The sequence below is a fragment of the Macrotis lagotis genome, chromosome X, assembly GCF_037893015.1.
Source record: "Macrotis lagotis isolate mMagLag1 chromosome X, bilby.v1.9.chrom.fasta, whole genome shotgun sequence".
Lineage (NCBI taxonomy): Eukaryota > Metazoa > Chordata > Mammalia > Peramelemorphia > Peramelidae > Macrotis > Macrotis lagotis.
The window spans coordinates 191,110,214-191,170,791 of NC_133666.1; the positions used below are offsets into that span (position 1 = coordinate 191,110,214).

At 37.8% G+C, this 60,578-nt stretch overlaps 2 protein-coding genes across 9 annotated transcripts; one reads left to right on the forward strand and one right to left on the reverse strand.

Annotated features, from left to right (window-relative positions):
- Nucleotides 1-2,423: 2,423 nt before the first annotated feature.
- APTX (aprataxin) lies at nucleotides 2,424-36,144 on the reverse strand. Of its 7 annotated transcripts, none has more exons than XM_074207391.1 (8): nucleotides 36,122-36,144; nucleotides 24,660-24,809; nucleotides 18,100-18,146; nucleotides 14,172-14,504; nucleotides 11,131-11,190; nucleotides 9,992-10,218; nucleotides 7,121-7,224; nucleotides 2,424-2,708 (listed from the first exon to the last, which is right to left on the reverse strand). In XM_074207391.1, the coding sequence occupies exons 2-8, from the start codon at nucleotides 24,790-24,792 to the stop codon at nucleotides 2,554-2,556; spliced, it is 1,059 nt and encodes a 352-aa protein (XP_074063492.1). In that variant the 5' UTR covers nucleotides 24,793-24,809; nucleotides 36,122-36,144; the 3' UTR covers nucleotides 2,424-2,553. The 7 variants fall into 7 exon arrangements, with proteins under 7 accessions (XP_074063492.1, XP_074063487.1, XP_074063488.1 ...); XM_074207386.1 differs by lacking the exon at nucleotides 36,122-36,144 and adding an exon at nucleotides 34,008-34,124; XM_074207387.1 differs by lacking the exon at nucleotides 36,122-36,144 and adding an exon at nucleotides 33,771-33,995.
- Nucleotides 36,145-36,290: 146 nt separating this feature from the next.
- On the forward strand, nucleotides 36,291-52,393 carry LOC141502580 (dnaJ homolog subfamily A member 1). 2 transcript variants are annotated; one of them, XM_074207384.1, is made up of 9 exons: nucleotides 36,291-36,350; nucleotides 41,804-41,945; nucleotides 42,256-42,433; nucleotides 45,664-45,768; nucleotides 46,806-47,033; nucleotides 48,411-48,525; nucleotides 49,883-49,998; nucleotides 50,110-50,210; nucleotides 50,879-52,393. In XM_074207384.1, the coding sequence occupies exons 2-9, from the start codon at nucleotides 41,814-41,816 to the stop codon at nucleotides 51,095-51,097; spliced, it is 1,194 nt and encodes a 397-aa protein (XP_074063485.1). In that variant the 5' UTR covers nucleotides 36,291-36,350; nucleotides 41,804-41,813; the 3' UTR covers nucleotides 51,098-52,393. The 2 variants fall into 2 exon arrangements, with proteins under 2 accessions (XP_074063485.1, XP_074063484.1); XM_074207383.1 differs by lacking the exon at nucleotides 36,291-36,350 and adding an exon at nucleotides 40,534-40,752.
- The last annotated feature ends 8,185 nt before the right edge of the window (nucleotides 52,394-60,578 follow it).

The window sequence follows — 60,578 nt, forward strand, 5'->3', positions numbered from 1 at the left end:
TTAAAGATAATTCTAAAAGACTTGCTATGGAAAATGTCATCTACATCCAGAGAAAGAACTATGGAATCTGAATGCAGAATATATTATTTTCACTTTTCTAAATTTGCTTTGTGTTTAGTTTCTCATGTTTTTTTCTATTTTGTTCTAATTCTTTTACAGCATGACTAATATGTGTAGTACAACTGTACATTTATGACACATCAGATTATTCGCTATCCTAGGATGGGTGGAGGGAAGGGTGGAAGGGAGAGAACTTTGCAAAAATGTTGAAAATTATCTTTACTATAATTGGAAATATAAATAGTAAAGAAAAGGAAGTAAAAAAAAGAAAGCAACATGGAAACAAGAACATGTTCCTATACACAAAGATCATAATTCAGGGTGTTGACACATCAAAAGTGGAGGATAAAGACACAAGAAATGAGACCTAAGATGATAAGTCTAAAGTCAGAGAAGAATTTGTAATACTGCTGTGATATTTGAGCAGGTGGAAGGTTAGAAAAGAGAAAACCAAGTCTTTAGTTCCTCCCAAACAGTGATGTCTTCTCTTCTACCCTGGCTCTCTTTCAAGAACAATTTATATTGTTAAAAATATTTTTCTCTTAGCAAATCAAAGCACATTTAAGGAGAAGCTAACACTGAACAGAGTAATCAGAGTAGCATCTTGTGCTGCAAAAGGCATTCCAATTCAATGGGGATCTTTGCCAACAAAATTATTTTTCTTTTTTTAAAAAAGATTTTTACTGAGATATTATAGGGCTGTATCATCCTTTTTCAATGATATTTCTTTTCCCTTCCCCATTCAACAGGCCATTGATTGTAGCAAAAAAAAAAAAAATTAAAGAAGTTCAGTAAAAACAAGACATCAAGGCTTAAAAGTATACATTGTGAGGGCAGCTAGGTGGCACGGTGGATGGAGTACTGGCCCTGGAGTCAGGAGGACCTGAGTTCAAATCTAGTCTCAGACATTTAATAATTCCCTAGTTGTGTGACTTTGGGCAAGTCACTTAACCCCATTGCCTTAAATAAATTTTTAAAGTATACATGTGAGTCAACATGAATTATGTTAGCTATTTTATTTTTATTTAAGTTGCCATATTAATGGAAACTAAATTCCTCCAATTGAGTTTTTCTGAATAATGTATAGGATCAGGCTTAGACACTGGCAAAAAGCTACTGGGATTTTTTTTTTAAATCACTATTCTTGAGCAGTCTCCAAAAAAAAAAAACAAACTGTAGTCCAAAGTAGTTTTACATGCCTCTACCAAGAACTTCATTTTTTCATTATCTTTAAAGGTAAGAAACTATAAAAATTAGTTTAGACTCTATTGGAGTTAATGCTACTCTCTACTTTTTGTCTAAGAAACAAAGAAGTTATTTGATTCTATGCACATTCTATTTTCAATGATTTTCAGTGATTCTGAATTTCCCGTGCTTAACATTTTGGAAGTCTCGATGACTTATGTCCTATGATTGTTATTTTATAAAATTCATATCCCTCCAGATTACACTTAAATTTCCCTTAGAATCTGAGCAGATATATTCCTGAAGTAGAGCATAAATTACTAATAGAGACCCTTAATAACTGATATTTTAATAAATATTCATATAATCAATAATTAGTGATCTAACATAACCCATTTGCAATGTATAGTTGTAGGGTCAGTTGAAGGTATGAAGCATTAAACTGCCTTGACAGTGGCTCAAAGATTCAGTGTGACATTTAGGCCCAGCATTTCCTGGTTCCAAGAGTAGCACTTGATCCCCTAAACCACACTATCTCATGAATCAGTAGTAGAGAAAAGCTAAATCAAATTAGGTTGACATTAATGGCCTGTGGGAACATGATAGTACTATTAAAAAATTCAAGGTTGTAAGTTCCACTTCTAGGTCACCTGGCTTTAGTTCTGAGCAAGTACAATGTAATAGAAAAGAACACTGAACTTGAAGTCTTCAGTTCTGACATTTACCTGTATGATCATGGGCAAGTATTTTACTATCCCTGCTACTAGCAAAGCAATCTTTAAAATATGTCTAAATGACATGGAATGTCATCTTCACATATAACACAACAGATAACTCAATATTTGTTGTTTTTCAGTTGTGTCTGACTCTTCATGACCCCCCACCCCCACCCCGGACAAAGTCCACGAAGCTTTCTTGGCAAAGGTACTGGAGTGACTTGCCATATCCTTTCCCAGTGTGTCCTTACTTTACAAATGAGGAACTGAGGCAAATGGGGGTTAAGTGACTTGCCCAGGATCACATAGTTATTAATTAATTGCAGGCATATTTGAACTCAGATCTTTTCAACTCCAGCTATACCACCTAGCTGATCTCAAACCATTAATGGCATATGTAAATTCTTAACTTGGAAATGTGAGTAAACACCTATTTTCATGGTCAGAAGAAATAAGGTATGACAATTTTTAAAATGATTTATTTTAATTAGGCAAGTACCAGTTCTTCTGCTACTGAAAAAAATCCAGAAAAGGTTCACTTCTAACACCCAAACTTCGGATTCTCTTCTTAAAAGTGAGAAGTTCAACAAAATCACTTTGATTTATGTTTTGTGAGATGATCTTTCAATTGGGGGATGGTGGATTGCTGCTGCTTGCATATATGACAACACAGTGGTAGCTTCAAAAGATCAGATGTTCCTTCGGGAACAGTGACTTTTCCATCCTTCTGGATCATTTTTATTACATCTGTGAGGAGAAAAGAGAAAGAGATTTAGATCACTCTTATTAGGATAAACAGAAGAGGTACAGATAACTGACCTAAGGAACTTCTAAGTATAGCATCATATTTTAGAATCCACTTACTGGATACTAGATTTCACATGAGAAAAAATAAATAAACCTCACTTGTTTCTACACTTTCATGTCTCCTACTGCGAGATGAAATTTCATTAAGATAAATTATATTACTGTTCTTTAAAATAACTTATACAGAACATACACCTTTCACAGCTGTAGATAGATGTAATCTTAACCAAACAAGGGAAATAAAAGAAGTCAGAATAATTTTGATTACATCAAACAAAAGCTTCTGAACAAACAAAATTAATGTGTCTAGGATAAGAAGGGAAATAACCATGTGAGAAAAATAATTATCTGCCCATCTATCTACGTACCTATCTAAAAGTCATTCCCCAATGGCCTTCTACAAATAAACAATTTTCAAAAGAAGAATCATAAACTATTAAGAAAATAAAAAATACTTAATTACTAATAACAGGCAACAAAACAAAAGTTTTACCTCATACCCTGTCAATTGGCAAATATGAAAAAGTCAGGAATAGTCAATCATCAGAGTGGATATGAAAAGAGACACCCTACCCTCTTTGTTGAGGGAGCTGGGAATCATTACAACCATTTTTTTTTTGTTTTTTGTTTTGTTTTTTGCAAGGTAAATGGGGTTAAGTGGCTTGCCCAAGGCCACACAGCTAGGTAATTATTAAGTGTCTGAGACCCGATTTGAACCCAGGTACTCCTGACTCCAAGGCCGGTGTTTTATCCACTACACCACCTAGCCGCCCCCATTACAACCATTTTGGAAAGCAATTTGGAATTACAAAAATTAATTTCCTTTGACCTAGGAAGTCTTTCTTATACTAGGTTTATCCCCCAAGGAGGTCACTGATAAGAACGAAGACCTCCTCTTAGATCCCAAAATATTTATAGTAGTACTTTTTGTGGCATTAAAGAATTAGTAAATACCTACTTATTGAAGCTAACAAATTAAGATACAAATATTTAATGGAACATTACAGAGCTGTAAAAAAAACAATTACGATGAATAAAGAGAAAATGTTACATGAACTAATGTAAAGTGAAGAAAACAGAGACTAGAAAACAATGTGTACTATGACTACAACAATATAAAATGAAAGAGCAATCACAAAAACAATGAAAAGTGAATGTTGCAAAATTCAAAGAGCAAGTATGCCCAGAAGAAGAAATATTAGAAAACAATTCCTGTTGCATCTGGGTATGGAATGTTGCATATGCTTTCAGCCTCTGATGTATAGATTGGTTTTTCTTAAAAATATTGTTTGTTATATGGGAAGGCCCTCTGGGAGGAAGGAAGTAAAAGGATACTGGATGATGTCATAGTGATGCAAAAAACAAAAAGATAATTTATAAAAAGTCTTAACGTCCTATGATCTTGGGCAAAAGATACTTCTATTATACCTAATGTTAACCTTTCTAATACAAAGTTTGTGGTAAGGGCAGCAAGGGACAAATTGAGTCAAATCAAGTCAGTAAGCATTTTTTAAGAATATGCTAGGTATTATATGAAGTGCAAAGGACAAAGAGTAAAGCAAAAATCACCCCTGACTTCAATAAGCTCCCAATCAAATGGAAAATATACCATGTACATGACTATGCACAAAAGTTATATGAGCAACTATAGGAAATTTCAGTGGGAAAAACTTCTTACAAAAGATAAGATTTTCATCTAGATGTGAAGGGACAGAGAAGAGAGGAAGAGCATCCCAGTTGGGGAGAGAGCCACCAAAAATACCTTGAGGAGGGAGATGGAGTGTTTGGTGCAAAAAGGCCCAGGTCCCTGGATCACAAAATAAGAAGAAGACTGGAAAGAAAGGAAGAGGTCAAGTCTGAGATTATCAAAGCCAGAAGATTTTATATAGTCACTGTAAATGATAAGGAGGCCAATGGAGTTTGCTGAAGAGAGGGGTGACCTGAGGAAGATCACTGTAATGGCAAAGGGAAGTAATGTGGCAGCAAGATGGTACCCCCTCCATCCCCGACTGCTGCTAGAGTTGAGGCATGAGGTGAGGAGAGCCTACACCCCAGACAGCAGAGTCGGAAGAGAAGAGGCAGCCAACTCCAGAGATACAACAAAGGTTGAAGGAACAGGATTTAAAAACAGAGTGACTGAGGTGGAGGGGGAGAGAGGAGTCACAGAAAATATCCAGACTGGGAGCCAGGCATCGAGCAGGCAGCAAGAAGATAAGGGCAAATCTATCTCAGACACCTACCAGCTGTGGGAGCTACAGTGGGTGAGCCACTTAAACTCTGTCAAATGGAAATAAAAATAGCAACTTCCCAGGGTTGTTGTGAGGATCAAAAGAAAATCTGGGTAAAGTGATTAGCACAGAACCTGGCCCCCAGCAGGGCAGTTCCTTCAGAGTAACAGGGAAGTGAGGAAGAGGGGAGGATTTAGCAGGAATGACAAGGAGGTCTGTTTCTGGATATGTTGAATTTAAATTGTCTAGAAAATAAGCAGTACAAAAATATTCTTAGCTCTTTTTTAGTGACAAAGAATTGGAAATTGAAGGAATGCCCATCAACTGGGGAATGTCTGAACAAATTGTGGTATATGAATGTGATGGAACACTATTGTTCTTATTAGAAATCATGTGAGACAGGACTTCAGAAAAGCCTGGAAAGACTTGTATGAACTGATGTTGAGGAAAGTAAATAGAACCAGGAGAACATTATACACATTAGCAATGCTGAGTGATGATCAGCTATGATGGATTTGTTCACTTTAGCAGTATAATAATCAAAGACAATTCTAAAAGACCATCCAAAAAACACCATCAAAAAAAAAGAGAAAACACCATATCAGAGAAGGATTGTGGAGTTTAAATCCTTACTATCTTTAATTTTTAAAAGTTATCTATTATATTTTTTTCTTCCATTTGATTTGATTCTTCTTTACATATATAGCCTATAGATTGTTTCCTATCTGGGGGAGGGGGAGAGAAAGGAAGGAGGGGAAAAAAATCTAACTCAAAACTTGAAAAACTATCATTGCTGATAGTTGGAAAAATAAGTAAAATATAAAGAAAAAAAGGAAAATATCTATTACAAAATGTCCAATAGGCAGGAGTGTGTGTGTATATGTGTCTGTATATCATCTAAATGGAGATGGATCCTTGAACCTGCAGAAACTAATGAGAGCACCATGTAAAAGTAGAAAGGGAGAAGAATCAAAACAGATGGACAGTGTGACCTGATAAAGATCAAGCAAAGGAGACTTAGGTCAGAGAGGAAGGAGGAAAACCAGGAGAAAACAGAAGTCATAAGAACCTAGAGAAAAGAGAATATCAGGGAGAAGGAATTGACTACCAATGTTCAAAGGCCGCAAAGGGGTCAGAAAATGGAAGATTGCTGAAAGGTCTCTCAATTTGGCAATTAAAAGTACATTAGTAACCTTGAAGAGAATATTTTCAGAATGATGAGGCTGGAAACTAGACCACACACAGTTAAGAGTGAAAGAAAAAAGTGAACTGAGTCAATTGTAGGCAGCCTTCTCATTCAATTTAACCATAAAAAAAAAAAAGAAATTTGGGACAAGAGATATTGGGGATACCAATATTAAGTGAGATTTTTGAGAGTAGGGGAAACATAGACTTAAATTCCAAACAGGAGAAGAAATAAAGCATCAAAGAATCAATCTTCCTTCAGATTGGCAGAATCAGACAAAGGAACAGCCTGAAAAAGGATTTAGCTACCCTGAACTGACTCTGCTGTAGACTTTATGAGACTATAATCTTTCTACTCTAACCATAAATGTTATCTCCCTTGTGGTACCCTATTCAAACTACTGTCAATTCCTGATTATCCATCCTAGTGATAGGAAAACTATCTAAGAAAAGCAAAACTACAGTAAATCCATAGACACATTTATATGCAACTACAGATCAAATTAACCTCAGAAACTTGTACTTATAAGTACCTCTTCCCTGTCTGCTGTAGTATCTCTAATAGGATCTAGCTAACAATGTGATGGCAGAGATAGATGATCACTGACGGACTTCCCAAAATCTCTTAATTGGGTATTGGTTACTTTTTTCCAAATAAAATATAACAACTATTCCATGCATGCCAAATCTAAGAAATGAAAAAAGTCTACTACCCAGCAGGTAGAGCTCATTTTTTCCAAATATTCAATACAAAAAAATTCAAGTCCAATTCAAATATCTGGATAATCCTTGAGAATTGTTAAATAGGAGTTTATTCAGAGAAAACAGAAGATGCACTTTACATGATGAGCTCTGCATTATGACTAAATTCAGGGATTTAATAAAATAGGAAAATTAAACAAAAGGTTTTTATTTTTTTTTTAAAGAAAAGTTGCTTACCTTGGGACTCAAGGAAGTAGTCAGTATTGAAAGAATTCCAGTGTTTTTTATTCTTAAGGCAAGGAGAATCAAAATCTTGGCTGATAACATGAAGATGAATTTGGCTAGATTGAGGGAAGTGAAAAAAGGATAAAGAAAAAAATTATTTTAAATGCAGTTTTTAAAAAGTTTAAAATGATGATAGTAAGGATTTAGATAATGCTTTAAGGTTTGGAAAACACTTTAGATATGTTATCTCATTTAATTCTCAAACAGACCTGTGAAGTGGGTGCTGTTATACACATTTTAAAGATGAAGAAACTAAGGCTGAGAAAAAGAAAGTGATTTGTCCAGCATCACAAAGCTTGGGTTAGAGGAAGGATTCAGACTTTAAAATTTTCCTGACTACAGATCTAATCCTCTATCCACTACTCCACCTAGCTTCCTTGAAATTTTCCAGTATTTATGTATTTATGTATTTATTTTTAGGTTTTTGCAAGACAATGGGGTTAAGTGGCTTGCCCAAGACCACACAGGTAGGTAATTATTAAGTGTCTGAGGCTGGATTTGAACTCAGGTACTCCGGGCTCCAGGGCCAGTGAGCCACTGTGCCACCTAGCCACCCCTGAAATTTTCCAGTATTTAAATGGTTTCTTTAAAACTAATGTGAATAACCTATAACTACTGTTTGCTGCCATGGGGAGTAGGGGAAGGGAAGGGGGGGTAGAAAAATATGGAACTCAAGGGAGGAAAAAATAGAACTAATGTGACTATTATTGTGCTATAAAAAATGATGAATATAAAGAAGTTGGAGAAACTTAGGATGATTTTATGAACTGATGTTGAAAGAAATAAGAACCAGAATTTATACTATAAACACAATATTATAAAGGAAAACTCAAAAGAATTCAGAATTCTGATCATTGTAATGATCAAATTTTCAGAAGACTAATGAGATCACTCAATAAGCATCTAACAAGCATATACTAATTGACAGGCAATGTACTATGGTGGGGGGAGGGGGCATAAAGAAAAGCGAAAATAGAAACTGACCTCAAGGAACTTCCATTCTAATAGAAAAGATAATATGTAAAGGCTAGATACAAATAAGACATATACTTGGTAGACTGCAATCTGAGAGGAAAAGCTCCTCTAGGCATCTGGGAAGAAAAAGGTTCTGGAAAAGTAGAGATTGAAACTTGAAGTCAAATAAAATAAAGAGGCAGAAATGAGAGAGCAGAGTGCTCCAGGATCTGAGGACAATTAATATATTTTTTGGTAAACTGAAAAGGGGAAAGGTGGTAGAGCAGGAGTGGGGAACCATTTTTCTGCCAAAGCCTTTTGGATATTTATAACATTATTCACCTGCTATATTTGGCCAAATATTTCATTAATTTACCCCTAAAAAAGCTCTTAAATTTATTGAATTTTTGAGTTCCACCTAGAGTTGCTATGGCAGCATCAGACCAAATGGCCCACAGGCCACATGTTCCCTGCCCCTGTCCTAGAAAGACTTAGCTCTCCTTCAAACACTCCAACAAAGTTCTGAAAATGAACCAAAAGGAACTATGATGGGAAAAACCCCCAAAGAACAACACAATGTATTCCCTCTGCTCCAAAACAGCCCAAGAAAACTGGACTTGGTCAGGTGTTGTGAATGGAGAGGTAGCAAGGGAGAGAAAGTCAGCATGGTAAGTGAGGGAAGTGTTCTGGCAGTCAAAGAACCAAGAGACAAAACCAACTCCTTCATGGGGACATTATTCCTGAGTCATGCTTTCTGCCTTCATCCTTTCCTCACTTTGTACTAAAGTCATTGTGTATCCAAGTATATGATCATATATGTTAGTAGGTTTTATACTGAGTTCTTTGTAGACTCTCTCATTCTCTGTAACCGATGGTGTTACATAAAATCTACAAGTATTGTCATTCAGATATTTATGTTAAGGACAACATGAGATGGCCAAACCTTCCATGGAGGAGTGTGATTATTGCCTCTAGATATTCCCCCAAACCAACTCTGTCAAATCCTTTATTTGCCTCTCTGAGGAGAATTTAGGGGTTTCCCCTTTCAACTTCCAGTTTTGCCTTTAGTGAGAACATTCAGACTGATACAGTTCACTCAGCATCATGCAGTTCACTCAAAGTCTCTCATTACAAGGCTAGAGGGCAGAGGACCAAACTCCTCCCGGTCTTTCTTTTTTTGGGGGGGGTTTGCAAGGCAAATGCGGTTAAGTGACTTGTCCAAGGCCACACAGTTAGGTAATTATTAAGTGTCTGAATCTGGATTTGAACTCAGGTACTTCTGACTCCAGGGCCAGTGCTCTATCCACTGTGCCACCCAGCTGCCCCCCCAGTTTTTCTTTATAGGGATGCAGACCTTCTGCACCTGCAGTTCCACCAGGTTTCAATTTCACAGAACATTCCAGCCTCCTTTTGTGTTGTCTCCCCCTCCTTTAGACTGTAAGTTCCCCTGAGGGCAGGGTCTGTCTTTTCTTATTTGCATTCCCTGGCCAGATCCAAGTTTACTGAAAGCAATTCAATTTCTCTGAAGTATGTTTACTCACTGGTTACCAGTTAAGGATCTCTCATTGAAAATACTGACAGCTGAGTTCATAAATGGTCTACCAACAGTGAAATTCTTAGGACCCCAAAGGCAGTGCCATTTTGCATATTTCCATTTCATGGGTTGGTAAAGTCAAATAATTCATCACCAAATGGCCAGAATACCAGTGATGGGGCTCTCAGTACTTAGTGTGGCTAATCCTCAAAAAGCCAATACTAAATATACCTTATTAAGCAGAGATTAGAAATTTATTAGAAAAAAAAAGAAATTTATTACAAGGGCACAATATTTAGAACTAAATGGTATCCAGCACCACCACAAAGTCTTACCTCATGCTAGGAATAGCATGGTAACCCAGTCGAAACTTTAAGTTCTTAGAGTCTACACACTCTTCCCTCATCTTTTCTCCTATGGCATGCATATGTTTGAGAAGTTCTTCATGTTCTTGGTTTAGACTCTTCAAATTGGAAAGGGAGATCCATGGTAATACAAGCCAGTGGTATCGAGCTTTAGGATATTTGTCATTAATCACAACTACCTGGTCATCTTTGTAAACCTAGTAAAGAAAAGAGGAATACCAAAAAAACAGCATCACAAACAAGATTTCTTATTTACTAGGGACTGAATCTGCTTGAAGTAGATTGATATAAGATCTCTCCATTTTAGCCTCTCATGTACATCTCTAGTCCTTTCCAACACCTTTCCTGGGGGCCATCTCAAGATTACTATAAAATAGCTTGCTAAGGAAAGGTACATTTTATCTGAACATATACACACATAAGAAGCCAGAATCAAAAAGTTTTCCACAATAGAAATGCGATTTAAAACAAATCTTTCCTTTCTATCTCCAGTATTTAGGTATTACATATGCAATTTAAATTAAAATTATACAAAAGGAAACAATATTCTGTGATAATAATGATCAAGGTGGACCCTGAAGAGCTGCAAAAGGAAATTCATTTATTAGTTTTGAATAACTGTTTTCCCTCTTTTAAAAAAATCTTTATGACAAGGGATAGGTCTCTAGGCAAAGGAGAGATATATTCAGAAATGAATATGATATAAAAATAAAAAAGCATTAATAAAAGATAAAATTTTTAAAACAAATAAATCTGGAAACCATTTATAAAAATATTTTGTTATTGTTCAGAGAAGACAGTCAATATAAAGAAGTCCAATAAATAAAAAAAAGAATTTCATTAATAGTCAAAATGTAATGATTGACTCGTTAAAAATACATCATAATATATTAACATACAACTTTCTTAATAGAGTTCTTTAAGGTACATGATGTAGACACATACAAAATCCTCCAAGAGACCCTGCTTTTCTTCTAAAAAGTTTTTCAGACTTGGAAAATTCATTTTTCTTACTCTATCCCAATGCCAGTATAGCTATGCCCTCTGTGAGATGGGCTATTTATGAAAAAAACTAAAACATTTCAAACATAGCACGCACTTCATCTTACCTGCATTTTGGGGTCATGCATAGCAAGCTTCAAACCTTGACTCCAATATCCAAAGGGTGCCTACAGTATAAAAGAGGTCAATGTTCACAACCCAATGTTCACATAACCCAGGGTTTAACATAAGCTCTCCTTTCCTCTCAAGACAAAGTTTTTTTTTAATTTTCTAGCAAAAACTGATTCCTAGTCTGTTCTACCATCATTTTCCAATAATCATCCTTTTGTCAAAAGCTTCTCATTTACGTTCATAAAAAAGGCAAAAATTAGAAACCAAAAATATTCTTTTCTTTCTCATTTCCACATAAGAGAAATACATCCTAGTATAAGGACACTAAGAATAATACTCAGTATAGCATTACTTTCAATTTACAACTTAAATTAAGTTTTTTGATGTTATTTGAGAAGGAAGCTTTATTTTTTTTATTTTTATTTTTGCAAATCAATGGGGTTAAGTGGATTTGAACTCAGGTACTCCTGACTCCAGGGCCAGTGCTCTATCCACTGTGACACCTAGCCGCACACAAGAAGGAAGCTTTATTTAGGTGTATGTCAGGATGTACCTATTATATCAAAATAAAACTTATAAATACATTTTAAACTAATCTTCATAGTATGGGGAAAAACATATCAAAAGGTAGTTTTTTAAAATATCTCTAAGTCTATGTTGAATGGAAATTTCAACTGTGACATTATCCTGTTTTTAAAACCTGACCATTTTATTTTTTTTAGTTTGTTTTTGTTTTACAAGGCAATGGGGTTAAGTGATATGCCCAAGGCCACACAGGTAATTTTTTTTTAAGTGACTGAGTTCATATTTGAACTCAGGTCCTCTGCTCTCCAGCGTCAGTGCTCTATACATTGAGCCTCTTAGCTGCCCCATATCTGACCTTTTTAAAGGATATGAAAAGTTTCAAAAGACAAACCAACATCAAATAAAATGTTCAAAATCACTGACAGATAAATGCAAATTTTTTTTAGGTTTTTGTAAGGCAAATGGGATTAAGTGGCTTGCCTAAGGCCACACAGCTAGGTAATTATTAAGTGTCTGAGACCGGATTTGAACCCAGGTACTCCTGATTCTGGGGCAAGTGCTCTACCCACTGTACCACCTAGGTGCCCAACACATTGGGCTTCTAAGGTAAGGAAGGAAGTGGTCAAATGAGGGGAAAAAAATCAAATATCTCTGATAAGTGTTTAGGATCTAATAAATGAACAATTCATATATCTATATATGAAGCTAATAGCCATTCTCTAATAGACAAATGATCAAAGGACATGAATAAGTAGTTCTCAAAAGAATTGCAAAGTATTTCACCAAAGGGAAAAATGCTCCAAATCACTAATAAAAAGAAATACATATCAAAACAACTGATTTTCAACTCTCAATCTGCAAATTTGCAAAAATGATAAATGACAATAGTCAACACTGGAGAGGCTTTGGAAAGAGAGGCACACTGAAACATGCTGGTACTTTTTATTTTTTTTCTTTCCTGTCGTTTTTCCCTTTTTGTTTTGATTCTTCTTTCACAAGATGGCTAATGTGGAACTATAGTTAGCATGACTAATTATAATTAATATGATTAACATAACCTATATCAGATACCTTTTGATATTTTTTCCATAATATATTGCATACTATGAAGATTAGTTTAAAATGTATTAATAAGCTTTATTTTGATATAATAGGTGCTTCCCAAGATACACTAAATAAAGCTTCTTCTCAAATACATCTGAAAAACTTAATTAAGTTGTAAACCAGAAAGGAATTCTATAGTATTAGTATTATTCTTAATATCCTTTTACTAGGGAAAGAGGAAAGGGAGGGGAAAAAAATCTGAAACTCAAAATCTTACAAAAATGAATGTTGAAATCCTATATGTAATTGTAAAAAATAAATAAATAAATAAAATATTAAGTGAAAAAAATATGTGCTGGTGGAGTTGTGAAATGAATGGTACAACCATCTGGAAAAGCAATTTGGATAAGGCAAAAGTGATTTATCTGTATCAGAGACATTATTACTGGGCTCACACTTCAAAGAAGCCAAGTGGTGAAAAAAGCCCAGAAACTCCAAAATATTTATTATCAACACTTTTCATGGAAGAAATGGAAATAAAGTTGATAACCATCAACTGGTGAATTGCTAAATAAATTATGGTACATGAATGCAACAGAATAAATACTGTGGTGTAAGAAATATGTGTAATAAAAATAAGGAAGAAAAGATCCATATGATCTGATAAAGAGTAAAATGAACAGAGTCAAGGAAACAATATTCATAATACTTGTAACAATATAAGTGGAAAGAAATGCACAACAAAAAATTGAACGTAAATGCTAACAGAATTATAATGAATAAGCGAAGAGAGATATGAGAAGATCTCCTTTATGGAGATGGGAAGTTCACTTTTTAAGACTTTCTCACTGTAGGGCTCAGTTGTGCTGACCTTCCCCACCCCCCAAAAAAATATCACAGAAGATGGCTTTCAGGAGGGGGAATACCCTATGTGACCAACATCTGGGGAATGGCTAAGGAAATCAGAGTTTATGAACATAAAAGAATATTATGCTGTAAGAAACAACAAATAAGAATTTAGAAAAAATAGGAAAAGATTTTGTATGGAGTATGCAAAGTGAAGAAAGCAGAGTCAAAAGAACATTAGATATGACAACATAAATGAACACAATGCTAAAGAGCAACAGGACAAATACAATGGATAGTAAGATTAAAGGTAAAGAACACATTCTTTCATTCTGTTAACAAATGGGATGCTTAAAAACTGGTAAAGGGACATCACTATCAGGTGGTTTTCCTTCATTCTTTTAAGGAAAATACATTTTGTGGGGGCTTTTGGTTTTGCTGGGATAAGCAAAAACAAAAACATATTCACAAAACAAATTAAAAATAAAAATCCCACCCCCCATGTTTCATTTTCAAGGGAAAAAAATTACTTATTTTAATAACTAGAGGGAAAAATCCAAAGATTTTCTTGCCATGAGCAAGTTAACATTCTTGTCATCACTGCATAGTTCCATCTATTCACCTTTTTGCTGGGAGTACTGTCACCTTTTTGGAGAGCTATGGCATTTTTGGTATTACTTGGTTTATGAAGTGAAGTATCCTCTGAACAATCCAAGGGCTCTGTTTCCATCACCTTTTTTGCTTTATTGTCCTCATCCTTTTCACTCTGGTTATTGTCACAAGGCTTCTTCCTTTTCCTTTCTCTTCCTAGGATATGTCTCTCATTTTCTTTGACAAATTGTACAGTGTAAGGGTAAAGTTCATTTACAATGTGGAGGATTTGTCCTGGCTTCAGCATTGCCTCCTGGTCTTTCCCAATAATTACTGAGTCAACACTGGTTGGATTGACTCCCATCTATGAAAGAAAGAACACTGAGAGTTTCCTAAGAGATACAGATATATTTATATTGCGTGTATCAGTAATTTCTGACAAGAGAAAAGAAAAAATTTCCAAACCTAAACAATGCACTTTTATTCCAAGAAAACTAGAGTACAATATTTTATATCAAAAAAGAAAAGAGGATGGGCAACAGGGAAGATACAAAGGAAGGGGAAAGACTTGTTGATTTTAAGTTATTGTAAATTCAAAAGGATCTTTACCTAAAACTAATTGCTTTCTGAAGTAATTTCAGATTTTTACTAATCCTTGGAATTATAGTCTTTCTAGGACAACTCCTTTCCCTTTCAGGAAAAGAGACAGAGGTAAACTTAAAGAAAAAGAGAAAGCCAGGTGCCATGTACAGGTATAGTTCAGCTAAGAGCCTGATCCAACAGATAAGTCTAAGAAAAAAGAATTAGAGTGGACATGAGAGAGGACTCTCTAATATTTAGGAAAGGAGGGAGGAGGAAAAAGATCAGAGAGTAGACCGAAAATTGCCCTGCAGATCTGAACTCATGAAAATGAATGTTCCTGAGTTCAGACCCAGCTAGCTAAAATCAGCTAGCTGCCCAAGGGGATCAGACTGGATAACTTACCATATCCATTCCTGGACTAAAATTCTAACCTTATAACAATGACATTAGGAGTGGTGGATGGTTTCTCTGAATTAAAAATGCAAAATGCTTCAAGAGAAGTTAGAACTGTAAAACTCTACCTATAGTTTGAGGTGGTATTTAAAAAAAAATGTAAATTAACTTACCCTCTAAAAAAAAGAAAAAAAAAAGAAAAGTTGGCCTGGCCTTGGACTCAGGAAGCCCTGAAGTCAACTCCTGCTTTATGTATCCTGACTGTGACACCAGTCATTGGCTGCTCAGACTCCCAGGAATTCTCTAAGACTAGAAGTTGAAGAATATGTGCCAATCTGTATTAGTAGAAGTTTCTTACTAGGAGCTCCCTCCTCTGATGAAGTCACAGAACAGGTTAAAAAAATCAGTAAGGTGTAGGTAGGTAGAAAGGGTACAGAAGGAGAATAATTTAGTAATAATTAAAGAGAAATAACTTGCAAAGGCACTTAATGAAGTCTGGGTATATTAAAATAACTTCCTAGAATAAGAGTGACAATATGCATTTATATAGCGCTTTACATTTACAGGTGCACCTGCCATTTTTTAACACACAGATTTAATCAGAAGTATCATGATAATCTGATTTGAGGGAACTCTCTAATTCTCAGTCTGTTCCCAGTCTGTTCAAACAAGTCTCCGAGCATGACAAAGAGAAAACTGAAGGGGTAGATGAGAAGGAAGGTGGGTGGTAAGGAAAGGATGGGGGTTCTTCAGGATTACACAACATTTAGGAAATAACTACTGTGTCTCTCAAGTACTGAGAAACTAGCTCCCAATACTGCCTTCTCTAGCCAAATAAACTGCTTGGCTTGGATAGAGGGAGAGGCGTATTAAATGTTCTGGGGCTGTGTCCAATGACTGGGAGAATGTCCAATTCAGGGTTCAGATTAAGGCAAAAGAAGTCTTTCTTTTGCCAAATAGTTTGAGCAAATCTGATGCAGTGCAACAAGATGGAAAGGATTTTTAGGTACTTGTGCATATATGCTCTACTCAGTTAACACAAGTTCCTAATTAGAGGAATGACTTCCAGAAATTGACTTTTAAGATGTTTGTTTGAAATTCAAATCATTTTTGCACCAAGAAAAAAATTTTTTTTAATGTAGCTGACCTAAAGCTACTATAGAAAAATGGAATTTTGTGAAGGTTTCTTCTTTTTCTAAATTCTATCTTTAGAGCAATTAGGGTGGCAAGCCTTTGTTCATTGCTCCATTGTTATCATTATTCTTTGAGCCTCAGCATACTCACCTCTTTCTTTCCTCTTAGCTTACCACCCAAGGGACCCTCTGAGAGGCTGGTTTTTTTTTTTTTAGGTTTTTGCAAGGCAAATGGGGTTAAGTGACTTGCCCAAGGCCACACGACTAGGTAATTATTAAGTGTCTGAGACTGGATTTGAACACAGGTACTCCTGACTCCAGGGCCGGTGCTCTATCCACTGTGCCACCTAGCCGCCTAGAGGCTGGTTTTTAAATAGCAATTTAATGGCAGCTAAGAAAAATAATGTGAAATAAAATAAACCTAAAAAGTGCAGAATGGAACTGGTATATTTACCTTCCCCTTTTCAAGCCCGAGCTAGACCAATAAACAGTTTGGCCATTTCACCTCCCCATCTTATCACTACTGGCTCTCTACTTTTTCCAGATCCTTACCACCAGTAAAAGATTCACTCCAAGATCTTTTACAAGCTTACAATCTGTTCCATATACATATGCAATTCCCTCCATCATGAAGAGAAAGTATTTCTTTACAGTAGAACAGAGAATTCTTTCTTTGGTTTGATTTATTGTTTTAAAAGTGATTCTTAGGGTGGCTAGGTGGCGCAGTGGATAGAGCACCGGCCCTGGAGTCAGGAGTACCTGAGTTCAAACCCGACCTCAGACACTTAATAATTGCCTAACTGTGTGACTCTGGGCAAGTCACTGAACCCCATTGCCTTGCAAAGACCAACCTCCCCTCCAAAAGTGATTCTCCTTGAAGGAAAAAAAAACCTTCAGTGGCTCCTCACTACCCTTTGTAATAATACAAACCTCTCTGTTGGATATTTAAGACCCTTCATAATCTGATTCTAGTTCATCTTTCTGGTTGTTGTGATTACCACAGTGCTTTTACATGGGCTGTGGCTGTCCTCTTGCCTAGAATGTTCTCCCCATTCATCTGCACCTCTTGGAATCTTGAGTTGCAATGGGGTTAAGTGGCTTGCCCAAGGCCAGACAGTTAGATAATTATTAAGTGTCCGAGGCTGGATTTGAACTCAGGTATTCCTGACTCCAGGGCCTATGCTCTATCCGCTGCGCCACCTAGCTGCCCCTAAGTGTCACTTTTTTCAAAAGGCTTTTCTAGATCCTTTATGTGTTCCCCTCCCCAAATCACTACTCACACACACACACACACACACACACCATACTTTCTAATCTGAGAACATGTATCAACATGTGATCATGTAAAATGTAAAGTTAGGGATTGTTTCATTCTATATATCTGAAGCCTTGGAACAAAATTTAATGCCTGACAAAGTACTTAATAAACGATTGTTTGATGGTAAAGTGTATTAGGAAAACAATGAACAAAATGAAACTCAATTTAATTCAATAAACATTTAAGAAAACAAGTGAAAAGCACTATTAGGTCTCTGGGAACTCTCCCCCCTCCCTTTACCCTCTCTCCCCTCTCCCCTACCTCAACAAAAGTCCTCTCCTTAGGGACCTCCATTACTACAATTATAAAAATGAAACTTAAAAGAACTGCACAATGCTAGTATAATTTATAAAACTAATCTTATATAAAAACTTTTAAAAGTAAGGTTGGATAGCCCTGATATAAGGGATTCAAAACTGAGGACTCTGGCTGTATGTAATTGTCAAACAAAATTGGTTAATGAAACAAATTTAAAAAGAATTTAACAGAAACAAAATACTAAATAAAATCCAACTAAACCAATAAGCACATACCTGCTTTACTTTGACATAACCCTTATCACATTCTGCTTTCAAATGTACTGAAAGAGAGTAAAAAAAAAGTTTAAGAAACCAATTTATTTCTACTTTTCCTGGAGCAAAGAAAAATCTTAAGTCTGGAACATGACTCAGTGTAGTCCCACAAGGTTTCCCCAAATCACTTCCCAAATGTGAAACCTGCATAAATCAGCATTTTCTTAAGGTCTCCATAAGTCTTAACACATTGGCACAGAATATATTTTGACTGAAGGACCCAAAAGCTTACAATGACAGTTTTATAGGGTAACAAAGTTCAAAACTGCATATCAGGTATAAAGGAAAAAACAATCCTTAGATGATTTCACTGTGTTACTCTCATACCCCAATAAATGAAACCCAAGAACCTAAACCAAAAGCCCAAGGAATAGCATCAAACCCCAGACCACTGACCCTGCTTCCAATTCAGCTCTTGAAGTCCCTGTCCATGGACACCACCTATGTGGGAACTGCTGTTACACAAGTGCTGCCTCCTCAGAGTCATAATACTGAAAATTGGACAAAGTTCTTTCCAAAGTCTCTGGCACTGTCAAATGTTCAACATAAGAGACAGATATGGTTTCATCAACGGTAATGACACAAGTTAAAACATTACCATGTGCTTTGGTACTATAGTCTTATGGGGCCTTCCTATCTATCCTAAAGCTAAACCCTCCTATAAATGTTGATTCTTCCCATTAGAATGTAATCTCCTTGGGGGTATTAACTATCTTAATTTCTATTTGAATCTTCAGCACCTAACCCAGTGCTTTGTACAGAGTACAAATACTTTTCTACTCAGGGACCTAGCAGGGGTTGTAACACTTGATCAGATACTTTTAAATAAACCAAACTTTTCATTTTAGAACCCTAAGGTTCTACACAAATGTGACACTATTATTCTCTTCTAGAAAAAACAATAACCCTATGTATTGATAATATAGAAAAAACAATGTAAGGGGCAGGAGAACAACCTTTCCGAAGGGGCTCTCTCAAAAATATTTCAAAAAATTTAATATTATGGCTCTAACTAAATTTTCAAGAGACAGAACCCACAGAAAGATCCATTGAGGCAATTTTCCAGCCTGGAAAATCATGAGAAAACTGTTTCATGGGGGTGGAGGGGGCAGCAGTGCAGCCAGGATTATTACAAAAGAATAAAGGAGCTCCAGTCTTCCCAGAACAGCCCACTGGGTGCCTAGGCACCTGGGTCCTGGGGAGTTCGGCAGCAGAAGCAGTTTCCTGACCTGGGAACCTAGGGAACACCAAGTACACCTTAAAAGACCAGCAGGGAAACCTCTGCCAGAGTGAGCCAGCATAGCCCAGATCCCAGGAAACAGAAGCAGGCACACAGAGCCACCTGGCAGCTGTGACCAGAGTACTCAGCCCATGGAAGGTAAGGGGGTGGGGGGAGACCGTTGAAGTCTCTCCTCTGGCCCTGGGTCAGGATTCTTGTGCTTTGTCCATATTCAGACTCTGGTTGCAGTCTGGGAGCTCCCATTGCTATCCACAGACAAGAGCAGCCAGAGCCTCACATACTGAGGTCCTTGCAGAGGTGTCCCAATAATACTCAAAAGTTTAGGAAGCACCCCAAACCAGGCACAGGCTGGGAAATGAGTAAACAGGGAAAAAAAGGAACCTGACCATAGACAATTACTTTGGTCCCATGGAACCAAAACACACAAAAAGAAGACAAGAAAGTTCCAGCTTCTGCATCTAAATCCTCCAAGAAATATGGAAGTTGGTCTCAGGCTATTTCTGAGCTCAAAAAAGATTTTGAAAATCAAGTAAGGGAGGCAGAGGAAAAGTTGGGAAGAAAGATGAGGGAGATGCAGGAAAATCATGAAAACAATTTAGTCAAGGAGATCCAAAAAAATGTTGAAGAAAAATTAACATACTAAAAACTAGTTTAGGTCAAATGGAAAAAAACAGTTCACAAAGTTAATGATGAGAAAAATACCTTAAAAACCAAAAATGAGGGGGTGGCTAGGTGGCACAGTAGATAGAGCACCGGCCCTGGAGTCAGGAGTACCTGAGTTCAAATCCGGCCTCAGACACTTAATAATTACCTAGCTGTGTGGCCTTGGGCAAGCCACTTAACCCCATTTGCCTTGCAGAAAACCTAAAAAAAAAAAAACTAAAAAAAAAAAAAGAATTTCTACAGGAAAATTACCCTGATATCCTAGAAGCAGAGGGCAAAATAGAAACTGAGAGAATCCACTGATCTCCTACTGAAAGAGATCCAAAAAAAGTAACTCCCACGAATACTGTAGCCAAGTTCCAGAACTCCCAAGTCAAATATTGTGGTGCTGCAGTCAGGATCACCCAGCATCCACATTAAGGGCTCATAGGGCTTGACACATAATATTCCAGAAGGCAAAAGAGCTTGGAATGCAACTGAGAATCAACTACCCAGCAAAACTTCCAAGGGAAAAGATGATTTTCAATGAAATGGGAATTTCAAATGTTCCTGTTGAAACAGCCAGAGATGAACAGAAAGTTTGAACTTCAAATACAGGACTCAGGTGAAGCACAGAGTGAGAGAGTAGATGAGAAGGGTAAATTATGAGGGATTTAATATTGTTGAACTGCATGTATTCCTGCATGGGAAGATGATACTGATAATACCCATATGAACCTTCTCATTTAATAGAGTAGGTAGAAGTATTTTTTTTTTTGGGGGGGGTGCAAGGCAATGGGGTTAAGTGGCTTGCCCAAGGCCACATAGCTAGATAATTATTAAGTGTCTGAGGCCGAATTTGAACTCAGGTACTCCTGACTCCAGGGCCGGTGCTCTATCCACTGTGCCACCTAGCCGCCCCTAGGAGGAGTTTTATAGATGAGGCACAGGAGAGAGCTGAATGTGAAGATATAATATATTGTAAAAATGGAACCAATGGGTGAAAGGGAAATGTACTGGGAGAAAGGAAAGGAGAGATAGAATAGACTAAAATAATTTACATACAAGAGTCAAGAAATAGCTTTTGCAATGGTATGGAAGGAGGGAAGGTGAGGAGGGTGAGGTAGCTTCATTCTCATCAGAAATGGCTCAGAAAGTAAATAACATATATACTCAATAGGGCATAGAAATCTAGAATAAAAAGGAGAGAAAGGGAATGGGAGAAAGCGGAAGGGGGAGGGAAGTTCAGGATAGAGGAGAGGGTAGATCATGGGAGAGGATAGTCAGATATAATACATTTTCTTTTTTACTTTTTGCAAGATGGTGGGATTGGATAGCCTGTCTGGGATCCTGGGATGGGTGGTCTCTGGGGTGGGATGTTGGTTTGGGGTCTCTTGGCCCCAGGGTTGGTGCTCTGTCCACTGTACCATTTGGCTTACCCCACAGCACACTTCTGATAAGGGATAGAGTGAAAAGAGAAAATATCGTAATTGGTAGTGGGGAGAAATGGGTGGAGGGAATTATAATCAGCAGCATCAATTATGTAAGTATCTCCTGTAATGAATTTATGATAAAGAATGCTATCCACCACGAAACAAGAGCTCATGGTATCGGAACAAAGACTGAAGCACTTTGTTTTTCTCTTTCTTTCACTTTATTTCTTGTGGGGGAGGGGGAATTATGTTTACTCTTCCAACAAGACTACTGCAGCAATGTATAAATAAAAAAAAGTAAAATTAGTTAATAAAAAAAAGAAAAACAATGTGAAGAACAGAATAATTTGTTCCAGAATCTCACAATTTTCAGCCAGGTTAATTGGTATTATAAACAAATTACCTACTACTATCTCTGAAAATTTCATTTATCCAAGTATCAGGATATACCACTCATTTACAGTAATGAAGGAAGTGTGTAAAATGTCTGATACTGAAACATAAGGAAGGAAATGGTTCAGAGAACAGGTCACTATAATATCATAATAATATTATGGCACAATTATCAATCATTAAGATTTTTAGGGGAGAAGCAGGGCTCACTGGATCTGTATGGGACTGTCAAATGGACATGGAGTGAAGAGATACCAACTTCATATCTTATTAGTATACATGTAATCTCCATGAAGTATCACCTTATTAATAAGTCTTATTAACAGTTCACTGACTCATTTGATTAGATGTTGGATTAGATCATAGGACCCTATATTTAAGGCTGGAAGTTACCTTCAAGTTCTAGTCCTAACCCCAGCTAAAGGTGTAATAGAGTGTTGTACTTCAAGTCCAGAAGACCTCACTAAGGTCCTCAAAATAGCTAGTCATTAAACTCTTGGTCTTAAGTTTTCTTATCTGCAAAATGAGGATTGAGAGAATCTCCCTCAGGGAGCTGTTGCAAAGCTCAGATGATTTAATATATGTAGTCTTTTTGCAAACCTTAAAATACTATACAAAAGTTAGCTTTAGTTTTCTTGCAAATGAGGAAACCAAGGCCCATAGAGGTTGAGTGGCTTGCCCAAGACCATACAGGTAAGGTAGTGACAGAACTGAGATTTAAACATCATTCTCTGACTCAGTCTACTTTCTAGTGCACCACAACCCAATTTTGTAATCTGTTAAAGCAAAAAGTTTATTCCTAGATTTTAAGCATACTAGTACAATAGCTGGATTCAAAAGAAATGACAAAGGCTCTCTTGAGAAATGTCCTGAAAAATCTTCCATACTTTATGGCTGCTGTTCCACACTGCTAATGGTCAGGATGAAATGGTCACTGATCAGTATCAAAATGTACTTCTTAAGATGTTTTGAAGTTGCCCAGAAGCTTCTCTCTGGAGGCAGTCCGGGCATTCTTATCACTGTTTCTAGTTCCTTTACCCATACTCCAAATAGCCTTTTATTGGCCTGAGAACATTAGAGTCATTGGGAGGGGCCTTCCTCAACTTCCCCTTTTTCATCTCCCAATACTTCTGAGCATCATTCCCCCAATTCCTTTCTTCTGTCTCACACCACTGAAAGACAATGCTGCTCCTGTCCCTGGAACTGCTCCCCTTCCCCTCCTGCTTCCTTGAGGACCTTATTCTGATAACAATCTCCAGCACAAATCAGAAATGGCTGGATGACAGGAAAACTGGATAGAAGGAGGCCTAGGGAGCAATAGGGCAGATCAGAACTTATCAGAGATAAGGGTTTGGGAACAGATAGTTGAAGGGTGTGTCATTAACACAAGACAATTAGACTGGCTAAGTAATTTTAGGAAAGTAGGGAAGAAGTAGGGAACCAACACCATGGGAGACAGATTGGTTTAAGGTGATCTGGCAGAACTCTCAAGCCTCTGTTGGTCATCTGCCCTCAGTAAAAAGCCGAACTCTGCCTGCCTCTCAATAGCTGCTACTACCTCGCTACAAGATGCAGGGTTTGTGGGTTCCAGGTGGAAGAATGATCCCAGAGGCTAAACTCAGTGCAGAGATAGAGAAACATGTCCAAAATCTTTTTCACCTCAGTCACCTGTTTTCCACATGGAGCCTAGCCCAGAATAAAGGCTTAATAAATGTTTGTTCTAAGACCTAATTACTACCCACAAAGACTACTGTAATAGTCTCCCAACAGGTCTTTCCACCTCCAGTATCCATCTACTAATCCATTCACAGATTGCTGCCAGTTTCTTCAGTCATTTGCATATCTGGTCATATTACTCCTCTGATAATAGTTTGGAGCTTTTTGCATGGTTTTCAATGTCTTCTACAATTTAGATCTAATAAAATGAAATTTAAGAGAAATAATACAGCTTCTAACCTCTCCATTGTTTCAAAAATCAGTTTCACAATTACAAGAGAGGGGAGGCAAAGGTTCATAACAATCCATGTGGTAAAGGTCTGGGGATTTTGCTTTGCCTCATTTGTAACTTGGGTTGGTTCAGTTCTCCTGAGGTAGTGACCTGATGTTCCTCAGTTCTCAGTAGTCTGCCATTTTGATGCAGAACTTTAAAAGATTTAACAACTCTGATCAACTGTGACTCCAGAGGATTCATCACCAAACAAGTTATCTTATTTCCTGACAGAAAGGTGACAGAATGAGGGTACAGATTAAGCCATAAACTTGCTTGACTATATTTATTATAATGGTTTTGCTTTTCTTTCTTTTTCAATAGAGAGAATGAAGATGAAAGGAATAGAAAATATTTTTGCTAACTGAAATTTAAAAAAAATTTTTTTAAGACTCTTTAGATAGGCAATTGAAGTCAAGTGATGAGGACAGAAGATAGAAAGACAAAGGATACAATCTCAAGAGCCAGGAACTCCATCCACCTTAGGTCATTATTAACCCAACTTCCCATGCTCATTTATAGCCCAGTCATCTTACAGATCATCTTTTTCATAGGAAATCTGAAACTTATTTATCTGTCTTTAAGGGAAGCGACAACTAAAGTCAGGGATAACTATAAACATGGGATAAAGGAAAAGTTCCTATCATTACGGTGATGTAACAGAGAATAAACCATAATCAAGCACTTGTGAAAAAGCTCAACACTCAGTTCTCTTTTTGGGAGCCAGCACAGCATTTTCCCACACTACCAACTCTTCTTAATTTGATCCTACAGATGTTATCCGGGATATAAGAATCTCTTTAGATTAGCTGTAGCCATTACTTACCTTGCTGTCGTGAACATTTCCTATCAGTTATCTTGGTCTTTGGACCACGTCCTATCACCACTGTTTCTAAATGTGGCAATCTGATTCGTTGGTGGTAGCTGTCCTGCTTGACCAACCAGCATTCTTGCGTCATTGGCCTAAGATAACAAACTGCAAAGTTGCAAAATAAATTGAAAGTCAATTGCACTAATAAGAATATTCATAAACAGCTGATTCTATTCCTTGCTATACCTCCTCTCCAAACAAACAACACTTAATATTACTTGGTTTACCAATTCCAACAGTCCACGAGAAATCTAACTGGTAAATCCAATCCCATGAAGAATGTCTGTCTAAAGAATGACTAAAAATTTATTACATTTTTTAAAAAAATTCAGATTCTCTCTCTCTATATATATATGATAATAAAATAGCAAATGAGGATATTATACTGCAGATTTCGTACAAAATTTACATTGTGTATGTAGACACAATAGAGAAATTAAATGAAGGTTTAAATTAAGAGGATTCCTTAGAGTAGGCCTAGAGAAATAAATTAGTAGGGGGGAAAAACACAAATTCCATTTGAGAGAAATGGCATATGTCAAGACTCACAGAGCAAGCTGTGTTAAAGGAGATAGAAAGTGGGTCAGTTTGGTAAACAAAGGGACTGAATTAGGAAGCTACAAAAGATGAAGCTAGAGAAGACAGGAGTTTGAATCTGAAATCCTGGCAATAAGGTAAAACAAGTCATTAAATGAAAGTAGGATGTAGATTTTTTTATTAAAGATTTTATCTATTTTGAGTTTTACAATTTCCCCCCAATCTTATTTCCCTCCCCCCACCTCCCAACAGAAAGCAATTTGTCAGTCTTTACATTGTTTCCATATTGTACATTGATCCAAATTGAGTGTGAGGAGAGAAATCATATCCTTAAGGAAGAAACAAATCATATCCTTAAGGAAGAAACAAAGTATAAGTTAACAAGATCAGACAAGATATTAGTTTTTTTCCCTGAATTAAAGGTAATAGTCCTTGGCCCTTGTTCAAACTCTATGGTTCTTTCTCTGGATACAGATGGTATTCTCCATTGCAGACAGCCTAAAATTATCCCTGGTTGTTGCACTGATGGAATGAGCAAGTCCATCAAGGTTGATCATCACCCCCATGTTGCTGTTAGGGTGTACAGTGTTTTTCTGGTTCTGCTCATCTCACTTAGTATTAGTTCATGCAAATCCCTCCAGGCTTCCCTGAATTCCCATCCCTCCCGGTTTCTAATAGAAAATAGTGTTCCATGACATACAAATACCACAGTTTGCTAAGCCATTCCCCAATTGAAGGATATTTACTTGATTTCCAATTCTCTGCCACCACAAACAGGGCTGCTATGAATATTTTTGTACAAGTGATGGTTTTTACCCTTTTTTCATCATCTCTTCAGGTGATAGGCCCAGTAGTGGTATTACTGGATCAAAGGGTATGCGCATTTTTGTTGCCCTTTGGGCATAGTTCCAAATATGTCTCCAGAAATGTTGGATGAGTTCACAGCTCCACCAACAATATAATATTGTCCCAAATTTCCCACAACCCTTTCAACAATGATCATTATCCTTTCTGGTCATATTGGCCAGTCTGAGAGGTGTGAGGTGGAAATCAGAGAAGCTTTAATTTGCATTTCTCTAATAAGTAATGATTTAGAGCAATTTTTCATATGATTATGGATTTGCTTTGATCTCATCTGTAAATTGCCTTTGCATCTCCTTTGACCATTTGTCAATTGGGAAATGGCTTTTTTTTTAAAAAAAAATATGACTCAGTTCTCTGTATATTTTAGAAATGAGTCCTTTGTCAGAAACATTAGTTGTAAAGATAATTTCACAGTTTACTACATTTCTTTTGATCTTGGTTACAGTAGTTTTATCTGTGCAAAAGCTTTTTAATTTAATGTAATTGAAATCATCTAGTTTGTTTTTAGTGATGTTCTCCATCTATTTATAAACTGCTTCCCTTTCCATAGATCTGACAGGTAAACTAGTCCTTGATCTTCTAATTTGCTTATAGTATTGTTTTTTATGTCTAATCCTGTATCCATATGGATCTTATCTTGGTAAAAGGTGTGAGGTGTTGGTCTAATCTTAAGTTTCTTCCATACTAACTTCCAATTTTCCCAGCAGTTTTTATCAAAGAGAGTTTTTATCTGAATAGCTGGATTCTTTGGGTTTATCAAACAGCAGATTACTATAATCCTTTCCTGCTATTGCACCTAGTCTGTCCCATTGGTGCAACACTATTTCTTAGCCAATACCAAACAGTTTTGATGACTGATGCTTTATAATTTTAGATCTGGTAGACTTTTCATTAAATCCCTGGAAATTCTTGACTTTTTATTTCTCCATATGAATTTACTTACAACTTTTTCTAACTCATTAAAGTGATTTTTGGGAATTTTGATTGGTAGGGCAGTGAACAGGTATTTTAGTTTTGGTAGAATTGTCATTTGTATTATATTAGCTCTACCTATCTATGAACAGTTGATGCTTGCCCAGTTATTTAAATCTGATTTAATTTGTGTGAAAAGTGTTTTATAATGGTTTTCAAAAAGTTTTTGAGTCTGCCTAAGATGTAGTTTTTGAAATACTATTCAAAGAGTTGTATATGAGATGATGATTAAGAATAGAGGAACTTCAAAGGACCAGAGATCAACAAGATAGTACCCATGAGAACATGAGAATGTCTTTCTTTTTTTAAAAGGTTTTTGCAAGGCAATGGGATTAAGTGGCTTGCCCAAGGCCACAAGGCTAGATAATTATTAAGTGTCTGAGGCCGGATTTGAACTCAGATACTCCTGACTCCAGGGCCGGTACTCTGTCCACTGCGTCACCTAGCTACCCGGGGGGTAAGTGTTAAGAGAAAGCAAAGGAAAATGAGTAAGATGTGGTAATACATTAGACATAAGGGCAGAATCAAATATAACCTGAAACTGTGGGTCTAAGCACAGCAGGAATATATTGCTAGCACATAATGAGTTTTCAATAAATGTTGAATTGGATAATACAGGTGAGTACTGTTTTTAGACATAATGTATTCCTGAAGATGGTACCTTAATACAAATGGCAATAAGACAAAATCCTGACTATGTCCTGATTGGTGCAAATACATTTGGCTACTATCCAAAGAGCAGGTAAAGGAGATTAGAAGTGACATAAATTTCAGTAGGCAATATCAAATCAAAGTAACCACAAAAATGCTCAGTTTGACAGTGGTAATAGAATAAGGAACAGATAACAGTTTTGAAGGAGGTGGGGAGCAATTCAATTTTCAACAAACAAGTTTCAGGTGAATTAGACTATCTAAGTGGAAATGTTTCTATGTAGCTAGAGACACAGAAACCTAACAAAGTTAGATATATAGATTTGGTATTCTTTAAAATAGATGAAGCTTTCTAAGGATAATCGAGGAAAGAATAGTGGGCAAAATTCTAAGTTCTAGCATTTCATTCTGAGAGCAAAAGAAAAACAAAGGGAGAGGAGAAAGAAAAATATGAGAAGAGGAAAGGTTTCCTTTTATTACTAATAGCTAATTGGTGTCAAGGAGAGATAAGGGAAGATTACAAAATTTTTGTTCCATCATCATCATCTTAAAATTTTCTCCACTCATAGTTACAAAAGGAAACAGATCATTAAGCGAATATTCTTTCAGTAAATATTTGAGTATCAACTATGTACAAAGTAGAATGCTACTACCTCAAGATTTTATCCTCTTTCCTCTTCCGTTTATCAGTAAACATCTCCAAAATGTAGTCTAGACTTTTTGAAAAAAAGAAAGCATCTAAATTAGGGACAAAAAATTAACTTACAGGGGTGGCTAGGTGGCGCAGTGGACAAAGCACCGGCCCTGAAGTCAGGAGTACCTGAGTTCAAATGCGGCCTCAGACACTTAGTAATTACCTAGCCATGTGGCCTTGGGCAAGCCACTTAACCCCATTGCCTTGCAAAAAACAAACAAAAAAAAGCTTATAGACATCTTTTTTACTGCTCTTCATTTTATTATACTTAATAGTTTTTTTTTTTACACAAACTCACAAGTTCGAGGCAACACTGCCTTCAGTCTACTACTGGTGCCATTTTCTCAATAGTAAAGGTTCATATTGGATCTCTATGTCAATATTGGTAATATAGCCAAACTCCAAAACTCCCAAGTCAAAGAGAAAAGACTAAAAGCTGCCAGAAACAAGTGCTTCATCTACCATGGCTCTATAGTCAGAATTACACAGGATCTGGCAACATCTACATTAAGGGCTCATAGGGCTTGGAATATGAGAAAGGCAAAAGATCTTGCTTTACAACCAAGAATCAACTACCCAGGAAAAAAAACTGAACATTCTCTTTCAGGGGAAAAGATGGACTTACAGGATTCAGGTGAACCACAGAGGGGGTGGATGAGAAGCACTAATTATGAGGAACTTAATGGTGTTGAACTGTTTGTATTCCTGTATGTGAAGAAGATATTGATAACTGATACTGATAACTTTCTCATTCATAAGAGTAGTTACAAGGAGCATATATAGACAAGGCACAGGAAGGAGCTGAATATAATGGTATAACAGTAAAAAGAGAGAGTCAATGGGTGATAAAATGCTAGGAGGAAGAGGAAGGATAGGAGGAAGAAGGGCTTAAGATATTTCACATAAGAGTCAAGAAAACGTTTTTGACAATGGAGTTGAATGGGGGAAAGCAAGGGGTCATGAGTGAGCCTTCAGTCTCATCAGAAATGGCTCAGAGAGGACATAACATAGACACTTAACAGGGTATAGAAATCTATCTTATCCTAGAGAAAAATGAGAGAAAAAGTATGGGATAAGGAGAATGAGGGGAGTAGGTAATAGAAGAGAGGGAAGATCATGGAGAGGGTACTCAGATACAATACAACACACTTCTGAACAGGGACAGGATGAAAGGAGAGAGAGAGAGAGAGAGAGAGAGAGGGGAGAGAGAGAGAGGGAGAGAGGGGGGAGAGGGGGAGAGGGGGAGAGGGGGAGAGAGAGAGAGAGAGAGAGAGAGAGAGAGAGAGAGAGAGAGAGAGAGAGAGAGAGAGAATGAGAGTGGGGAGGAATAAAGTGGCAGATAATACAGCTAGTGATAACAACCATGGGAAAAATATTGAAGCAACTTCTCTGGTGGCTATGATGGGGTTAGGTAACTCGTTCCAGAGACAGAGCCATTGGAATTTGAACACAGACTGAAGTGCACTTTTCATGATTACTCTCACAATAAGATTATAATAATATAAAATAAATTTAAAAAATTGGTAATTCTCAAAGTATTTCAAAAATTTTCATTATTATTACTATGATGACATCTGATGTTATTATAATTGTTTGAGGATGTACTCACATAAGACAAGGGAATTTAACTGATTAATGTTGTACGTCTGACTGTTCTACTGTGGTTCTCCACCTCCCTTCTCCTTAGGTCTCACTGAAGATTCAGATGATGGTTAGCATTTTTAATTAAAGTATTCACATGTGGTGTTTTTTTTAAGGGTTAAGTGACTTACCGAAAGTCACACAACTAGGTCATTAAGTGTCTGAGGCTGAATTTGAACTCCAGAGCCAGTGCCACTTAGCTGCCCCATACATGGTTTTTTTTAAACATATTATTGTACATTTAATAGATTTGGCTCTAAGTAACCATATTAATTCTCTTCTTCCTCTTAAGATTGATGATGATGTTTGTCCTTCAGTCTCAAAGAAAACTGCGACAGCAGGGAGATAATGCCATGACAGGCACATGCTTTCTCCTCCAGAGCCATCTGGCTCCAGTAGAGAGACATGGATCAGGATGACTGGAAAGAACCCTGGATTCAAGGCAATCAGGCTTAAGTAACTTCCTAATTAAGTATTAAGTGTCTGAGACCAAATTTGAACTACTACATCTACTGTGCCACCTAGCTGCCCTCCCAATGACTTTCTAATAAGAGTAATTAGGTGATGTTGGGAAGTGCTGGGCTTGGAAAGAATCTGAGCTCAAATTTGGCCTTTAACTATTTTCCAGGGGAATGCCCCTGGGCATGTCACTTATCTCTGCCTCAGTTTTCTCAATAGTAAAATGAAGATAATAGAGCCAACCTCCCTGGGCAAAGGATAAAATGAGTTAATAAGCACTTAATGCTGGTTCTTTTCCCTTCCCCTAAGGTGCAAAATTTTCAACAACTTTGTGGGCTCTCTCACTCTCATTTCATTGGACCATATGACCATGACACCATCCATCCTCTCTCCTTTTGTATCCACACCACTCTCTCTTCTCTCAGCTCTCCTCACCATTTCCCTCTGGTCTCTTCATTCTCCTCTTGGTCCTCAGTTCAGCTCTTGTCACTGAATACCTATATGACCTTGATTAAATCTGTCTTTCTTGGGCCTTAATTTTTTTTTTTTAGTCTTTTTGCAAGGCAAATGGGGTTAAGTGGCCTGCCCAAGGCCACACAGCTAGGTAATTATTAAGTGTCTGAGGCCAGATTTGAACTCAGGTCCTCCTGACTCCAGGACCAGTGCTCTATCCACTGTACCACCTAGCTGCCCCAGGGCCTTAATTTTTTAAACTGAAGCAGTTGGTCAAAATGACTTTTGAGTTCTGTGTTTTAAACCTATGATCCTATTTTCTAAACATGGACATTCAATCAGGCCCTCAATTTTCCATTCTACAGTCTTTTAAAGATTTTTTTCAAATGGCAATTTCGAAAATAATTTTTAAAAACCCCCATAGGTAGTAGGTGGCAGGCCTGAAATCTGAACTGAAACTGTAGAAACTAAGGCCCAAAGAAGGTAAGCAATTTGTCCAAAATCTTGTGCTCAGGTTTTTTAGTTCTCATATTCCTAACAATTTCCCTAACATTTGAATGCCTATTACTTCAAACTCATTTTATAACTATCTACTTTCCCCTTCAAAATAGCTCCTACCCTAAACTTGCCTACTCGTTAAAATACAACATTCTTCCAGCCACCTGGGTTTGAAAAGTTAGAATTTTTTCTTCCTTCAGCTATTTCTCATCTCACACCAAATCTTGTGGATTATTGTTCTTTTAAAGTTATTTCAATCTCTTCCTTTTTTTCTTTGCTTCAAATGTTAAGTCAACAGGCTATCTCATTTAAAACGATTTTCTTGGGGCAGCTAGGTCCTGGAGTCAGGAGGTCCTGAGTTCAAATTTGGCCACAGACACTTATTACCTAGCTATGTGACCTTGGACAAGTCACTTAACCCCATTCTTACAAAAAGTGAAAGAAAAGTTAAACAATTTTCTTGCTTTCAGCATCTTCTTAAATCTCTCCTGCAAACTGCCATAATTTTAATTGTATTCTTTCACTGTTCCACAGGCATTGCTCACTGTTGTCAAAAGTAAGCAAATTAATGTCTATCTTCAGCATGAGGTCGCAGAGGGCACTAAGCAAAACTGCAAAATTCATCCTTGAAACCCTCTATTTTTGTTCCTTTTTTCATCTCTTCATAACTCCTACCCCTTCATCTCCTATCCTGAGAAGATTAGAGTTCTCATTCTGCCTTCAAGTTTTCCAAAATCTCAGAAGTTTTATGCAGAGTCTTGCAGAGTCTGCAAGATGAAAGGATAAATGGTAATAGGATGAGAATAGGCAAGTAAGTAGCCAATGCTTGACCTATCAGTTTAAGTTCAAAACCCTCCATAATATGAACTCATCAACTCAGCTCCCAAAACGGCACTAAATTTGGTTTCAAAAGCCCTGGATTCTAATCTAAACTTTCAATTCACTTGTTATATGAGTGATCTTGGGCAAATGACTCAACCACTTTGGGAATTAGTTTACTCAAGTGTAAAGTGAAGGTATTTAGTAATGCTCTCTAAGGCTCCTTCCAACTCTAAATCCTACATTGAATTCTACCCTACATACTAAGTGGATAGAATGAAATGGCTATCCAAATCTTATTTATCCTTTACTTCCCATCTGTTCTAAGAGAATTTCTCTGATAAATTTTACTTTCAATTACATAGTCATGTTGTTTAGGAGTAGAGAACTGATCACAGAACATTCACTTAAAGTTTTCTTTACTAATTATTGCTGTCACAGTTATTTTATATTAACTATTGACTGTTTTTATAGTAGTGCATTCCCTTAAACTATTCAAACTCTCTCAGCTCTCCTCTCCATTTCCCTCTGCTCTCTTCATTCTTCTCTTGGTCCTCAGTTCAGCTCTTGTCACTGAATACCTGTATGACCTTGGCTCAGTCTCTTTTGAGCCTTAATTTTTTTTAAAGTTTTTCCAAAGCAATGGGATTAAGTGGCTTACCCAAGGCCTCACTGCTAGGTAATTATTAAGTGTCTGAGGCCAGATTTGAATTTAAACTATTCAAACAAACCACTGTCAAAAACTATATGATCACCAAGTTCCTCTCCCATGTAAGACCTTCAAAGCTCCCCCTTATTAGGTAGATTAAAATACAAAATCCTTTAGTACTTTTGCAGTTTTTCTCAGGCTATACTCAAGGGAGATTGTGCAGATATTCAATTATATCCTGCCTTTCTTTGCTCCTTTACAATTCACCTCTCCCTAGATTGATGTAAATCCCTTCTCTAGCTTCCTTCTTTCAAGACCCCACAGTGCAGGGGCGGCTAGGTGGCATGGTGGATTAAGCACTGGCCTTGGAGTCAGGAGTAACTGGGTTCAAATCCGGACACTTATTACCTAGCTGTGTGGCCTTGGGCAAGCCACTTAACCCCGTTTGCCTTGCAAACACTAAAAAAAAAAAAGACCCCAGTGCTCGGTGCTTCACAAATAAATTGTTGATTTCTCCAATCGCTGTTCGTACTTTTTCTATGCAATTATCATATAACAAGTGTTATCACTGCTCTGTATCTGTCCTAACAGGCAGAACAAGATTGTAAACTCCTTGACAGTTGGCCACTTGTCTTTTTTCTCCCATTTCGATAGTCAGAAAAGGCTCACGATAAATGTTCGCTGATTTTAATTTCTATTCTAAGATCCTAAAGTGCTGAATGATGAATTATACACAGCTGAAGTTACAATGTTGTTCCTATAGTCAGAAGAAGAGGCTCACAATAAATGTCCAATGATTTCAGTTTCTATTCTAAGACTCCCAAAGTACCGGCTTATTAGCTATGCACAGCTTTCCTTCTCCAGCATTTCCCCCTACAGCTCCCCGGAGGGATCCGCCTTCACAAGAGCTCCAGGTGAAGCTCCTTTTTGAAGATGGGCGCCTTCATTCACAACCTGATCGTTCCTCCCTTGTGTCTCCTCTCCCCTCCAGGCCCCGCTGCCAAGAGAAACCAAAGCTGGCCGCCCACCGAGAGACGTGCCCGAGGACGCAGGCCGCCCAGCTCACCTGGAGGCCGTTAACGTCCGCAGGAGAGCCGGCGGGCCTCGCGGCGGCGGGTACTCCCGATCTTATACCGGACGTCCCTTCTCCGAGCCCCGCCCCCTCGGCGCACGCGCGGCGAGATGACGTCACAAGGAAGCGCACGCCATCGGCTACGCGGGATTGGTCGGGAAGGGCGATCGCGCCCCTGCTCCTTTGTTGCACTTTCGGCCAATCCCCGAAGCGGATGGAGGATGCCCGCCCCGGAGATTCGCCGTTTTTTGTCTGGGCGCTGGCTCGGCTGCCGAAGTCCTTTAATTCCTTTCTCTGAGCCGGCTGCTGCTTTTTCCTTCTCGCTGACACGCTTTATGCACTTTCTTTTTTTTTTAGTTTTTTTTTTTTTTTTGCTAGGCAGTGGGCTTAAGTGGCTTGCCCAAGGCCCTTTATGCACTTTCGAAAAAAAAAGTCTTAAAAATCCCTTAAAAATCGCGTATAACCAGGGCGATGCGGGTGGGTGTGTACTTGCTTTGATGCCTCAGGCCAGCCGGGGAAGGCTGCACCTTTGCCCTCAGCGTTGACCACGCCCTGAAAAATACTGCGCCCAGAAGGGGGATGGGACGGTCTGAGGGCCCGGTGCAAACACAATTATAACTATTTAAAAACAAACAAATACAATGGAATGGAAAAGACTCCCAGTTCTTCCATTTACTGAACATGCATGATGACCCTGGACAAACCATATGATATTGTGGACCTTATCCACCAAATGAGAAGGTTGGATGAGCCAGATGTTATAAAGATCCAGAGTGCTGGGCTTGAAGAGAGGACGATGTAAATTAAACCCAGCCTGGGAAGGTATTAATTCAAATACAGGAATTTGAAATTGTCTCTTCATCCTTCCCATTACCTCCTGTGAAAAAAGAAGGGACTTCTAAGGCCACTTCTAACTGGCAATCAATGATCCTAATAGGAAGGATCCCTTTTACCCTGGAAGGAGTAGGAAGACCCATGTATTCTAGTGTAATCCTGGAGAAATCGCTTAACTTCATGTATTCAATTTCCCTGCTTGTAAAAATGGGGATCCCAGTAAATGTCATATCACGGGATCACTATGAAAGTAAGATATTTGTAAAGTCCTATATAAATACTATTTATCATCTGGTTAGTACCTTCCAGATTTAATTATTTTGTGGACTAGGCAATAAGGGATGTGGGGAAATTTCAGTTCAGCCCTAATTTGGTCCAAACACAAGATTCTAGACTCTGGGCCTGTATTATTTCTGACGTTACTGAAAGCTACTGTTTCAATGGCGAAATGAAAGCCAGATGACTTAATTTGCAGTCAATTCCTTGAAGTGTTATATAAATATCTTGAATATGCAGGTCTTCCTACTCCTCCAATAAAAGGGGAAGCAGAGTGATAATGTCTATTAGGATCATTGATTTCAAGCTGGACGAGGCCTTGGAGGCCATTGACTTCAGCCCTTCGTTTTATGGATGTCAGGAATCAGAAGCAGCAAGGCTTTAAAATGACTGTCCTGGGATCACATGGCTAGAAACAGCTTAGGAGGTATATGATCCCAGACCATCATGTTAACAGTTTCAATTTACCATCAGTGCTTTACAACTCTTTTAGTTCCTTATTCCTTTGTCTTATTTCCACAACAGATTGAGTTACTCTCATCAATAACCACCATGCTACCTAATCTCCTGTCCTTAAACTTTAAAGTCTTTAAACTTCTCTATCAAAACCTTGGGCTCCACCCAATACAAATACAGTTTTTAACTGTATTTTACCCAAAACAAAGCCACGGTGCTCTTCTTTGATTACTCCTGGACCCCACCCAGCTCTTCTTTATAGCTGTCTTTGTCCCCAATTAAGAATAACGATTTCATGAGGATAGGATTTCTGTCCATGGGATTTAGCATAATGCCTGGTACATGAGAACTTAATAAATCCTGTCTTTATCATTCATCTATCTTCCTTCTTTCTCTATTCCTATCCTGGGCTGCTGAATGTGGTTAGACAATTTCCTTGGCCTGCCTGATAGCTGAATCCATTATAAATTTATGCTGTCTAATCTCAACTTGGTGCTCAACTGCTACAAATCAATATTTTTATTCCCTACTGATTGACTTACCATTAACTTCCCCAAACTATTTCAAATCTTTTCATCTCAACCCCTCCCCTTGCTCTCAGCTGAGAGCTTTTATCTCTTACTTTTTACTTGCCAGTATACTAAGGGTTGCCTGGGGACCCAAGATGTGGAGAGTAACCACGGCAACCAAGCAGCCTTTTCCACAGAGTTTACTGGACCTCTGACAGGTTCAAACTGGAGTCAGTTTGAGAATGCTGGGAAGAAGGAAGAGGTAAAAAATCCATTTTGACCAAGCTTTTGAGTTGTTAGAGCAGAGAGGCAGCACTACTGTGTTGGAAGTCTGTCAGGGAAGGTATTGGCTCCAGAATATTTGGGGAAAAAATTAGTATAAATATACAGCACCATTTTTCCTGAAAGGGGATCCAATAAGAATATTGGGGAGGCCAAAGTATGGGGACAGTTTCAAACAAAGTCAGAGGAATGGGCAGGTTAAAGAAGGCTGATTAGCCACACAAAATCCCTATCATCTTCCTTTCCTCCTCCTTTTTCTGTGGTAGAGTTCTATGATCTACTCATTATTGGAAGTATTCATTACCAGTTTTTCATTCCCTGAGAAGAGAGAAGTGAAGGGGAAAAGCCTATTTTCTCTATCACCTGCCTTACGGGGACTGACTGGCATTCCAAATGAACCATTCCTCAAATGATTACTGTCTTTTTGTGGCTTCTAAATTTGCTTCTGTTATTAAAAAAAAAAGGTAGTCACCACCATTAACTAGTATGATTTAATAATGGAGAGTTTAGGAAGGGTTTTTTTGCCTTTAAAGGAGACAAGAGACTTCTTTTTTGGTGAAGCTGAAGTGGGGGAGGGGAACTGAATTCCCAAGGGAAAGAAAAAAAAAGGCATATAAGGCATTCCTCAGACCTAGTCAGTCATTCAGTCAACTAGAGAGAGACCACTGAGGCTCTCTAGGTTATCACAACAGGAATCATTATTACTACAATACATGAACGTTTTATTTCACATGTATCTTGCAGCAGCAGCATTACTGACCCCCCAAGATCACACCACCAGACTCCTGTCTTTGGCCAGTTTTCTCCAGTTTTCTCCCACTACTTGGCCCAACCAGTTCACCCCAGATCAAGATCTTCAGGACAACCACCTGTCAATTTTTCTTATCTTTTTTGAAGCTTTTCCTGCTCTATACTGCCCCAAGACAAGATCTCCTCAACCTCCAACCCACCCCCATTCCCAGCCAAGGGCCTTCTCCAGCATGTTGCCAATATATATAAACCCTGTTCCTTATCCCCCAACTGCCCACTTGCTTTCTCCCTCACCCTTCAATATAAGCCACATTGTTTTACTTCATTATTTGCCAGTTCTTTGCGTTAGACTCTCTAAAATGCTGCCTACTTAAGTCTTCCTTTCATCTTAAAACTCTTTCCTACTCCTTATGGCTCATGGCATTCACTGAGACCACCCTTCTTCAGTCTTTCTAATATTGGTTGCATTTCCCTCATAATTCTGACTTCCTAGTTGTGGATGTGGAATGCCCCTTGCCAGTTCTAGACTCAACTTCTATCACTGTCACTCAGCGGGATCGCTTCCTTGAACCTCAGTTCTTGATTTCCAAATTTATGTACCAATCCAGCTCCTGATGCTATTATCTAATGTACTCTAAGAAATCATCCTTCTCAATAAATTTGGTTCCTGGTCCATAATCTTTCTCTCCACTTTTGCATTATTACTAAGAGACTATATATGTGTGTGTGTGTGTGTAGGTGTGTGTGCTTCCTCAAATACCCAAACTTCCATTTCCTTAATCTACTAAATTCAAATGATTTATTCCTTCCATTCCTCTTAAACTGCAAACAGAAAGGATCATATCCTTGATTTTGCCATCACCCACAAGCGCTCCACTTCAAAGTTCTTTAATTCTAAAATGCCTGTTTATTCAAAATCCATTATATTATCTTTGCCTATGTATTACCATACCTTTAGTTTTTTATCCTCACTCTAACCTCTATTCCCTCAATCCCTAAATTCCTTACCTTTCTACAAGCTACTTTCTCCCCTCTTTATTATCTAAACCCCTTAGTGAACAATTCAACTCTCTACTCTTGAATTCTCTGCCCCTTGTTCTATCATTAATGACACCTTGCTAAAATCTAATCTTGGGTGACTTCTACATTCTTCCTCCTTCCCTTTTATTTATGAACTACTGACTAATGCTATAGGAAACCCTAAGAGTATAAGAATTCCAATACAAATTTGTGTTGTAATCTCAACTAGACCCTCACTGCAGCAAAGTAATCTTTCTACTCCTCCCTAATCAACTCAACCCCTCCCTCAATCAACCTACTCATTTTTCACAGCAACTATACCAAACTCTTAGGTTTTCTGGAGCATTCTTACACCCCCCACTAAGGATCTCAACTCATATCACTGAAAACAAAATGAGGTTGTTCAACAAGAGCTTTTCTTCAACCCTCATCTCACTCATCCCTCATTATTTCCTCCTTCAATAATTCTTTAATAATGGGGTAGCTTTTCAGCTTGCCAAGGATAGTATTTCCACTTATAAGGCATTTAAAAGGATTGTTACTGAGAAAGGGAGGGGAGACTGGAATGGCAGGGAGGCTCAACAAATCAATGAAGAAGGGGCTAGATCCTCATCATAGGCCCCATCAAAGGTGGGTCTTGTCCTACAATGGGCTCCCAGCAATGGCATAGTGATCTGGGGAAGTGAGAGGGTGATGGTGCAGAGATGATCTATTTATCTACTCTAACAGGGAAGTTTGCATTGGAGATTTAGTTGCTACCTTACTGCAAATAATCCTGTCCTGTGAGGAGGATCAATGATTGTGCTAGAAATACCATGTAGCTTAGATGTTTCTGGTACTTTTCCTTTGCATGATCAATGTACACCCACTGTGAAATGCAAAGATTTTCATCATCCTTCCCATTGAACAATTCATTAAGGTTTGGGTCTTAGTCCCTACTTACACATGACTTTGTCTTCTATTTCTCTTTTTTTAGTTTTTTATTACTTGTATCTTTGTTCCTCCTTTGTAACTTTTCTACACCAGGTCTCTCACACCCTTGAGATTGTTTAGACTAGTAGTAGCCCTAAATCCATTTAGGTAATGTAAACCATTTAGGAACTAACTACCTCGAAGAGGTGACCTGTTAGGAGCAATCTGCCACTTAGATTAGCCTCATCTTTCCTTAAAAACATCCTTAGAATTGGCTGAGTTAGCTCAATTTTCTTAAGCCACTGACAGCTTCCTGATGCCTAAGTACAAAGCAGCCAAGATTGCTTGGACCACCAAATACACCAGCCTAGTCAACACATCTGAACAGAAGCCCTGCTCAGGTTTTTTTTTTTTTTTTTTTTTTTTAGTTTTTTGCAAGGCAATGGAGTTAATTGGCTTGCCCAAGGCCCGACAGTTATATAATTATTAAGTGTCTGAGGCTGGATTTGAACTCAGGTACTCCTGACTCCAGGGCCGGTGCTCTATCTACTGTGCTACCTAGCTGCCCCTCAGCTATATTTTTAAATTTTTTTCTGCCAAATGTCCAAAAGGTTTTATGGTGTAATGAATATAGAGTTAGACTCAAAATCCTTAAGCCCCGCATTGAAATCTTGCTTCTGAAACCAGCTTGTTAACCTTAACTTCTCAATAACCCCAAGGAACCTTACAGGATCTTAAATTACAGAGAAGTTGCCAAACTAACCAGGGGCTAAGAATTTCTTTTTCTCCTCTTCCCTTTTTTTCATAATTTTATTTATCCCATTAAGTATTTCTCAATTACATATTTATAAAAAAAATTATAATTTTTGAATTTCCAAATTCTCCGGTCCTTCAGGCAAGCAATATGATATTGATTATACAAGTGAAGTCACTCAGTGGAAAGAATTTCTCCATTAGGGGTTTCCAAACTGATGACACCACAAATCTGGAATCCCATCCCTATTAACCCCCACATTTCCCGGTGCTTTATTTAGCCCCCCCCCCCCCAGGAGGTGCTTCTTGTCTATTGAGATTTGCATGCCAAGTGTCACTTTTTCTAATTTTTAACATTTTCCTAACATACATCTATCTCTTTAGCTGAAATGTTCGAATTTCCTTTAATATCATTTTTTTCTTGACTTGGGGGAAAAAAAACCAGTGACTAGGAATGTTCACTGGCAGGAGAAATGGGGGAAGCGGTGGAAGGCTCTGGAAGCCATGATTCAAGGGCGGGTGTCGAGTCGGGCTGGGGAGCTGCCGGGGGCGCCGAGGAGAAGTTGGGGTCCCCCGGGGCCCTGCCGGCGCCGGCGCCGTGCCCGCCCGCGGGGACCTCCATCTTCTCCTCCGGGTAGAATGTTCCGGAGCCCCGCCCGCGCCCCGGTTACCCGGGTAACCGCCGTCAGGAGGGGGAGGGGCTGGGAGGAGGAGCCGGGGGCGGGACTTCCTGAGGGTGACGCGCCCCCGCTCCGCTACAAAACTCGCCGGATGCGACGCCGCCAGCGGAACTTTCCAGAAAACTCGGCGAGCGGCGGAGGGCAGCAGCTGCCGCTGCCCGAGCTCCGCGCCCCGCGCCCGCTCCCGCGCCCCCGGCCTCCTCTTGGTTCCACTCGGCTCTCCGGCCTCCCAACCGGCTCCCCGGACGCGGCCATTGCGACACCCCGGTGAGTCCGTCCCTCGGCCCTCCCCGTCGGAGGGGAGAAGCCGCGGCGCCCCCCACGCCCGGGGGAGGCCGTTGGCACTCGGCCCGGGGTGCGGGGGCCGGCGCCCCGGATCTCCGAGGGGTGCCGCCCCGCCCTGCAGCCCGGGCGCCGGACAATAGGCTTGGGCGTCCGCCCTCCCCCGCCGGCCGTCCGCCTTCCCGTTCTCCCCTCCCCCAGCCCGCTCCCCCGGGGAGGGGGAGGTGCGCCCCTCTGCGGGGTACGGGGCGCGGCGTGCGCGCGCTGTGCGTGCGTGCGCGCGCGCGCCCTCCCGCAGCCCAGTCCCCGGTGATGGAGTGTGTAGGCCCCCCCCAGCCGGAGCCGGCGCCGGCGCCCCGCCCGCCGGGCCTCCCGCAGCGCCCGGGCTGGGCCCAGGAGGGAGATGCGCAGAGGCGCGCGCGGGAGCGTGTGCGTGTATGTCGCGCCGCCGTGGGGCCTGTTGTGTAAAAAAGAGAAAGCCAAACCTCGTGGATTGATGGGGAACATGGCAGCGTCTGACCATCCGCAGCCATCCGGCCTCCCGCCGGCGCCTGGTCTGGGCCAAGTGCTGGGGATACAAAGAGGCGAGGCAGGCCCCGCACGCCAGAGGAGCCCCTCACGGGGGACGTGTGCGGAGGGGGGAAATTGGGATCCGGAGCCAGGAGGAAGAGAATTGGTAGGGACACTGGTGATGGGGTTGCAGGAGCAGCAAAGAGGCCAGTTGTACCGGCTACCTGAAAGGAGAAGTAGGACAGGACGCGATTGTATATGGTAATAAAGCTAGAAGATCTCACATAGGAAGACAAAGAAAACAGTAAAACAAGGGGAAGGAAGTGTTAGTTAAGCCCTTAAGATGATTTGCCTATATGTGTTTAATCGATATTTTCCATTATATAGGATTATGAAATGTGAACCAATTCATAGTTCAGAAGTTTGCATGTTGAATTGCTTATAACATTCTGAAATGTATAAGTCTTGATCTAAAAGCAAAGCTTTTTAATTTTAAACTATCATAATGTTGTGTTTTTAAATGCAGGCTATAAAAAATGGTGAAGGAAACAACTTATTATGATGTTTTGGGTGTCAAACCCAATGCTTCCCAAGAGGAACTTAAAAAGGCATATAGAAAACTAGCCTTGAAATATCACCCGGATAAGAATCCAAATGAAGGAGAAAAGGCAAGTATTTCTTTAAATAACTTACAAAAGAAATTCTTGATATATACTAAAACTAGAGTAAAAGATTATTTCTTTTGCTATGACTTAAATATAATTCTTGTCCTGTTTTTCTTGCACATCCTAGTCTGAACTTTATTCTCAAGAGCTTTGCTCTTATTTCCATAGTTGTAGTAGTTAGTGTGTTTGTGTACATTTAAGGTATTTTCATAACTTTATTAAATGAAATGGATAAAACTTAGATTTTACCACCTTGGTTAAATCTTCAGAGAACTTTATTTTACAGTATGCTCCCCCCTTTATTTTTTAATAGTTCAAACAGATTTCTCAAGCTTATGAAGTGCTTTCTGATGCAAAGAAAAGAGATTTATATGACAAAGGTGGAGAACAAGCCATCAAAGAAGGTGGTTCTGGTGGTGGCTTTGGTTCTCCAATGGATATCTTTGACATGTTTTTTGGAGGAGGAGGAAGAATGCAAAGGGAACGAAGAGGTAAGAAGGTGACATTTGATTGGAAAAGTTGATTGGTTCATTCAAGTTCAGTGATAGCAAAGTTGTATTTAAAAGTTAAGGCTAGGTTGCACACTGGATAGAGCACCAGCCCTGGAGTCAGGAGGACATGAGTTCAAATGCAGCCTCAGACACTTAATAATTACCTAGCTGTGTGGCCTTGGGCAAGCCACTTAAACCCCATTTGCCTTGCAAAAACCTAAAAAAGTTAATTCAAACATGAACACTTGCATATGGTCAAATAGGCCCACCTCACCTATCCCCTGTGTATTTATGTTGGTTGAAAAAACCAGAGCAGAATCTTAGTGTTTAATTAATCCTGTTTCCAGTCTTACTGGATTTGTCTTTACTTTGAGATTTTCTTGATATCATGTGATGCATTTTTCTTTTCTTGACTTTGTGCTATCTGCAACTTAAAGCATACGCTCAAATAGTGCTATTTTACAGAGATTTTTAAAGAAATTCAGAGAATTTCCCTCCAATTTGACTCTGACATTGATTTATTAAGATGATTATTTGTCTATTCATTGACTTTTTTTATAAGCTTTTGCTGTTAACTTGTATAAATTTTACTTGCTTTGTTCAAACTATTCTGCAACAGTCTCTTCCAAATCTGTGCATTTCATTATTTCTTTAGCACAATAGTATTCCATAGGCCTATTAATTTAGTAATTTTACCTAATTATTTACCTAGTAGCACTCATCTCACAAATTTGTCCATAATGAAATAACCAAGCAATTTTGTCAAATTGTCTCACTGAAATAAAAAAATAATAGACAAGGACAATGACCTCTTTTTAACCTCTTTTTTTTTTTGAGGCAATCTGTTAAGGAATTCATAGCTAGTAAGTTTCTTGAGGCCAGGGTTGTACTTAGGTCCTCCTGATTTCAGGGCCAGTGTTCTCTACCCCTACTTAGTTGCCCCTCTATTAACCCTTTTTTGAGAAGGGTAGTTCTTGTCAAGTAATAAGGTTTGTTAAATAAAACTGCCTCTTAGTGATGGCAAATTCCCTTTAAAGTGATCAGAATAGGAGCAGCTAGGTGGTGCAGTGGATTGGAGCACCACCCCTGGAGTCAGGAGTACCTGAGTTTCAAATCCAGCCTCAGACACTTAATAATTACCTAGCTGTGTGACCTTGGGCAAGTCACTTAACCCATTTGCCTTAAAAACTAAAACTAATTGGAAGATAAGTGTCTTTTTTCACTTTTAATTTTTATCTTCCAATTTTAAATGAATTACTGAATCACTCTGAACTAAAAGAATTAAGGTTCTCATTGACACTTCATTATGCCTACTCTTGATTCTTCAGATGATAGAAGACTTTTCAGTATTCCTATCTTTTAAAGTAGGTTGATTCCTCCACCCCCAACCTCTTAGGGACTTGAACTCACTGAGTTGAGTGTATTCTTATATCCACTTATTTGGGGGTGTGTGTGTGTATATATATATATATAATATATGTTCAATCTCGTGTTTTTAACTTGCTCTTTACTAGAAGTATTATTCCTTTGGTAGATAAAAGCAAAAGCTTACTAGAATTTAGAGTTGTAAGTGACATAGATTCATTTAGCCTATATCTTTAATTTTATACTTTGGAAATGGGCTTCTAGAGAACAGGGTATTATAATATAGAGCCTGGACTCAGGTTCCACATTGTACTTAGTAATTGGGCAAGTAATCAAATGGTCTGGTATTTTCTGTGATTTTCTGTTTAATCTTAACCACTCACAGAAGGAAGAAAAAGTGAAAATCTTGATGATCTGTGAGTTCTAATGTGGAGGTCTATTTGTAGCCTTAGGCTAAAAAGCTCTTAGCCTCAATTTCCTGGCTAAAGAAAAGGGATTGTTCTAGACATCCTTTGCAAGTGTTCCATGTTCTATGATCTACTGCCCTTTTTATCTCTTCCATTGTTCCCAGTCCTAGATCAGATCTCCCTGTTGCTTTATCATATTAGTCAAATGACTTTAAGAACTCTGGTTCACATCAATAATTGATCCTAAAAATAATCTTCACAAAGTTATTGTTTCTTTAAGGGCACTAAATTCTCATGCATTACATTTTTGAAAATCAAATTATATTCTAATTTTATATTCTAATTCTAATTTTTTTCTGGCAAGGCAATGGGTTTAAGTGACTTGCCCAAGGCCACACAGCTAGGTAATTACCTGAGGCTTGATTTGAACTCCTGATTCCAGGGCCCAGTGCTCTATTCACTTCTCCATTTAGCTGCCCCCTAATTTTAATGATAGTATTCAGTCACTGATGGGATGACTCTCAATTATTAGGGGAGACTTGATGCTTAAGGGTCTCTCTTCCCCACCCCCAAGTAAAAATAGGCCTAATTGGTACAATATTTGGGAGATCCTCTAATATAAATGTCATTTGTGTGCTTCAGAAAGGGAGGCAGAATTTAAGCTCAATGGAGTTAGGGCATTCTGTTTTTTAACATTATCATTAAGATAGTGGCTTCCTGAAAGCATGTTTCTTTCACTTGATTGCTTTTCTAATATTGTACCAGAAGGTGAAATGCTACTTTAATCTATAATTAAAATAATATATTATTAATGCTATAAAAAGAGTATAAACTTATGTTGCCTTAAACAGTGGTCTCCAACATGGAGCAACTTTTCCCCAAACTTGTCCATAGAATACCTTGAACTAATATTTATATGGGTTTAATATTTTCCTCACAGCCTTGTGAGAAAGTTATTTTATCACTCTTACAGAATTAAGTGGCTTAAAAGAGGTTAAATAACCTTCTTTTGTGGTCAGTGTCTGAAACCATTCAAACTTGGGACTTCTAACTAATAAGTTCAGTAATTGTACCACTTCAAATCTTAGTACTCATTTCCATGTATGTAAAATCCAAGAGACAAAAGATTATCTAATAAAAATCAGGATGCTAGTAAAACTATGCTAGTAAAAAAAAGAATTTCACTTTTAAATGTTCATTAACTTTGAAATAATGTGATCCCACCTGTTGTATCTCTTGACTTGGCATATTTTAAAATCTAGAAATGAGATTTAAAGTCCATACCACTTAAAATAGTGGTATGGAATTCTGATTCCTAAAACTTAAGCTCTTCCCACACAGATTCCAAGTTGAAGAACATAGAAGTTTTGTAGGAAAGTGTCCAGTATTAATAATAATGCACAAGATACAGAGAACCAGTTTTAGATGATTGAATAAAACTTCACTACTTGGTTGCAGGTAAAAATGTTGTTCATCAGTTGTCAGTGACTTTAGAAGATTTATATAATGGAGCAACAAGAAAACTGGCTTTGCAAAAGAATGTAATTTGTGATAAATGTGAAGGTATGTTTTAAAAAATCTTTCTGTATAGTCTTAACATAACTAAAAATTCCTGTTTTAAAACTTGTTATTTAACACTTGATCCTGTTAATGTGTTATGCTTAAAGAATTTTAAGACTTTTAGACTGGAGTATAGTACCAAGATTTGTAATACATCAGAGATCCTTGTATCTAATCAAGTAATTTTTAAAGCAGTGATCAGGAAATTGAAATGTGTTCTAATACTTTACCCCCAAAATAGATTTGACCATACTGAATAGAGGAAGAGTTGGATAGATAAAGGATTATTGAGGGCTAGTGAGGAGATTTTTGCCTTCCTTACATCTAGGAAGGTCTGCTAGGATAGAAATCCAGGGGGAGAAGAGCTTCCTTTCAACCTTCTCCAAAGGTTATATTTCTAAATTAAGTGAGACAATTCAGTTTTCTATCAATTCTATTAATTCTAATTCTTTGTAGTTCCAAGATACAGCACATGAGGATTGGAGGGCTAGGTCTGCCATTGTGAAACTTTGTTCACTGAAGCTATTTAAGCTTATTTAAACTGTAGAGTTTAAGAATTCAGAGTAGAAAAAGAGTAGGAGCAGGTACTGGTACTGCCCAGTGTTCCTGGTGTTCCCTCTGACCTGTGGGGCAGGCAAAGCCCATGAAACTGATTCATTTCTGGTAAGGTGAAGGATCACTAAGCCTTGTCTTCTGTCCTGCTTGACCCTCTAGACTGCCTTGACCTGCATTGCTGTTCTAATGAATCTTCCAAAATTCCACCAGACTTTTCATTTATGTTTCCCTCACCAATGTGTGAATTTCTTGAGGAGGAATTTGTCTTACCCTAAGGTTTATCAGGCTATCAAACGCATAAGGGTTTTTAGTAGATGTTTTTCACTTATTTCTTAGGTAGGGTCTGTATCTTACCTGTAACTTAGCTTGCTGTATATCCTTGTTTGTGGTAGCTCACTACTATAAGAATCAATACTTAACTCGATATTATAAAGCTATTTTCAATTACTGAAATTTTAATTTCTTTTTTTTTATTTGTGGTGCAGGACGGGGTGGTAAGAAAGGAGCTGTAGAATGCTGTCCCAATTGTAGAGGTACTGGATTGCAAATAAGAATTCATCAGATAGGACCTGGAATGGTTCAGCAAATTCAATCAGTTTGCATGGAATGCCAAGGACATGGGGAAAGAATCAGCCCTAAAGATAGATGTAAAAGCTGTAATGGAAGGAAAATTGTTAGAGAGAAGAAGATTTTAGAGGTTCATATTGACAAGGGTAAGTATTTTATGCATCCCAGAGAATTTGCATTTTTGCTACCCTGATGAAAAGATTGTCCAGGGGTCTTTTAAACCTATGTGCTTTTGAGTTTCTGTTAACCTTTAATTTATTCATATTTTAAAAAGAAAACTCATGTTCCATTTATCTTCACTGTAGTTATTTTAGGCATGACATGTCAGAAGATTACATTTCTTGGTTGAAGGTGACCAGGAGCCTGACCATTACTTACATAGATAACTCATTTACTGGAGATATACCTAGTCTTTTCAGAGTAAAATGAATCATTTAGTAATAACTCATTTTGAGAATATAGCTGCTTAGTGATGTTTACAAGATGTTACATCAGTACATTTGTTTGGTTACCAGACAAAGATCTGGAAGCCTAAAATAGATTTTTGAGTAATTTTTTTTAATGGTTATACATATATGTATGACCTTTAAAAAATTTAATAATACCTCGAGCTAATAGAAAAACTGGAATGACAAATCTGTAATTTCTTAGTAAATTCAAACTCATAAAAAATTATAATGCAGTCCTTTGAGTAAAGCATCTTTTTTGGGCCTGGCTTGTAAAAAGAAAGGATATGACTCATTTTTTAAAAAAAGAATAAACATTTTAATTGCAGATTTTTTTAAACGGATTGGTTTTGCGCTACTGAATTGAATTAGGTTTCATTAGATTTTTTTAGCTGCTTTTACATCTACTCACCTGACTTTGTACCCAAAATGGTTTAGGAGACTCAAATTGATAAAAAGTGTTAGAGTTCAAGCCTGTATGGCTTAGTGCAAAAGTGTCAAAAAAAAAAAATCACCCAGCTAAATCAGATTTAAATAAGGTTTGGGAAATATTTAATAAAATGAAAAATACAATACAACATAGAAATTTATGGTTCAGTAAGTCTATGCATGCTGCAGGAATTTTCTATTTGAGTTTGACACAGTTTGTATCATGGATGGGGACAGGTCCGACGACGATTTTAGTTAGTTGCTAGGTAGAAATTTCCAATAATACCTTTTAGGGGTAAAAGTCTAGAATTCACTGCTACTTTCATAGGCGACAGCATTTACACTGGACTGAACAGTATTAATGATATTTTTGTATTTTTACAAAAGACTTGCGTATTTATTAGATTGTGATTGTACTACATGAGAAATAAACTATCATATTTAATCTGTATGCATCTCTTGCCGTTTTCTAATTATATGAGTATCCAGTACAACAATGTGAAGTTAGCAAGTAGAGAGACTTGGTTCCTTTCCTTAAGAAACTTCTCTATTCTTCCTCCCTACCGTAATTCGCCCTTTTTGCCCTCCAAAACTTTTCTTGTGAGTTGTAGAATTTGTTTAAGGAGCAACACAATTGTTTATTTTTAGGGATGAAAGATGGTCAGAAGATAACATTCCATGGTGAAGGTGACCAGGAGCCAGGACTTGAGCCCGGAGATATTATCATTGTTTTGGATCAGAAGGACAATGCTGTATTTACACGGTAAAAAAAAGGATATGTGTGTGTGTTTGTAAATATATCATTTGAACATTGAACTATATAGATAGCTGTTAGACCTTAAGTAGATTTCAGTTTCAGTAGGAGGGAATAACTAAATTAGGGTTTGCTTTTTTTCTTTAAAGTTACTAAGCATTGATAATAGTTTAAAACAGAAAATTGTGAAGGTCAAGAGCTCTTGAAGACTGTGCAAGTCTAATTTTGAAAAAGATAATAATAGGAATCCCTATTCTGCTGAGATTGATTTTAAAATCACGTTTTTTAGTCAGGAACTTTCTAATCATGGACATGTTAAAATTTGGGCTACAACTCTAAAATGAAGGTGAATTATGATAGAGGTCTCTTAACCAACTACCCTTTGAACTTGAAATATTGGTAGATGTAGCTGTTATTTTTGAACAGCTTGGTTTTTTTTTTATTAAAATCAGCCTTGTAACTTAACCTTTCAGTACTAATTGTGGTTTTTGAAAGTGTACTCTAGTAGCACTTTTTCATTAAATGCAACACCATGTCACACTTAGCTTTGGCCCACAAATCAGTTTCTTAAATTTACAGGATGTCCTGAAAGTCTTGAGACCTTGTGCTGTATGGGATTTTCTTTTTTAAATTTTTTTAATCTAATTGCATCAGCAGTAAAATCATTTGACTAATCTGTGCTAGGGTAAATCTGGGAAAGACAGAGAGCAGTGATTTATCTATGTCTAGCACTTTTTTTCCTATCTGATATAATTTTTAGAGTAGGGAATGATTAGTTTCTCCAGGAAATGTGTTAGTATTATTAACATAAGTATTAGAGTCAGTCTTTAGCACTCATCTCGAGCAGATTAGTAAGCTTTTCTTATGAGGCACTTCATTAGAGAAATTTTTATTTTGGGAGGGGAATTCTTCATATCAGTTTTTTGATTTTGCAAGGCAGTGGGGTTGCCCGAGGTCACACAGGTAATTGTCTGAGGCTGTATTTGAACTCCTGACTCCAGGGCCAATGTTCTTTATCCACTCTACCTACTTGGTCCTTGCTGTATTCTAAAGAATTCTTTAAATTAGAATAAGATAATTTCAGTTAGCCTTTTTGGAAGAAGTTAATATTAGAAGAATGTAAATTTATCCTATATATGTTTAAAATTTGTATTAGCTATGTGATGTGTATGTATACACAAATGTAAAATTTAATAAGAGTTTTAAAATTTTCTTAACCATTCCTACCATTCTTGCTTCCCATTTCTGTTAGTCTTTAAAATTGGTTCCATGTTATACATTGATCTCAGTTGAATATGATGACAGGAAAAATAAAGTATGAGATAGCAAAATTACATAATATAATGTAAATTTTTATTTTTAATAGACGAGGTGAGGACCTTTTCACATGTATGGATATTCAGTTGGTTGAAGCATTGTGTGGCTTTCAAAAACCAATAACCACTCTGGATAATAGAACTATAGTCATTACTTCCCATCCTGGTAAGTAATCAACAATTAACCATGTATTTAACTCAAGTAGAACATTTTTAAAGATACATTTATCTCATTGTTTTCCCAGTAATGTTTTTGACAGTATGTTGTCACTTTTAGGTCAGATTGTTAAACATGGAGATATCAAATGTGTGCTGAATGAAGGTATGCCAATTTATCGCCGACCTTACGAGAAAGGAATTTTAATAATTGAATTCAAGGTAAGTTGCAAAAGGAGTGCCTTAAATGCTTAATACTGAAAGTTGCTTAACATAAACAAGACAGGTCATTTTGGAGGGGAAAATGGTTATATTCTCCTCTTCATAGAAACATTGATTAGAGTGAACTGCTACCTCCCTCCATCCCTATGTGGGTAACTAGTAATTAGAACCCAGTGTCTAATGCCAAGTTACAGTGCTATTTTCATGATAAATTTAAACACTTTTCAAAAGTGATTTATATATGGTACTCTTCTAGAAGGAAACTTGAAAGAGTTGTAAAAAAATTATCAATTGTTTTTCTAATCAATTGTTAGCCTCTTTTGATCAGAAGATTAAATGAAGTTTGGACTTAATGGAAAGATGATTAAACTTTGTCAGGGGAGAGACACTAATGATGCCAAAACAAAATACCAGTTGATTTTGAAAGCATCTTCCATTTTCAGATAATGAAATTGAGGCCTATTTTCTCAAATTCTGAGTTCTGTTCTAGTGTCCTTTTATGTATAATATTGCTTTTTTTCCTATATTGTGATATTTATATTCAGTATTTTTGTTTCTTAAAAGCCTAGAAGAAGGAAGCCTTGGATTTAGTTACAATATTCTTAGGAAAATTTAAGATGCTGTGATTTTAGAAAACACGAGGATAATTAAAATTACTTGATTTGCAGGTAAACTTTCCAGAGAATGGCTTTCTTTCATCAGATAAGCTATCTTTGTTGGAAAAATTGCTGCCTGAAAGAAAGGAAGTAGAGGAGACTGAAGATATGGATCAGGTAGAACTGGTGGACTTTGACCCATCACAAGAAAGAAGACGCCATTACAATGGAGAAGCTTATGAGGATGATGAACATCATCCCAGAGGTGGGGTTCAGTGTCAAACCTCTTAATGGGGGGCCAGTGAATATGTTTCATTGTAATACTGGCTTTTGTATGCAATAGTGAAATGAGTGAAGGACTACAATCATTTTAACACACGCTACTAGCTATTGTTTTTGTTGTAATATTCAGCTATAGTTGTGTTTTAAAAAGTTAATAAAATCAGTAATATAAAATGCTGACTTTGCAATTTATGATGTTCAGTGTACAAAATAGTTCCAATATCTTAATTATTTCCTTATGATAAAGAAGCCCCAAGTATTTTTCATGACTTGTACTTTTTGTTTCAATGTGTTTTTGCAGTGGCTTAGACTGAGGCTTGATTGTTGATTGACTAAATGTACACAAGCATTTATAATTGTTAAGTTCTGAAATTAAAGTTTTGTACTGAATTCACCATCAGAAAACTTTAATATGTTGATGATTTTGGTCTGGTTGTTTGTCAAATTGGGATGTGTTGGTGATGATTTTGCTGTATTTGCCTAGGTGTTGTCTGTATTTAAGAAATAATTCTGATTACATGTGGTATGCCAAGGGTAAATTAAAAACCCCCGTTCTTTAGGAAGACATTTTATTTTCACTTTACAAATAATCCCAAATCTCTTGAGGGTTTAGGGTTTTAGATTGAATTCCTTTGTTTTGCCATTATACTGTTATTTAAAAAAAATGATAGTCAAAACCTACCTCTGGTTCTCTCCATTCACTGTAACAGGAACCCCAATATTTGAGGATTGCTTGGTTGGAAACACTGGGGAAGGAAAAGGGGGAGGAATTCTTTATTATATACAGTGAATACAGGTGACAGCCACCTAATTAGACTAATTTGACTATTTAAACAAGGGTTCTTTATGTACAGTGAATATAGGATGAGAGCCACTAATTTAAGGTTTTATTTTGTTACTCTTAGACTAACTAGTTTAATGTTTGTTTTAACTAGTTTAATGCTTTATACTTTGGTATAATGCTTGACCAGATTGCAAGCAGAAGCTGTAAATGTTTTGTTTTGAGATTTTTATCTCCATCAAGATATCATCATAAGCAATCTGTAAATATTAGAAGCTAAGTTATATCTAGGCATCTTTACATCCTATTGTAATTGGAATTTATTAGCAGAATTTCAGAAGAAAGTCTGAAGGAGAAATCTGCCTTGGTTAAATGTTGATTTAGGATGACAGAAATTTGATATTGGGCTTATATAAACAAACCTAAAAGTACACAACATCTAATTCAACTGCTTATTAAGAATGAAGAGTAAAACTACAATAAATATAACCAATGTAAATCCACAAGTAAGAAATGTCTCTGGATTATAGCTCAAAAGGTAAAGAAGTCGTCTTCTACTTCTCACCTGGCTTTCCAATTTTCCTGACACTTCACATCCTGGTTTCTGATTCTATGGTCTCAAAATTCCAAAAAATACCATGTGGCAGTGTGCCTGTTTGTGTTGAAACTTGTTATTGTTAGTAAATCTAAATATGGGAGAGGTGAGTAGAAAGCTTCAGATATAAGGGATTTGATTGACCTAATTTTGACCCAACTTCTCTCAACCAGGTTCATGATAAATCCCTTCCCTTGTAATAACAAGTTAAAGCAAAGCCAGTGGACATAGCTTCCAAGTGTAACACATTTTAGTTCTCCAAGGGGAAGGGGAAACTTTTTCATGTAATTTGGAATCAAAGTTGGGTTTCCCACTGATTTAGATTTAGTCTCAAACTTACATGAATGTGGGTAGTTCTGTGGTTAAAGGGTTTTATACCAACCTAAAATGGATATTCCTTCAAGTTTAATGGGATTGAAGGATTAAGAGGTTTTTGGGGGTTTTGCCTTTGCCCATTTACATGTTCTCTTTGGATAGATTTATTTCCCCTACGCTTTATATACTCCCCCCTACATATTATTGGTTAAAACCTTAAGTGGGTAAAGCTACTTAAATAAGTGAACTGAAGTGATTAGTGAAATAACTGAATTTGATCATTACTCTTAGTCACCTAGGGTGGGGCTGTCCCAACCTTTTAGAAGTACTTATTTTGAAACAATAGACTTTTTATTAAGTTCCAGTTGGTAAATGATCAAACAAATTGCAGAATATAAACCATTAGTGCATTGTAGGGAATTTATAGTAGATAAAGCACAGGCCTTGGAGTCAGGAGTACCTGGGTTCAAATCCAGTTTCAGATGTTTAATTACCTAGCTGTTTGGCTTTGGGCAATCCACTTAACCCCATTTGCCTTGCAAGAAAACCTAAAAAAAAAAAAGGAATGATTTTAAAATACTGGAAGAGAAGCAGAACCAGGAGAATTACTGGTATAGTGATATTTGCCATTCTTAAATCTTATCACTCATGATTTCATATAGAACAATCTTAATACTCAAATACCATAACCCAGATCATGCCATTTTTAAAAATTTTTTAAAATTAAAGCAATGGGGTTTTAAATGACTTGCCCAAGGTCACAAGCAGCTAGGCAGTTAAGTGTTCTATTCGCTGTGCCACCTAGCTGCCCCTTCATTCTTGGAAGGTATACAGAGAGGTGGTACCAGTACAAGCATATGAATTAGATTAGAGTGAGGAGGTGCTGTGTGTGCTAAGCCATCACCCTCACTTTATTCTCCAGTTATTTGGGTCTAGTGACCAATCAGGACTATTAGAGAATTGAGATGGTTTTTGGATGCAGTGATAATTAGGTTAAGTGATTTGACCATGATTCCAAAAAATTGAGAAGTCTCCACTCCCTGATTTAGAGTGGTAGGTTCAGACATTTTTTGAATGAGTCAATGTGAGAATGTTTTTCTTGACTGCAGAGGGGTGGGGGTGTGTATGTGTTTGTCAGTGTCTGTGAATGTGGGAGGAATCAAAAAGCAATTTAAAATTGTGCCCAGGGGCAGCTAGGTGGCGGAGTGGATAAAGCACCAGCCTTGGGAGTCAGTAGTACCCTGGGTTCAAATCTGGTCTCAGACACTTAATTTCCTAGCCTTGGGCAAGCCACTTAACCCCATTGCCTTAAAATCTAAAAATAAATAAAATTGTGCCCCATCAGTATGAACACTGAGGGAAAAGTTAGTTATGATCAGTTATGCATTGATTATCAATTTTACACATCTATGGCCCTTCATATCCTTAGTGGGTATTTAGGTGGCACGGTGGATAGCACCCTGGCCTATCAAGTTGGACTAGCCTCAAACTCTTGACACTTAGGTGTCTTAGGTCTTAGCCACTTTGATCTAATCAAACCTGAATCAAGAGGATACTGGCATTAGAGCTGCACCTCTGGCATAAGTGTTGAATGAAGGATTGAACACTGTAGGCAGTCAACTTTATTCACCATAGTTGTGTGTAATCACAACTTGCTTTGCAAGACCATAAAAGTTAAGGTCCAGAAGGTTTTGAATTCAAATCTGACCTCAACCATTTAATACTTATTGCGAGTTTGGGCAACCCCCTTGCTTTGTGACACCCCCCCCCCCCAAAGAAAACAGTAAAGGTGAATTGAAAAGTTTATAAGAGGAAAAACAAGGGAAGCAAGTTCTTGGGGCTTGCTAAATGAATATTCTAAAAATACATAGGCCTTAGTTACTAAACAAACCATAAAAGAAAATATAACCTGAAGGGAATATAAAAAAGAAATTGACTTTTTCAAAAAATTTTTAAAACTTTATTTTGAGTTTCACTTTCCCCCAATCTTCCCCCCCCTTCCAGAAGGCAGTTTGTTAGTCTTCACAGTGTTAGCATGGTATACACTGATCTAAGTTGGATATGATTTCTCTCATCACATTCAAGGAAGAAAAAGATATATTAGAAGTACATAGGGGTGGCTAGATGGTACAGTGGATAAAGCACGGCCCTGGAGTCAGGAATACCTGGGTTCAGACACTTGCCTTGGGCAAGGCACTTAACACCATTTGCCTTGCAAAAAAAAAAAATCAGTAAGATATTCCCCTCCCCCACCCAATTAAAGGTAATAGTCTTTGGTCTTTTTTCACACTCCACAGTTCTTTCTCTGGATACAGATGGTATTCCCCATTGTAGGCATTCCAAAATTGTCCCTGACTGTTGCACTGATGGGACCAGTGAGTCCATCAAGGTTGGTCATCAACCCCATGTTGCTGTTGGGGTGTACAGTGTTTTTCTGGTTCTGTTCATCTTGCTCAACATCAGTTTGCAAATCCTTCCAGGCTTCCCCAAATTCCCATCCCTCCTGCCTTTTTTTTTGCAAGTGAACTTTATTATTACTATTACGATAATTTTGTTATAAGAGTGAACATAAACCTCCCACCCCCCCAAAAATGAGAAATCTCGAGAATAGTGAGAGAGGAAAAAATGTACTTCAGTCTGTTCAGATTTCAATGGCTCTGTCTCTGGGTGGAGTTGCTTTATCATAAGTCTATCAGAAGATGCTTCAACATTTTTCCCTCCGTTGCTATTACTAGCTCTACTTCCACTCTATTTCTCCCCACTCTCATTTATTCTATTCTCTCTCTCCTTTCATCCTTGTCATCCTGGCCCAGTCCAAAAGTGTATTGAGTCTGAGTACCGTCTCCCTAAGTCTTCCCTCTCTTCTATCACCTATTCCCCCCTTCCCTCTTAACTCATCCCTTTCTTATTTTTCTCTAGGATAAGATAGCTTTCCTCACCTTATTAATATTTCCTCTATGAACCATTTCTAATGAGAAAGAAGGCTCATTCATTCCCCCTTTCCACTCCATTGAAAAAGCTTTTTCTTGACTTCTTATGTGAAATATTTTCTTCATCTCCTTTTATCACCCATTGACTATATCTTACTATATCATATCATTATATTCCACTCCTTCCTATGTCCTGTCTATATATGCTTCTAACCGCTCTTATAAATGAGAAAATTCATATGAGTTATCAATATCTTCTTCCCATGCAGCAATACAAACAGTTCAGTATCATTATGTTACTCATAGTCCTTCTCATCCACCCCCTCTGGTTCACCAGAGTCCTTCCTGTACTTGGAGATCAGACTTATTTCTGTTCAGCTCTGGTTGTTTCAATAGGAAAGTTTGCAAGTCCCCAATTTCATTGAAAGGCCATCTTTTGCTGGGTAGTTGATTCTTGGTTGTAAAACAAGATCTCTTTCCTTTCAGAATATCATACTCCAATCCCTAGGATCCCTTAATGTAGATGCTGCCAGATCCTGTGAAATCCTGACTATGGAGACTCGGTAGTTGAATTGTCTCTGGCAGCTTTTAGAATTTCCCTTTGATTTGGGAGTTTTAGAATTTGGCTATAATATTCCTGGGAGCTTTTCTTTTGAGATCTCTTTCAGGAGGTGACTGGTACATTCCCTTAATTTTCTATTTTATCCTCTGCTTCTAGGATCTCTGCAATTTTGCTGTATTATTTCTTGAAAAATGAAGTTTAGGCTCTTTTCCTGAATGGTTTTCAGGTAGTTCAATAATTTTTAAATTATTTCTTCTGGATCTATTTTCGAGGTTTGTTTTTACAATTAGATTTCACATTTTCTTCTAATTTTTGGCTTTTTTGGAAGAGTTTTATTTCTTCCTGATTTCTTGCAAAGTCATCAGCTTCCTTTAGTTCCGTTCTGCATTTGAAGGAGTTATTTTCTATTTTTTTTTTTTTTTTGGCAAGGCAAAATGGGATTTTAAGTGGCTTGCCTGAAGTCATACAGCTTGGTAAGTGTCTGAGGTTGGATTTGAACTCAGGTATTCCTGACTACAGGGCTGGTGCTCTATCCACTGCGCCACCTAGCTGCCCTGAAGGAGTTATTTTCTTCAGAGAGCTTTTTTTTTATCTCCTTTTCCAGCTGATCAGTTCTGCTTTTTAAGGCATTCTTCGTCACTTGCCTTTTGTTCTGCTTTTTCCATTAGGCCTAAACTGGTTTTTTAACATTATTTTCTTCAGTATTTTTTTGTATTTCTTTCACTAAGCTGTTGATAATGTTTTCATGATTTTTCTGCATTGCTCTCATTTCTCCTCCCAATTTTTCCTCCATCTCCCTTTTAATTGCTTTTCAAATGAGCTTTTTAAGCTCATCCATAGTCTGAGACCATTCTCTATTTCTCTTGGAGGTTTTGGATATGGAAGCTTTGATTTTTGTCATCTGAGTATGTGTTTTGATCTTCCATAGGACTAAAGTAATTATGGTCAGAGTCATCCTTTTTTGTTTACTCATTTCCTCAGCCCAAGACTAATTTACAGCACTTCCAAGGCTTTGGGGTTTTTTTTTTGGGGGGGACACACTGCACTGGGACCTTTATTCCTGCAAGGTCTTACACTTTCTTGCCAGTGCTTTGATATGTAGATGGCCCTCATACTTCCCTCTGCCCTGGAGCTCTAAGGAGGGTTTCTGCTTGGCAACTTAATATGGAAGCACAAACTGCAACCTGGAACTCAGTGTGGGCAAACAGCAATCCTATCCTGAGGGAGAGCAGAGAAATGTCTGCAGTCTTCCCTGACCCCCTTACTGTCTCTGGGGGTGCAGGCTACTTTCTCCAGAATCTTGCTGCAGGTTCTGTGGCCGGTACTCTGTCACTCCACACTCATTCTGGTGTAGCAGAATTCTCTCCCCATCCCTTACAGCTATGACCGGGGCTTTTTCCAACTCTGCGTCCTGGTGAAACATCTTTTCTGAGGAACTTCTAAGTTATCTTGGACTGAGGAAAATGTATCAGTCTTTCTGTAGGTTCTACCCCTCTAAATTTTGGCTGGAATCATAATTTGTTGGCTTTTGGAATTTTGGAGGGAAGGAGTTTATGGGAAATGCCTTCATGCCACTGTCTTGGCTCCGCCCCCATAATGACAAGACTTTCAAAATGCTGTTTTAAACTGGGGAATCTTGCCATTCTATTCATAATCCAGTATTACATTTCCTTTCAAGTTGAAAGTGTATACTAGCTTTCTCCTAGAGTTATAGAGAACAGGAAATCTGTTTTATAAGATACTTTAGAGTTCTCTAGTTTTCATGTTACTTCAGATCTTACTCCCCCCAAAAATATGCAATTTGTGCCAAAAAATTTTGCTGTAGGTATCCATAGTAGTGTGACATTCATTTTGAATAGCCTTTTTTCCCTTTGGAAACTACTTAGATTATCCCAAGAATGCAAATTGCAGAGTAAGAAATTGAGCAAAAATTGACAGCTATCTTCATACCAGAGCCCAAACTTAAAGGGTAAGATGAGCATATCTCACCAATCTGAAAATTCCAAGTGGTTTGAGATTCCTTTTTGTCTCTTACTTGGTTCTTTGTAATACCAATCTGGTGGTCCATTGTTACTGTTTCTCCCCCTTTTCACAAGGCCTATTTGTTTTCCATCCAGTGGTAGAGTATTCTGAGCTAATGGTCATCAACCAACACAATGCAACCTGACTCTTAACATAGTGATATTATTTAGGTCCTCTGATAACTAAGAGCAACTAACAACAATATTCCTTTTTTAATGGAACAGGGAGGTATTCAGTTTGTCATTGACACAGTTATTTGATTCTGTACTTCTTCCTCAGCACTCCCTGGTTCACAGAAGTCCATGATCTGGTTGATTTGCCCTTCATCAATAGCTTTCGTATTTTCAGGTTCATCCAACCTTGGTAGTGATTGATGTGGGTACAAATGTCACAGGAGTCTAGAAAGTAATTTGAGGGTTATGAAGATATAGTTGGGAAACTGAAGAATTTAGGAGCCCTTGTGGCATTTTTATTTTAAGCTAGTAACTTCCAAAAGGAATAGATGGGTTTGGGAAGAGAACAGCTCACTAAGAACATATCTAAAACAAAAAAAAGAACCTATCTAAAACATAGATTGAGATCCCTGGTCTGAAAATTCATACGTCCTATGCCAGGGATGGCATGCACCTAATAAGAATTAGAGAAATATTTTTCATTTGTGGATCCATTTCAACACAATGGACTTCAAGAAGCTTATTCTTCTGTAAAAGGGGATTTTTACTCTATGAGAAATATTACAGCTATCAATAATAGCTAATGTTCAAGAAACTACTGGTCTCTGTGAGCTTAATCAAGAGGACTTTAAAATAGAAATAAGGGAAGAGTGTGTTCTGCTTAAGGCTGCTGGTGGAGAATGATTACATGCCTATTGCCTATGATGTCTGAGTGGTGGGATTAGTGAAATTTGGGAGAGAGAGTAGAGGGTTCCTCCTTTTGTGGTTTCTGGCTTTGACTTTGAGAAGATCCATCAAGCAGGGAGAAGTCTCTGGAGGGAGAAGATGATCAAGAAGAAACCACAATGTATAGGATCAATATTTGGCTGTGTGCCTCTTCCCAGCTGAGTCTGGGGAATTTTTCCTTAGATGAGACATCTAATCCATTGTGGAATATCCTCTGGTCTTTATGTAACTGGCCTTTGGTGGGAAGGAAGTCAAGACTCAGGCATAACTTCAAGTTTGTCTTCCCTGGGGTTGGTGGTGGTGCAAATGGACAATTCCAACCCAGCACTCTCCTCTCTGCAGAAAATAGAGTGTGTTTCAGGATGAACTTTTATTTCACCCATGTGAATTATCTTTGTAGCTGCTTTGCAGTTGTGATGTTATTCCATTGTCCCCCAGAAAATTGACATTTTTTAGACAAAAATTACAAACATACAAATTAATTCTGCCAACACTTGGGAGGTATAATCCCTTTCTCATTTTGTATGACCTCAAGTTCTAGGGAGAGGAAAGAGGATTGGTTAAAATTAATATCTTAGCTTGGTTCCCAGAGATTCTAGTTTCAAATTGAAAACATCTTGGGCTTGTTTCTCAGGTGTTCTGGCTTCCTTGGTCTAGTGGGGATCACATTGGTATCTGAAACCAAGGATGACAAAGAACACAGAATAGAAACATGTCCAATACAGCCAATATAATAAAATTCTGCTAAAAGTGGGATATCTTGTAAAAATCTTTTTTATTATCACTTCTCAACAAACACCTTTCACCCTGTACCTTCCGATGAAAAAACATGAACAAGGGCAGCTAGGTAGTGTAGTGGATAAGAGTACTGCCCTAGAGCTTGATTCTTAATTGCCTGGCTGTGTGCCTTGGGCAAGTCATTTACGCTTATTGCTTGATAAAAACACATCCTTCCTTTTCTTTAGTGTCAAACTTAAAAATATTATATACAAAAGTCATGATCACTTTTTTTGGGGGGGGGGCAAGGCAATAGGGTTAAATGACTTGCCCAAGGCACATAGTTAGGTAATTTGGAGTCAGATATTATGTTTACCTGAGTTTTGTGGCCTTTTCATATTCTCATTTACATTGTCATGTTATATATATTAGTCTCTATCACAATAGAGGGGTGGGGTTGATCATATTCAGTCTCTAATCAATAAGCTCCAATTTATTACTTCCAAGGTCAAATATAAATCATCTAAGTTTTAGAACCCTTTAAAACCTGGCCCCTTCCTATGTTTCTAGTCTTCTTATACCATGCTTTCCTTCATGTACTGAGTTTCCATTGACTGCCCCCCCCCAAGGGCTAGCATGCTGTCCCTCTTCATCTCTGCCTCCTATCTT

Excerpts from the sequence above, each read along its gene's own strand:
- APTX (XM_074207385.1), bottom strand. The coding sequence starts at position 30,979 with ATGAAGAGACCAGAGGGAAATG. Across the intron at positions 24,810-30,957 it reads GAAGAGACCAGAGGGAAATG|TTTGTTATCTTAGGCCAATG; the intron begins GTGAGGAGAGCT and ends GCAACTTTGCAG. Across the intron at positions 2,709-7,120 it reads CTACTTCCTTGAGTCCCAAG|ATGTAATAAAAATGATCCAG; the intron begins GTAAGCAACTTT and ends TTCTCCTCACAG.
- LOC141502580 (XM_074207384.1), top strand. The coding sequence starts at position 41,814 with ATGGTGAAGGAAACAACTTATTATGATGTTTTGGGTGTCAAACCCAAT. Across the intron at positions 42,434-45,663 it reads AATGCAAAGGGAACGAAGAG|GTAAAAATGTTGTTCATCAG; the intron begins GTAAGAAGGTGA and ends ACTTGGTTGCAG. Across the intron at positions 47,034-48,410 it reads AGAGGTTCATATTGACAAGG|GGATGAAAGATGGTCAGAAG; the intron begins GTAAGTATTTTA and ends GTTTATTTTTAG.